The sequence below is a fragment of the Plectropomus leopardus genome, chromosome 16 (assembly GCF_026936395.1).
Source record: "Plectropomus leopardus strain MGB_pleo_1.0 chromosome 16, ASM2693639v1, whole genome shotgun sequence".
In the NCBI taxonomy this organism is placed as follows: Eukaryota; Metazoa; Chordata; class Actinopteri; order Perciformes; family Serranidae; genus Plectropomus; species Plectropomus leopardus.
This window is the reverse complement of record NC_142191.1, coordinates 17,687,359-17,757,323: the sequence shown is the minus strand read 5'-3', so window position 1 is coordinate 17,757,323 and position 69,965 is coordinate 17,687,359. Positions and strand designations below refer to the sequence as shown.

At 39.1% G+C, this 69,965-nt stretch overlaps 1 protein-coding gene across 2 annotated transcripts; it reads left to right on the top strand.

Annotated features, from left to right (window-relative positions):
- The first annotated feature begins 18,046 nt into the window (after positions 1 to 18,046).
- Positions 18,047 to 29,777, top strand: dusp10 (dual specificity phosphatase 10). 2 transcript variants are annotated; one of them, XM_042503376.2, is made up of 4 exons: positions 18,047 to 18,242; positions 19,274 to 20,103; positions 27,306 to 27,674; positions 29,043 to 29,777. In XM_042503376.2, the coding sequence occupies exons 2-4, from the start codon at positions 19,320 to 19,322 to the stop codon at positions 29,306 to 29,308; spliced, it is 1,419 nt and encodes a 472-aa protein (XP_042359310.1). In that variant the 5' UTR covers positions 18,047 to 18,242; positions 19,274 to 19,319; the 3' UTR covers positions 29,309 to 29,777. The 2 variants fall into 2 exon arrangements, with proteins under 2 accessions (XP_042359310.1, XP_042359309.1); XM_042503375.2 differs by having other exon boundaries at positions 18,048 to 18,225.
- The last annotated feature ends 40,188 nt before the right edge of the window (positions 29,778 to 69,965 follow it).

The window sequence follows — 69,965 nt, the reverse complement described above, 5'->3', positions numbered from 1 at the left end:
ACTGCAGCCTCAGAAACAACGCTGATTCAAAAACCAAAAACCAAAACAACAACAAAGGAATTGATCTGCAAATGAAATAACATAAAGCAGAAAGCCTAGACAAATACATTAACCACAAATGCTGCAAATATAGAAATAAGTCAATAACACACAAACCTCAAAAACAAATGCAACAGAACAACACGGCATAGCCAGTCAACACAATAAACGTTCTGTGGGCCTGCAGGAGGTGCAAAGTGGAAAAGCTTGATTTTCGACCGCTGTGCTCTAACAAAAAAGCTCTGATAAACTAGCCATAAGCTACCAGCTTAGGATCAAATGGCAGACAAACACAGTTAGTGACTAGCTGGTGAACACAGTGCAGCATTTAGCTACGCAAGAGACAGATTTTTAAATTAGGAGTTAAAGGAGTTAAAGGAAACCTAAGGCAGAGCTAAGAAATATTCAATATTGGACTTAGATCCATCAGGTGACTAGGGATGTGTCATTTGGTCTGGGCGCAATAGCTTATTGTGGTTAATAATTAATTATTACTTATTGCTGGTTTAATGTCTGTTTTTTTCCCCCACAAACACATATTATTGATCCGTCCTTGCCCCAATGTATTCGTATGCTTTGAACAATTTTGATATATTTTTTTTCAAACATTTCTTTCTGTTCCTTGTTTTTAAGTTACTTCATGTTCTTAAAGCATTTCATCGATAACTGTTGACCACACTGCAGGTTCTGAAAAGTGTCACATATATGAAGTATTTGTTGTGTAATTGAGTGATTATAGCCCTCTCCTGCAGGGGGCACTCCAGCCACCCGCAACATACTGCATGTCTTCCATGTGCTGTCTTTATCTCAGCCTTAAAAGGTTTTTATTTCTGTTGTTACACCGAAGAGTCGCTGAAAGACACAGTTTGCTTTTCTTCAACATGTGGGCCTCTTTTGTGTGGATTCACATGATGTCATCTTTTAATTCATGCCCCTTTCTTTTCCTCAAAGAGTGTTTTGACTACACAGAGGAGGATAATGACTCAAGTTTTCAGTAAACATGTAATCTTAGATTTTCAGCTCCTATTCTGTTCAGCTTTTTTTCTCAAACATAACGAAAGCATAATGGATATTTATACCGTTTGGGAGGTGATATCACAAGGATGATATCATCCACCCACACACCCACACACTCACTTATTAAACCTGCCCTCTGCAAATGAGTTTCACACTCGGTGCAATCCTCTGAAACTCTACAGGTAAAATACCAGGTAGACTGATTGATTCTTTGAAACATTTTTCCTGATAACTGTGTATATCGCACTGACTCATGAAAGTGCATACGTGCCCACTGACTCATGTCGTCCCTGCTTATCTGTAATTCTGTGGAAATACAGTGAGCGGTGAACAAACAACGACCTGACCCCAGAGAAGCCGTCAGAGCAGCGGGTCTCCATGGTGGGGGACTGTGGTTGGAAAATACAACAAAGCCTGGTGCATTTTGAATGAATGTGGGAGCTGGAGAGGCTGTCTGTCTGTCTGTCTGTCTCTACATTTTCGCCTTTACTCATCCTTCTCTCAGTCAGCACTTCCTCTCACCCCCCACATGTCTAGATTGCTGTTGGTGGAGGTAATGTGGTTGAACTTTTCAATATACTGTCACTTTGACCGGTTGAAATTCGTCATTTGTATGTTTATTCGCTAAAGGATGACAGGTTATTAAATGCATTAGTGAAAAAGCTTTTAACCCTTTATAAGCAAACTGTGGGAGATAATAGATTAAAGCTAATCAGGCCCCAGGCATAAAGACACATATTCTTAGTCATGCTAACGATATGGCTCTAGGGACGGCAATGTTGGTCCAAACATCTCAACAACCACTGGATGGATTGCCATGAAACTTTGTACGGACATTCATGGTCCTTGAAGAATATGTCTTAATTGCCTTGTTGGTCCTCTGAATTTACTACCGGCACCACAATGGGGTTCGCATTTGTGGCTCTGAAAGAAATGTTAACTAGTGGATAGATTGAGATGAAATCTGGTGTAGACATCCATGTACTCCTCAGGATAAATTCTAATAAATTTGGTTAGCCACCGTTTTTTTATGATCATCAGGTCAAAATTTCCATTTGTCGACTATTTTGGTTTTCACAAAACAAATGACACTCACATCATCCTCAGCTGTTCTCACTAACAATTCAAATGAAAAGATCAAAGCAAAACCAATGTGTTAGTCAATCTATCAATAGACTGCCTCAGGGATGCCATGTTCCTGTATGCCGTTGCTGAAGTTAGCTTTGCACAGGTTACCTCCTCAAAACCTATGGGATTTTTTTCCCATCAGATTTCGGATCATTGCAGAAAATAAGCTCTGTGGCAAACAAAGATTTATGACACTTACATGTTTTGTTTAGCATGATTATCTTCACGATTGAACATCACTTCATTTGTGAGGCCTAAATGCAATCGCAAGAAGTAAATAGCTATAACAAACCGCACTGGTCGCATGATTTAACGTTGCCACCATAACGAGACTGTAAAGCCACGTTCAGTGTGACGACGTTCTGTAGTCTTAGTTATCCACTTATGAGCAGCTGTCTTTTTTAAGACACACAAAAGCTTCAAAGTTCACAGGTATTTACTGACATATTTTATGTTGTAGAACAAAATGTGAAAGTCTCTTTAACTTGTGTTAACCACAGAACTTATGTCAGGCTTATAACCAAAAACCCATTCAAGAAACCCATTGACTTTGAGACGAGGGAACTGAGTGCTAAAATGCTAAATCATTTCTGAGTTTTAGGGCTCATTCATGGGGCACTACATTTCTGACTTCCTTTCCCTGTCTGTGGCACTCAGCCCCGTGTCATCTGATTTATATTGTTGAAGTAAACCTTCATAAACAGCTCAAAAATAGTATACTAGATATTTTACTCATTAATTTCCTACAACAGCTGGTCACTGTGTGTTTTTTAAACATGAAGAAATAGTGACTTTGTGGGGGACTATTTTCAATAGTGGATTAACACACAGTGAGTGTGGCAGGAGGACGGTGTATGTGTGATTAAAAAATAACCTACACTGCCCATGTTCATTGTAATGAGGAAACATGTGACCCAGTGCGACAGTGTGGCTCACTGATGCGTGATTTTAATAGTTTTTGGACAACAATGGAAATCACACAGGCAATGCTTATTAGAGGAATCAGCTCAGTGTTGGTTTTGGTCTCTTCAAGGGATTTGTTGACTATAAGAAAAATATGAAATACCACCACTCTCACCCTCTAATGAATCTATGTTTTCATACGCTTCATATTCAACATCTGTCGGCACAAAGAAGGAGCCAAAAACTGAGCTAATGAATTCAAGCTTTGTTGAATCTGTCTGCTTGTAAATTTTCACTGCCTGACCTCACTCAAAACTGTGCGCTTCTTCTTTTGTATTCAAAAAGCTGTGATGGTGTATTACGGGCTGACATTTCGCTGTTGGCCTTTTTTTTCTGTGCTGGCCTTTAAATTTGCTGTTTGTGTGTCTTTGTCCTGTGTTTAACTGTGTGTTAGGTCAGATTAACAAATGGTAAGGCCGGTGGCAGGCTGAATAACAGCATTAAACCGTAGCACAATGGGAGCGTGGGACTAAGCCCTTTCACAACCTGTCTGACAGCTTGTTGCGTTGATGTCATCCTCTGACTCAGGCCGTTACCACCGCCGCTGTCACCCTGGACGCTTGGATGCATGACATCACCAAATGACACATATCACTCTCCACTACTGCCTCTGCTTTCATTTCTCTGCTTTTGTCTCTCTCTCTCTTTGTCTCCAGTCATTTGCATACTCATCAGCTTTCCTGCATTGTAGGCTTCCACTCTGTCAGTCTGTGAACAAGGAGGAGCGAGGCATGAAAGGACATCATTAGTTTTCCAAGGAGACTCAGATAAAGAGAGAGAAAAACTGAGAACAAAGATTGGCGGGTCACGTGACAGGCTCTCAGGACGAATTTTGTAAATAGAGTACAAGATTTTTTAAAGTAGTTACTTTCATCTGCAGGTAGCAGAATAACAAAAATATGGTCAATATTGCCATTTATTGGTTCAGTAAGAAGAACAATGCATTTTAACAGCATGTTAAGGGTCTTACTATTAACATTTTATGTAGACAAATCAATTTTAAAAATAAAACATCACAGTTTTTAGAAAAGTGCACAATAACAGTATTACTTATTATCTCTGCGTAGGATGTCTGATGTTTGGTTACCACTACTGAGGCTTGTGAGCCAAATGCATTGGTAACATTGGTATCACGTGATATCTGCGTGTCGTCAGTGATCAAGAGTCTCTGGTCAAGTTAAAACAGCTGATCATGAATGAGAGGAGGTATATAGTCCCTGTTCAAAAATGGTCTTTGATTAGAATGGTCTATTTAGTCTATATTTGTGTAGTTTTTCACTTTCGTCACATCCTCCTCATCACTTCCTGTTTGCATAACCATGTACATAATATACAGGGTGTAATTCAGGCAAATAAGGTCAGCCTACAGTGTAATGTTAAAATCAGTGCCATTAAGGCTGACATGATGGATTTATTACTCGTCAAACTGGTCCAGCAGCTGTAATGAGATCAGTCTCATGTCATCATGCTGATTTTACACAGCGCTGATTAAGGAACAACAACTATCTTAATCATATGACATTTACAAGGTATAACAGATGAAAGCTTGAAGACATTTTTAACCTTTATCTAACAAGAAATAGTTGTTAATAATAATAGTACGTTATTATCAAACACAAACCAGATAACACAAAATGTGCCACAAAATGAGAGCAGAACAGAAATAACAGCAGCTGACATTTCAACTGCTTTCATCTTTAGCTATTCAAGTGACAGTTTAATTGCTCTCAGTGGTTATATGTTTTTCAAGATTGTCAAAATACGATCACGTATGTTGATTATACAAGCAGCAATCACTACCCTTATCTACGTTTTTGCTAGACCTCTAGTGGGCGCAGCAAAGGAGGAAATCAGGTGAGGCAGTATAAAGAGCAATAAAATTCGCTGAAGGTGTGAGAGAAAGGAGGTGGATGGGTCAAACACACACCGGACAGGAGACAGGTGGTCCTGTTTCGTGTAAGACCAAAAATTAATGTTGAGTGGTATAAGTGTGTGACGTCACGTTATGTTACATTGGTAAAAAATATACTTACTTCAAGCCAAACCAGAAACTTTTTTCTAAAGCTAACTAAGTAGGTTTGGTGCAACTGCAACCGTTGCAAAACATAAGCCATGTGTCATTTACGAGCTATTCTGTCGCTTATTTAGGAAGTGCCCCTGTGGGTCGTATTACAAGGTAGAAATATACAACCTATGTGGTCATATGGGTTAGAGAACTTATTTCGTAAGTCTCACACATTGCATGAATTTTACGAGTTTTTAATTTTACATATCATTTATTTGTCACAGCCCCGGTGTGTAAAGACTTTTAACCTCTTCAAATCCTTTCAGGTCTTGGGCCTAGAAGTGGTTTCTTAAATCTAGGGCTGTCAGAGTTAATGCATGAATCACAATATGATTATGGTCCATATTATTTTTTTCCCAACACGTTAATCGCCGGCCAACATTCCCCTCTTTAAGCAGCTGTACCTGGCTGAGTTTTAAAGCTAGAGTGATATACTAGTATCATTTGAAACTACAGGAACTGAGGAAACTTCTCAGTAAAGGGACAGAATAAAGCTCAAAATTTAGGCTACATTTTGGCGATGGCAAAAAAACATGGCCATTATACAGGGGTTCCTTCACCTCTAACTTTAAGATATCTAAATGAAAATGAGTCTCCCCTTTACAGACATGCCCATTAAATGCTAGTGCCATGACGTTTTTTTTTGTTTTTTTTTTGCTGTCATTTGATTCATAATATAGACAAGAATTGCTTCACCTTGTTAATATGGACTTCAAAACTGTTTTGAAATGCAAAATAATGGAATTCAAAACGTGATTAAAACATGCAATTTATCACGACTAACTACTGAAATTCTGTGATCAATCCAAATTAAAAAATGTATCATTTGACAGCCCTACTTTAATCTTCTTCACCTCTTCCTTTCACACCTTCTACTGTCCAAACACAATATCCTCAACACTGCTTTTGTTGTTTATGATTCACCCAACACTTCAACTGACATCTTTTAGTTAATATGGATTGATGCATTAATTCCTTTGAGGATTTCACTTTGATTGACATTTTAACATTTTCAGCAATTTTACCTCAAGGTACTCAAACTTCACTCGGCACTCAGACTTAAATTGACATTTCAACTTCATTCAGCACTGTGACTTTAACTTCTTTCTGTAGTTTTGTTTCCTCTGCCTCTTTAACCGGAGCTTCAACTGTTCAGTATTTCAACAATTTTAACTCACTCTTAAACTGACATTCCAACTATTTTCAAGGACACACTTCAAATGTTTTCAGGTCTCAGGTCATCACATTGCTTAACAAGAAAATATATCCACGTCGTCTTATGAAAAAGACTGCACCCTGTGAACAAGCCAAACAACTTATGACAAACCGAGAGCTAACAAACAAAAGAGATGCGTCATCATTGTATTACTATATCATTGTGTTTAGAGAGAAACATTATTATTACAAATGTAGTTATAAGACATTTTGTGATAGGTCATACGCCATCTTGTGATGCACACCTCTTGCAGCACCAACTCACAACCTTGAGGGGAGTTTAAAGTGAAGCCTGAGAACGACTGAAATCAGCTGATGATGATAACACCGAAAATAAAATAAAAAAGCCCTCATCTGCTAAAGGACAAATTTCTCCTCTAAGTGTTGCGTGTGCAAGGAGCCCAGTGGCTGTGACAGATTAGCAGGAGAAGTATAGTTTATACCTAACAATAACAGCTACATCACTGAACTCATAACAACCCTATTTTCTCCTGAGTTGGGCCGGTCTGCTCAGTATTATTCATTCAAGTTGGCATGTCCCTCCGCCTGAGGAAGGTTGAATCATCCTCACGGTCACTTAGCAACAACCAAATATTGTTTAGTTAACGATCAAAAAATTTAAACATTCGCTCTCAATTGCTTACGTATACGCTCATACTTATGGTGCATAGAGTCAGTGATGAAGCGTCACTAATCCTGCTTGATATGTACGTACAGTGACAGTGTGTGCAATTCTGGTTTACCTCATGCTCTGATGAAATCTGAGATAATGATCTCAAGAATAGCAAATATTGTCATTCTCCCTGCAGTGGGAGCCCAATTTAATTCTGACCTTATCCCAGAATGGAAGCATATCACACACATGGATGGATTTACACGACTGAGGGTATTAGATGATGTCTTCTGATATTTATACCCATCGCCCACAGTGAAGGCCTGTTTATTAAACGTCTTCGCAGAGGTTATAAACCAAACTTCTCTGCCGTAACCCTCAAAGTGGAGCGACTTATTAGAAATACTCGCTGCCCGCAACCTTTGAAGCAAAGGCAGGGACGACACAATATAAATAACAATGACTCTCTCTGCACCCGCTGCTAATCACATCCAAATAGCAACTGTTTCTAGGACAGGGGGTCACCTGCTGCATGGCTATGCAGGAGCCAGGGCCTTTTAGCTCTGCATGGCTGTCCCAGAGGGGGTTGAGTTTTAGCCTCTGTTGGCAGCTGCCTCCATGCTTTGGGGAATGGACTGCTCTGGACTATAACTGCAATAATATTACTGTGAATTAATGAGAGACAACATGTCACAAGTCAGTTGGCTTTATTTAAATTTAAAACTATGAGATGTTGCAAAGATTTTAAAATGAAGCGTGAGTTTTTATACTGAACAAAAATTAAAACGCAAATCATGTTTTCGCCCCCCCCCTTTTTTTTTTTTTTACAGTTTTAAGTTAAAGGTCTAAGACTTTTTTATGTGCTCAATATGTTTGCACGTTTGTGAGCATGTCTCCTTTTCCAACATAATTCATCCGCCTGACAGGTGTGGCATATCAAGTTGCTGATTAAAAGGCGTCATTGCTACACAGGTTTGCCTTGGGATGATCACAATGTAAGGCCACTAAAATGTGCAGTGTGACATTAACATGCTGACTGCAGGAATATCCACCAGAGCTGTTGATGGTTCACTGACTGTCCATTTCACTCCCATAAGATGTCTGCAATGATGTTTCCCTGAATTTGGCAGTACATCCAACCGGCTTCACAACCACAGGCCACATGTAGCCACACCAGCTCAGGACCTTCACATCCAGCTTCTTCACGTGCAGGATTGACTGAGACCAGCCACCCAACAGCTGATGCAACAATTGGTTTGCGAAAATAAAGAATTTCTGCACATACCATTAAAAACCATCTCAGGGAAACTCATCTGCATGTTTCTTGTCCTCACCAGCTTCTCAACCTGACAGCTCTTTGTCATCGTAACCAACTTTTCAGTTGTGAGGCCGGTTGGATGTACTGCCAAATAAACGAAAATGACATAGGAGATGTTCTATGGTAGTAAAATGAACATTACCTTTACAGGCAACTGTAAACTGTAGGTGGACACTCCTGCAGTCAACATGCTATCAACATGCTCTCCCTTAAAACTTGTAACAGCTGTGGCATTGTGTTGTGTGATAAAACTGAGCTTATTAGAGGGGCTTTAATTGTGTTGTTTGAGAGAAATATATCAATCTTTGACTTAAACCTGTGAAAAATAAGAGCAAAAAACAAAAGTGTTGCGTTTAAATTTTTGTTCAGTGTATAATTAGTTTTCTTTTCTTTGGCTCTTCACAGTTGCTATACTGCTCATGTTAACTCCTCAGTTCCCCCACATTATTCTACACAAGCTGCTGCGGCTGTCAGAAATGTAAAACGCTTCACTTCCTGTATGACAGAGAATGATTTTGGGAGGAAAAAGTTACAAGACACCGTTCATAAATCATCTGTTGAATAATAGATGCTCTAAGTTAAAATGCTCAGTGAAAAGTAAACAAATATATAACTTTAACAATGGCAAGTGAAGGCTGACCTTTTTACCATGAGCTTTATCCATATTGGACATATGTGTCTGAGTTTTTGGAGCACTTAGTGAGACTTTAGGATTTCTTTACAATTATAAAGTTTGCAAGTTAGCTGGAAACCTACCTGCAGTTTCAGTTATAGTTATATAACAAAGTCTCCAAAAGCTTATTAAGACATGTAAAACGCATGTCAAATACTGCACTGTATTCCAATAGAAAAACACAAAGCTTTTTTTTTAAAACTATCCTCCTACTAGATTTGAAAATTGATTTGCATGCTCCAAACATGTCACACAATATGAAAAGTAAGCTCTCCTTTGCGTAAAGCTACATTTGGTAACATTTGTGAAAATAACTTTGCATTTACATTTGCTGTAGCTGTCACTACATCCTGACAGTATCATGTGAGACAAATTATCTGTAATAACTGGAACTTTCAGCCGGTTGAAATCTCCAATTCAACCCCTAAATCTTACACATCTGACCTTTAAATTTAATTTTGTACAGTATGTTGGTGAAAAATAATGACTAATAATGAATTCTCTGCTGAAATCTAAGATGTGTTAGCCAATTTACATGTAAGGTATTATCACCGATTTTATTCAAATTCATATTTGCTACATGCTGTCAGTATTAGGAGAAGTTTAGACAGGAAATCGACTTTCCATCCAATAAATCAAAAAATAAACAAAGACATGCAGTCATGCTGTGACAGTATTTCAGAGGGAGGCACCATAATGCATCAACAGACTGGCCTGACAGTGTTTTTTCTTTTTTGTTCAGGCTCTCAAAGCTCAGACAGTTTGCACAATGATAGTCACACAGCCCGAGCATTAACGATGAACAGAATGTTATTTTGGAAAGCTGCGTCAGTTAAGGTCCTGCTCGTTCAATTAAATTGCCTAATGAAGCTAATGAAAATGATTTAAAATGGCAGTAAGAGCAGCCCAGCGAGTTTCAAGAGGTTAAACACGTTTGAAGCTGTGTGTTGTGTTGTGTTACAGACTAGCGGACTGGACGCTGACAAATATGCAGAAAGAAAAGGGGCATAGGTCGACAGGCTGTTGAATCTTTGGCAGTGTCCTGCCTTGCTATCGCTGGACATGTTGCTTTTCAAGCTGTTAAGTCTGCAGTAGGCCCATCTGTGCCATTCCCTCTTAAAAACCATCAGTAGCAACATTTGTCCATTTCTTAAATCCTCAGCATTGAATAAGAAATAAAGTTAATGGCCAGATGGGATGAAATACTTTGAGTGAGGGGGCGGTTTTCTGCATATTAAAAACTAAAAACAGCAATTAGTAAATAGGCTAACTTGTAAGTCAAACACTGTCTCCAGGGTCCCTGCCAAACAAAAGTATGTATGACGACTGGTTTCCAAGGTTACATAAGGTTGAGATCTTCCTGCGCTGCTCTAAATGTGACATTGAGTCTGCACCTTGCAGGAGACAGGAAGTGGTTTGGGCCTTTCATCTGGGCCAGCGAATACCGCACCACGATCAGTCATATTTTCCATGCCGAGCTACGAAAAAAAAGAGCTAACCACCTGACTGTGTTTCACATCAAAGTTTGACATTATCTCATATCATGTGTGTGATCTCTCAACAGATACGCAAAGCCGCACTCTGTCATGTTTTCCATGGGCTGACATTTATAAAGTCAGCTCACCTCGGTTCAACATGTCATTTGAGGGAGAAAATGGTTTTAAAATGAGGTTTCTTATCCTGATAAGTATTCAAAATGAAAACATTATGGCGGGTTTGACTAATCACCAGATCTATATTAAGGCATAACTTTTAAAGCATATTGTTCACTTTAGTACCTATAAAAGCAACCCAGCCTCCTAAAAAAATGAAATTTTGGTGCAACTAAATCACCAGAAAAAATACTGGCATTGTTTGTTTCTTCAAACATACAATGCCAGTAAAAAAACAGATATGTTTTGTTGGCATAATATTATGTAGCAGATTCGATGAAGCTTTTTATTTCAACAATGCTTTGGTTAACATGTGATTGTGCCTAGACACAAAAACCACTTGGTTACTGTTAGGAAAAGATAATGTATTGGCTTAAAACACCTGCTTTTGGGAGCACAATCCCCAATGGAAATGCAGCAATGTCTCAGTACAAATCAACCACTTTTTATGGCGCTATCACAGCAGGAAACATAGCGATGTTTCGGTAAACTAGAATTACTGTCTCGGCTCACCAGCAAGTTGCAATGAATGCTTCACACACATCTTTCCCCCGGCAGAACAGAAGATCTACACAACCAGCACAGTTTGAAAGTGGACGCCTAATAATAGTGTCACCAATTCAGTATCTGACCAAATGTCTCTGCTTTTGTTTCTGAAATATGATGTTGAGTAATGGCAAGAAAAGTGTTTTTGCAGAACATTATGATGCCACAATGAAGTTGACCTTTGATCTCTTGGATATAAAATGCCATCACTTTATCTTTTTACCCTCCTAGATATTTGAGTGAAATGTTGTCATATCTAGCATATGAATTCTTGAGTTAAGACCAAAATTATGTTTTGTGTGCTTAGTGATTTGACAACCAAATTCATCATTGAGTCAAAGTTAATGTTTATGTCAAATTTGAAGAAATTCCCTCAAAGTGTTTCTCAGATATCACGACAATGGGAAAAATGGACAGCCCGAAAACATAATGCTTCCAGCCATGGCTAATGCCGGCACAGAGGCATAAAAACAGCAACAGGTCACTAAAAAAAACACCATGTTCAACGGACAAAAAACTGCTGCAAAACCAGTGGTGGGTCACTAAATACAGCCGTCGCTGTTGTTGGCCTGCAGCTCGGCAGGCGTCTCGCTTATTTGCCATGCCATCAACCATCCAACTCCCTGTGACAAAGTCGGCTCACAAGCTTTCGTCACTTTGGAAATGTTGACATGATACATATTGCTGCTGCTGGGTGCAAACCTCCAATCTCCAAATTCCTAGTGTTCAGGAATTAAAAAAAGACATTTTTTTTTAACAAAAAAGGATCCAGTGGAGATAGGTTTAGTTTAAATACATTTTATTGATTAAGAAATGGTAAAACCCACTGAAAGACGTAGAGGGGAACCAATAGAATTAGTTTGATAAAAAAAAAAGAATAGCACAATGTGGAGATACGAGGTTTGTGCCCAACAACGACGATATGAAAACTGAAAATAACATATTCATGTTAACATACAATGCCAACATTTTGTTCTGGCAACCCAGCTGTTTTATACCAAAAATTCTCAACAGAAAACAAGTAGAATGTCACTTTATATTAAACTTTAATGCTTTATGCTTAGGCACTCAAAGCATGTGGTCAAGGTCAGAGATAAATGCAGTTTTGGACACACTTTGTATGCCCACTATCTCCCCTTGTTCAAACACTTTAGAAATTGCACAAAAATACAGCACTTCCTTTCTTTATTCCACAGTGTTTCCAGTGAACACAAGTCAGGCTGCATTTCTCTCAACAGATATTTAGAAAAGCAAATTAGTAGTACGGAACAGTAATTCTTAGGAGACGGGTTGACATAAGGCTGTTTTGTTTCAGAAATCTTTCATCCACAGATGAATAAGCCCTGAGTGTTTCTAGGAACCAGCATAACTTCCAGGTAACCTGTTATCATCTGAATTGTTCCTGATCATCATCACTAACATGTCAACATGATTACTGCAAGCTCCAGATCAAAAACAACAATCTCTTTTCAAATCATTTTAGTTCTAATGGTGCAAACTTGGTTCTTGGTAATCCTTCTTGTCTTCTCTGATGAAGCAATTAATTCTTTCTGTGCCAAAACAAAAAGCCCCTCACTAGATCTGAAATCTTTGACGGCAGTCAGAGAGAATATCATGCTGTCAGCTTGACAAACATTTGGCCAAATGAAACCAGCCACACAAGCCTAACTGGTTGAATTTACATAACCGTTCAGGTCCTGCTGCATCCAGTGTTTGAATTCCCAACAGATCTCTTAAAAGTTGTTCCAAGCATCTGCCTCTCATTTTAAAAGACTCCTCACCACCTCACATTGCCAACATTACCACTGCATAACAATATTCAAGCTTTTACTGGAGTAATTTTTGTGTTTTTCTCACAAGCATACTTTCTATAATGGGAGAATGTTTTACACCCTTAAAGTCAGTGGTGGAAGAAGGACTTTAAGGTAAAAAGCACCAATAGGACTCTAAAAATACTCCACTGCTCTTTGAGCTTAATATTTAACAGTACAGTGCATTTCATAAACTGACCATGTTTTGTGTGTAATATCTTCTGCTGAAAACTAACTGTGGCTGTCAGATAAACTGTAGAATAAAAAGAACATTTCCCTTCTAAAAAGTAGCAAAGTAGATGTATAAGTTAGCATCAAAGGACACTGGGGGAAGTACAGTAGGTGAGTAATGTTGTCACTTTCCTCCGCTGAATGAAGGAACACTTAATGCCTCAGTTTATGTGGAAAAAGTAAAATCACCAGCTTTGGAGACACCTAGTAGATGAAGGGCTGTTTGTCATGTCAATTTTATCGTAAACATGCCAATTGAACAGATTTGTCTGTCATGGTTTTCTTTTTGCTCTTTAAAAGGATATGTTTTACATGTATGTTTTAGATATAACATCAATAAAAGCAGACATTTTAAGCAGTTTGGCCTTGGGATGTCAACGATAAACTGTTAATCAGTTTACCAGTGATTAACCATCGATTGGTTAACCAGTGGAAACATTTGCGATCTGTTATGCATGATGGCCTATGGATAATTTTACTATTACTCAGCTTTTTGCACTGAGCACCACGTACAAATAGTGGGAGGTAGCTAGTGGTGACGTTAGTAATGCTGTCTTGACCTACCGTGTTGCTTTCCTCCTTTACTGTCCCAAGGATGCCCTGGTGAATAAGCAGCTTAATTTTGAGCCACATAACCTCTTCAGTATTGTTAACCATGTTGTTAGGTCTGTAAGCACAGTAACACTGTTGGCTCAGCTAGTGGTGCTAACATGGTCAACAAGGCTAAAGGGATTTTTGCAGCTCAAAATGAAGCATCTTCCATAGCAGGGCTCCTATGGGAGAGACCGAGGGATGGCTACCATGTTTCTGAAGCAACATCATCCCACCACTCGTGGTACCAATAATGCCGCCAGCTAGCTCCCAACCAACCCCGGTGGCGTGAAGTGTAGAGCAGCCAAGGCTTATGTTGGCTAACCAGTAAATATGGACAGTGGGCTCTGTGTTTCCATATGATATTGCAGCTGGCCAGCTGTCTGTCAGCAAAGGTAACAGAGAATAAGACAAAAGGTGGGACATTTACATCAAGAAAATGTAAAATTTCACCACCTCTAAATGGATAGCACTTTGAAAACCAGCACTAAAGCTCACTGAGTTAATGGAGAAACAGAGTAAAAGAATTTCAGATTATTCTGCTTTCTTTTTCTGAGAAATTAACCAAAACTACAACCCTAGTTTGGCCACTAGATTAAATATGTAAGTAGGTGTAAGGTTATACAAAAAAAAATCCATCATATATTGAAGAAAAAAGTAATACCTGCACACCAACGCCACATGATTAATGGAGACAATGTCTTGATCTTACTTGGATCTTCATCAGCAAAATGTTTTATTTTGTGGGTGTTTCATTTTGACCTGACAAAGATGCAAGTTGGATCAAAAAGTTGTCTTCATGAAACTTGTGTGGCATGGATTGTGTGGCAGAACTTTATTCTTCACTAGATTAAATATCACAAAACAAATAAACACATATTGTAGGGCGATATGGGGGCAATCCAATATCACAACGTTTTTGACCCCATACCTTGAAATCAATATTCTGATATTATATGTTTGACTATTGGTACTTTCACAAAATATTTACGTAATGAAATTTTTGGCAAATAATCATTAGTAATGTGGACATAATGACAAAGTGGGTAAAGACAAATAATAAAACAATGACAAAACTTTGGTAAATTCAGATTGAATTAAAACAAAAAAAACGTGTAAGAGTCTCCTCTGAAGGTAGGGGGTGCTTGTTAAGGTAGGGGGTGCTTGTTCATTTACCCTTTATCACAAGTGAAACACAAGTCGCTGGGAATCCGATCTGAATAGGCTTTGATCGGCTGTGTCCATTTATAAATAACTGTACAGAGGGCTAATAATAGAAGCAATAATACATGCCCCGCATTGTTTCAGGTTGCCAATGAGGATAAATAGAGAGCTCAGATTATATTTGGGGTTTGAAGCCAGCGAGACCCTTTCACCGCAACATGGGTCCTGTCATATGGGACTGTGCAGTCAGCCAACTTGGCATTTGCTTATCAGCACTCCTGCCAAAGACACCTACTTATTACCACCAATGATGTTACCTCCCTGCCTCACTCACAGGTCACTTTTGTTGTCCTGCACAAGCAGGACCTTCAGTTTGATGTTTTTGTTTTTTCATTATGTTATAATACAGTTAGAGTAACAGCAGGTCAGTCACTTCACTCTTTCCAAGTGTCACTACTTTCAGACCAGAAAAAGAAAGGACTGTTGATGTTTCAAAATGATAAAATGAGTAAGGAGGAAATGAAGCAACACGCTTCTACAGTCTATCAGACATGTGTGACTCACAGCTGCCTCAAGCAGCTAACCTTTAACTTGTGTTATTTTAACCATGAATCCAGTTTGCTGAGTATAATAACAGGTATTGTCTGGTCATACAAGGTCACAGGTCAGTGATTGAAGTGGTAACTGTAACATGAGAAAAACTAGACAGACAAAGAAACCACAGCAGCAATATGCAGCTGAAGGAATATTAAAATGCAGAAGCGGTTTGTTGGTTCATAAAGGTGCATTTGTTGTTGAGTGAGCTCAGCAGGCCTTCAGATGATTCATTTGAAAAAAGATGACCAGAAAGATGAGTGAGGAAATATAAAACACAGGGAACGAAAAGATAAAGAACAAGGAGATATTTTAGTATAAAAGAATCTTTGTAGACCTGCTGTAGACAGATATGTTAAAAACTTTATTCATTTATATTACCTCAACCAAGGAGGTCAGTTTTGGTCGCAATTGTTTGCCTGTTGCGTTATCTATTAGTCAGGAGCTTATATCAAAAACGTGTCAGATTTAGATAAAATTCGGTGGAAGGCTAGCTCACTGAGCAATGAAGAATGGATTCTACTTATTTGACGTCATAGCAGGAAAAGCACAGTGTTACTAATCGCATCACTAAACATAATGTTACTAGTAACACTAACAATGGCACACTTCTATTCAAGTGTCCCACAAATACGTTACATTTCTATGTTATTATGAAGTGAATAAGCTGAACTTTATGTTTCTTCACGTTTCAACAATGCTGTGGTTACTGTGTACTTATCACATAGATATGGTTAGGAAAAGGTCATGTTTTTGCTTAAAATACCTGTTTTTCAGGACACTATCCTGGGTGGAAAAGCAACAATGTCTGTAAAAAAAACAACTGCTTTTTCAGTCACTGTCCACGGTGGGAAAACAACAAGGAGTTACTAAAAAAACACCCATGTTTGGGGCCTGAAAAGCTACTGGAGAAACAGTAATGGGTCGCTTAAACACAACTGATTTTGTTGTTTGTTGGCTCAAACAGTGGTTGGCAGTTTGGCAGCCATCTCACCCAAGTGTCACGCCATCCACCATCCCCTCGACCTCCAGATAACAAAGTCAGCTATTACACTATGTCGCACTTAAAATATGATTCATAGGAAACTACAAATATCAAGTAATCGTAGTTGGCAAAAACGTACAATGCCAACATTTTCTTCTGCCGACTGAGCTGCCCAGTAGGCCATTACAGTGTGACAGTGAATCAGCATCAAGCCCCCAGAAACAATACTGGGTTTTGAAGACAATTTTACATTGTGGTCTATTGTGGAATAACAACCTATGTGTTCGCTATGGGAGCCAAAAAAGACATTTTGCCATAGACTTACACAGCAAGAAATGTTTGTAAATCAGTGAATACATCTTTTAAGCACCACAACGCCCGCAAAATGACTTGTCTTACTATCTGGATTTGATCCATTTGGTTCAATAACATTTGGAAAGTCTAGAAAAGCTGCATGATTTAATCTTTTTATTCCAATTCAAGTAAGTGGAGCACTAAACCAGAAGTTGGCTGCTTGGCTGACTTAAGTCTAACGTTACTATACACTTATATCTAAGTGTTAAGTTTGTATGAAATATAGCTGTACTTTATTTTGTGAAATTAAAAATGAGTTCAAAATTTTAAATGACTTAAAATGACATTTAGGCTACCTTGAGCTTTCTAAGTGTTAGCAACTTCAGTAAATGAACTTACTCTGACTTAACTTAATCATGAAAAAGAGAATTTTGCCAATGATGAAATTAAGAGATCTGTGAGTTCTGTTTTGTTAAAATGTTTAAGAAAATACTATTATAATTGACTAGTTTGCGACCAGCAGAATACAGACAAAAAGCTCAGTATACTTGGTTTGCCGAAGCTGCTAAAAGTAAGAAAGATTGATTTAATTCAACTTGTCATTTTTAAGTTGCAACAACTTCACAAAATTCAGTAAATACGACTACATTTTAGGCAAACTAACGATAAGTAAAAATAGTAAAAAATAAATTAAGATTCATAATTAAATTTACAAATATTTTCCAAGGCAATTGGTTTCCTAAATTTTTCCAAAGTAAAATGAATTTGTCAGATTTTACAGTGTATGGCTTTTAGGTACTTCCTCCACCACTGTTTGTTTCACTGTTTAACATTCACTGTACGTTAAGAGTTTACGAGCAGCACGTGAAGGCATCGTGTCTTCTTCCTCGAGCCTCCTGGAGAGACTTTTGATTGGCTGCCAGTGACATCATCGCCGCTCGTCTGTAGGACTAAAGGCAGTTCAAGCGACAACCCCCCTCCTCCTCCTCCACCTCCTCATCCTCCTTCTCCTCCTCCTCCTCCCCCCACCCAGCCACAGAGGCAGACATCTCGTCCAAACCCCTCCCACCACAGGGCCGGACCTCACTGTACAAAAAGGATCAAATTTAATATTAATGAAGCCGCGCATTGGCTCGCGCTCGCGTCAATCCCGCTGCGCAACTTCTGTAGGCTGGCAGACTTCCTTCAATATTATTTCTGGGGGAGCAGGGTAAAAGTACTAAAAAAATGTTGCCGATCCACAACACTGGGACGGACTGAATGGAGGCAACGTTGTCAGGGAGCGGAGATAATAAATCCGTCTACAGTGCACCGCGACACACACCGGTAAGCAGAAATACAAGGCAAGTTTGGGGAATAGAGTCCAAGGCACAAGTTGTCGAAATGCACAGTCATAGAGATTTCATTCTATAATTCATGAAGAGGAATATCAAATTGCTGGAACCATTTTGAGCTGAGTAGAGCTTTATTATTGGCGTGTTATTATTTTAATAATATGATTTAAGTGTTTTATTACAGCTGTTATCTTCATTATATCCCTACATTGCGTCAAAGTTACAATCCCTACCTTCAAAATGCAACCATCGCATTTTTATGTTTATTTTTTTATTTAACACGGCGGTGTGAAATTGAATTTCCTCCATCTGATCACTTAGTCTCGTCCTGAAAGCCATATCACATTCTCGGCACGTTCTCATGCCGGTTTCTTCAATGAATTTGGCCATGAATGATTTCTGCTTTTGCTGAACCTGCACCGTGCTTAAAGGACGCCAATGGCCGGGACAGCCAGTGCTCGGCGGGTGTCTTTACATAATACGGCGGGATGACATGCTTTTAAAATCCTCAGGCTGCTGATCAAAAGGAATTGCCACCCCTCTTTTTTTTGTACCCTGACTTTTCCAGTTGGGGGAGAGACCAAACTGCGGCGTAGCATTGATGCAGTATTTTATCTTTTTCTCTTTTTTCCTCTCTTGTTATAAAAGCTGTGGATCTGACAGGGCAGAGTTGGCATCACACCCTCACAAGTACAGTATCTGGAGAATGATTCATATTAATTACACTCAAAGTGATTCAGTTACATGAGACCCTGTGATGATTTCACTGTTTATTATTAGTGGCTGGTATGTCACGCCTAAATTTTCCCACCAAGTTGGGTGTTGCCCTGCAGGTGTTGACACTACTAATATTTGGCTTCGGCGGCCGTTTTCCAGTTTGCATGTTGATCAAACAGACAGGAGGTCGGCCTCTGTGCGCTCTGCTCGTTCATTCACAGCTCTGATCTGAAACAGTGGACGCAGGATTCAGTGAACCAAACTGTTTTTTTGCAAATACTTTCTTCCTCGCCTCATATTTTCTCTTGCCTCTGTCCCCACAGAGCGGCTTGTTGACTTCTCCGTAAACGTCCAGCCCTCGGCCTCCCCATGCCTCCATCTCCTCTTGACGACAGAATTGTGGTGGCGCTGCCAAGGCCGATCCGACCTCAGGAACTCCAACTGCGCCTGGACACCAGCTACCTGGACTCCATCGCCACCAGCAGCAGCAACAAGACAGTCATCAGCACCACCGTGGTGAAGATCCGGGCGACGGCCAATCTTGTAACGTATATGCCCTCATCCAAGGGCTCCACGCGCTCATTGTCGTGTGGATGCAGCAGTGCCAGCTGCTGCTCAGTGACTACCTATGAGAAGGACAGCCAGAGCCTCAACCACAGCCAGGTGAGCGCCAGCAGCCCTGACCTCAGCTATGCCGGGCCGCCCACCCCTATGGTCAGCAACCATGAAGCATTAAGCGCCCCCGGTCTCAGCCCGGGAACCCCGAAGGCCCTGTCCACTTTGAGGCTCATCCACCCCAATGAGCTGGCCAAACGGATGACCTGCTGCCCCATGGGACACCCCGTAGGGCCCGTGCCTGTCATCATTGACTGCCGGCCCTTCATGGAGTACAACAAGAGCCACATCCGCGGGGCCGTGCACATCAACTGCTCTGATAAGATCAGCCGGAGGCGGCTGCAGCAGGGCAAGATCACTGTGCTGGACCTCATCTCCTGCCGCGAGGGCAAGGACTCTTATAAGGGCATCTTCTCCAAAGAGATTGTGGTTTACGATGAGAGCACCATAGACCCCAATCGGCTGACGTTCTCACAGCCACTGCATGTGGTCCTGGAGTCACTGAGGAGGGAGGGCAAGGACCCCATCATCCTCAAAGGTAAGGTCAAGATTTGAGAGGAGAAATGAGGCATTAGAGGGATATAAGCCACAATTTTATGGGCTTAAGTTTGACTCTGGAGGGAGTAAATCAGTTCAGACATCTGAAAGCAGTCAGATTTAGAAGTGGTAGAAGCTTAGTGGCAATATAGGAAACTAATGGCGGTGGTGGGAGAAGTATGCAGATCCTTTACTTAACTAAAAGTACTAATACCATCCTGTGAAATACTCTGTTACAAGTAAAAGTTCTGCATTGAAAATGCTACTTAAGTAAAAGTAAGTATAATCAGGAAAACATACTTAAAGTTTCAAAAGTAAAAGTACCCAATGCAGAAAAATCTTAAAAAAACAAATAAACTAAACTTTATAAAAAAAAAGAACACCTAGAAATTTGATATGTATATAAAGATACAAACTGTAAATATTTTAAAACAGAAGACACTCCAAAAACTCTAAATTATGTATCTATTAATTATGTAACTAAAGCATTTAGATAAACATAGTCAAGTAAAAAAGTATTGCATTTCCCTCCTGAATGTAGTGGATTAAAAGCATAAAGTGGCATGGAAAGAAAATACTTAAATAAAATACAAGTTTCTCAAATCTGTACATAAGGACAGGAGTAAATTTACACAGTTACACTTCACTACTGACTAATGGCAGCATCATAATGTGCAGTGTGCGTGTAAAGCCTGTTAATCTCTGACCTTTATTGTTTTGGTCACCTGACTCTGACAGTGGTTGTAGTTTGATCATGTGAGCCACACGCAGCAGCTCTCTGCATGTATAATCAGGCCGATGCACGCTCAGTCTAAATCCCCCTCATACATAAACATATGCACACGCTCTTCACTAGCTTTCCATATGACACTCATTAAGCATTTTGCAGGAAGTGAGAAGCAGCTGTTAGTAAATAAGGCAGCCTATTGAGATAGCAGTCCTTGGGCCGCTGCCATGTTTTCTATCTTTGGTGTGAGTGTTTGAAGCCGAAGCAGTGTGTCGTGTTGGGGGCTGGGCTGTGAGTGCTTTTCTGAAAGCCTCCGAGTCAACGTCTAGCCTTTAGTTGACAGCACCTTGATCTCTTCTTCTTCTCTTCGTCCTCTGGTCCTCCTGCGCGCTTTGATGGACGAGGCTACTCTCTGGTCTCTCATCCTGCATCAGTGTGTGTGTGTGTGTGTGTGTATGTGTGTGAAGCTTGCCTCAGTGGGAGGAACAGGCAGACTGTGTTGCCTCTTTCTTCCTCTGGTTTGATTCTTGCAAAATGCAAGACATCCTCTCTGCTGAGGGAATCAAATGGCTCAGACTCGGACTTTTATCTGCGTTACAAGTCCTTTTTCATAGCAGGAATGGCCGCCATCTCCCTTGTGTCCCCATTTAGACGTTTGAATGTAGCTTGTATACTCAAATACTTTCCCACTGAGCAATAGACATGATTTAAACATGATCCCCAAGCTTTAGACTTGTTATAGACTAAGATCTATCAGCTACATATAGCCTGATTTTAAACCATACTTTAAAAAATTACTGAAAATATTAAAAATACGTAAAAACCTGTAAATAATTAACATTAGTACTGCATACCCCTGTGTATACATTATGAACGTTTATTTTTTGTCATATACACTCATTCTGTTTACTCTTTCATCTGGGCTAAGACCAGACATCTACTAAACTTTTCAGCCTTGAATAATCTAATTGTCTTAAGACAAATAAATCTAAAGGTGTAAAGAAAAATAGACCCTTAATAAACATGTATTAAACATCGTTTCAACATTAAATTGCTCAGGGGGTTTGGATAAAGATTATAAATATTTCTAGTACACTTTTTATTTAAATTTAGTCGTGATTCATTTCCTTAAAATACAGGAGAACTTTCCAACTAGGGGGAATGGGCGTGTAGTTATTAAAGCAGTAGTAATAGTGACATATGTGAAACATGCTTGTATGGGTGCTGCTAAATAATAACTCCATTATTTGGTGCATGTCTTGGTCTTGGTCATGATTATCGTCATAAGGTTGATGCGTGCTACTCTGGAAACGCAGGCTCTTCCTTCCCTGTCCCGCTGCAGCTCAGAGCAGTAATAGGTTACATTTAATCCGTCAGAACTGCCATAAACAACATGTCAGTAGTGTCTGAAGGTTTAGGGTAAGCACTGGAAACAGCAGGTCTGTGGAGTGAGAGGCCTTTTGCGAGGCAGGGGCGATTATTTCGAAGCAGGAACTGAGCCTGTGGCCTCTGAAAGTGATAGACAGTTTTCATGTTTTCCTCTGCGAGTTTAGTCAGACGTTAATGACAGACGGTCACGCTCGACAGATTTCATCTCATAGTGATGCGCTGCTCCTGGAGATTCTGTTATTTTCAGTTTACTGTGAAAAGTGTTATTTATCAGCTGGCTTCAACCTGAAGAGAAAGATGTTGGTTCAGTTTAAAAATAGGAAGTTCACTGTGTCGCTGGCTTAGTTTTTTTTACTGTTTGTTGGTGCAAGCAAAAAAAAAAAAAAAGAATTAATCAATCAATAAATGATGCTGCATGAAATCATTTAAGGTACAATTTCAGTGAAATGTAATCCAGTCAGTTCCTTCAATTTGCGCATTAACAGAGTGTAATAGATATGGATGGAATCACAACATGTTACCACGCTACTTTCATCATGATACAACATTACTGCGATTTAAACATTTTATAATATGCTGAGTATTGCTATGACACATATTGTGATAAATTGCAATATATTACCTTTCTTCAACTGTTAATTATGTCCCAAAAGGAAATATTTCATAAAGGTGTAAAAGTAAGGTTTCTCACTTAAATCACTTTTATTGCATCTAGTGGACAAAAAATGAATAGATTTTAGAATAGAATAGAAATAGATTCTAGTTGGCTAACAAAAGTTTAATTTATATTTGCAGTATTAATATTTTATATTATATAAAAATCAATACTTGGCATTTGTGTATTGATACATTATTGCCACACAAAATATTGCAGTATTATGCTGTATCAATCCCCCCTCCCACCCCCAGTAATAGACAGGGTTTGCACAGACAGGTGCATGTCAAAGTCAAGGACTTTAAGTCCTTTATGAAGGCCTCATTTTTATTTTCAAGGATGAAATTGTTTCTCCACAACCACCTGTAGTAAGGGAGTTTTTTTAAATTCATAAATGGAGCAAACTCATGCTACCAGGGTCCAAAATAAACACGTTAATAAACAGGTTATACTATCTGCCTGCCAAACAGCAAACAAACCACAAATCTTCTTCAAACAGTCCAGATCTAAGTGGAGTCCTGCTCCGGTTCACTAACAAGTGAAGCTAGCTGCTAACAGCCATTAAACAGCTCAGCCATCCACAGTCAGACACACACGGCTGATTATTTATCTCACAAATTACAGCTCACAACTCTGCTAACAGCTGACGCTGCTCGGGTTTGTGTGTTTTTAAGGCTAGCAAAACATCGTGCCGCCGACCGTTTACTGGAGTTAACCAACCAGTTGGCACTCCAAGCTCTTCTGCCCTCAGTCTCAGCTTTGTAGTTTAAAACACTTTCCTAATATGTTTTTATAAACTAATGAATCCTTTGTTTTCCTCTCAATTTTATTCTAATACTTTTTCAGGGACCAAGTAAAAAGTGTCTGCTTTCTGAAGGTGCTCTGGTACTTGTAGATATATGTGTATGATGTTGGGGAGGGGGTAAGCTGTCTCAGGCAGTGACCTCATTTAGGATCCTTGTGTCCCGAGGGTAAGCGCTCTTCCTGAGCCTCTCAGCGGTGGCCTGGTGGACTCCGTACCTTCTTCCCAAACTCAAGATGGAGAAAAGGCGGTTATCGGGATGTTTGGGATTGTTAATGCTTTTCCCGGTCTTGCAGCGTCTGGCGTAAACATCGTTTCAACAGGGTAGAGCAGCGTCTATAGTAAGTTCAGCTGAATGAAAAACTCCTTTGCAGGGTTATGTAGTCCTGTTTGGTGCTGTTTCTGTAGCAGGCAGTGATGAAGCTCTCAATGGCGCAGGAGTAAAAATTCCTCAGTATTCAAAGGAAAACCCAGAATTTCCTCAGGCGTCTGAGTTGAAACAGTCTCAGTCATGCACTTCTCACTCTGAGTCAGTGTGCAGAGCCCAGGTCCAACTCTCAGGTTCTTTCGTTGTGGGGGGTTAGTTTAGCTTAGTGAAATATCACTAGTTTTGACCAAATACCTCAATATCGATATTGCAACAATAATATAGGGGTGACTATTGGTGCTTTAACAAAATATTTATCATATTTTTGATAAATAATCATCAGTAATGTCGATATAATGAATACGTGGGTAAAGACAAATAATGTAATAGCTAGAACAGTCTGTAAGTTAAGTTCAGAAAATGACATCATTTTACTATTATGCAACCTTTAAACCAGTAAAGACAACACCTTCGATATTACAATCTCCAAAATCTCAGACGATAACTAGTGTGTATCACGATATCGTCATAACTTTAATATATTACCCAGCTCTAGTTTAGCTTATTGTTTTAGTTTTACAGCCCCAAAATTGTTATGTTTGGGTTTAGTCTTACTGATTTCATTAACTTCGTTTTCAAACAACAGACAAAGGTAGCATTTAGCAGCTAAAGAGCCAGATGTTTCCATCAGGAGTTGGAGGAGACCCAAACAGAGCTAGAGGGAGAGTGATACTGGATTTATATATATATATATATATATATATATATATATATACATATATATATATATATATATATATATATATATATATATATGTATATATTTTTTTTTTACAAACTAATGTTTACAGTATGTTACTCTCTGTTTGCTACAATTATACATTTAGAAGACGATAATTAGATGTTTACTGCTGAATTCTCATGAATGCTTCTTTAATTTAATAGAGATTTTTCTAATTAGCCATAAAGATGAAGAAAAATACAGTCTGATAAAATGTGGTTGTCAGAAGTTCTGATCTTGTAACTCACGTGGCTTTCTGAGCAAAGGTGTATGTGTGATAAAGATACCGTTATAAGACAGGGTTGTATGAAAAATTGTACATTTGATACAAAGGTTTGTTTTTGCTCAAGAAGCTCTGTCTTATGAGCTTTCTTCAGAAATGTAAGAAAATAAACATCAGTGGAAATTCCCCCCAATGTCTTGTTGACTTTGTTGTCAGCAGCCTGTATAGACTTCCCTTTATTTTATTTACTGCAGTGTAATTATTACCACGACATCCCACTAACAGCGCGGCCTATTCCAGTATCAGCACAACATTAGGTTGATGTCTTTGTTCGTCATTAACAATCAGGCTGTTTTATGGTGAACCCACCTGCTGGTCACCAGGGGGGAAGTTGTGCGATGACCTCACATGGCATGATGTCAACTCTTGCAAAGGGAACAATACATGAACTGATACTGTCTTTGTATGTTGTGTGTGTGTGTGTGTGTGCGTGTGTGTGTGTTTGTATCACTTTCCACCCCTCCCCACAACTCTTTAACTGAAGGGAAACTTTGGCTGATGGAATTGCTGGCAACAGGTGCAAACCAGTTATTTGGAGAAGTGCAGATGTCCAGTGAGAAGTATATTAAACATTTAGTACATCTGTTTACCTGCAGATTAACAAGGGGGATTTCTAACGAGGTTTAGGTGGTGGAAACTGTTTTAGTTGCTATTTTGGGCATTTCTCTCCTTCTTATAGTGGTTGTTGGAATGGAAAAACCGGCGAACCCTTCATAGTGATTCAATACCCAAATGGAGACATTCAATTACAACCAAATGTAACAGTGTAGTGTGGGATTTGGAGATTTCGGTCATGTTTTAGTGCTTCAGAGCTCGTTAAAGCCAGTTGTCGTTGCTTTTACCAGACGTGTATGCAAAGCTTACTTGTCCAGCTCAGTCGTAACGTGTGCCATGTGGTGCACAGAAGCATGAGTGCATGTATTTTTAGCATGGAGGGCTCCAGTGGGAATTGAACCCTTAACCCTGGCAGTGTTAGCTTCATGCTCAATCCAAGGAGACCAACAGGGTTCCCACACATTTTCATGGACAACATTTTTTCCATGACTTCAAGGTCCCATAATTTTTTTAAAAAAATCTCGCCAAACTTGCCTGACATTTTTTTTTAAACATATCTGATTAAAACTTTTAGCTAGCTGGCAAACATGAATGGCGAGACAGAAAATGGGAAGAAAAGGAAGAAATGTACATGATGGTATACAAAGACTAGTGTTTTTGCTGCACCTCCATAGTGCTCTCAAACACACCCATCAGGGCATTTCCTGAGAAGCGCCTGGCGCTTTCAGCTGGGGAAAAAAACAATGCTTTGGTGGACACAGGACCTCAACGTGCATAGTTGATTTGTTTTCTTTCTGTTTTATGGCAGATTGCAACCTACTTTCCAGAGGGGATGGTTGAGTCTATGAGTTGTGCTCCAGCAAGTCCTGGGCTGCTTTCATGTTCACTGTACAATCTGACAAGTTGATTTCACTTGAAATTATCTCGGAAACGGATTGCTTTGAAAAAGTAAATATAACTATAAATGTTATTTAAGTGTTTAACTTTATATCCAAGTTTTAGGTTAACTTGAACTTTAGCTGTATTTACTTTTTGTGAAGTTGTTGCAACTCAAAAATGAGGTGTAAGTGTTTAATGATAAGGTCGGGAGATCTGTGAGTTCTGTTAACATGTTTAAGAAAATACAAACATAACTGACTAGATTACAATCAGCACAATACAAACATAAAGCTCAGTATACTTGGTTTGTAGAAGTTGCTAAAACTTAGAAAGATTGAAATAATTAAACTTGTCATTTTAAAGTTGCAACAACTTCACAAAATTAAGTAAATATGACTGAATTTAAATTGAACTTAATTAGATATAAAATAAACATAAATGAAGATTAAGAGGAATATTTTCTTACATTTTTCAAGGCATTTCAAAGATCTTTTTGAGTAAAATCAACTTGTGAGATTTTACAGTGTTTATTTAGGAGGATGAGTGCACATGATCTATTTTGGGGGCGGGGGTGTCAGCTGTGTCCACCCTAAAATCTACACTTATGCCAACAAGGTCCGATTTGCAATTAGGAAGGAGGAAAAAGTTAAGTAAAAAAAAAGTTATTTGGCAGTTGTTTATTTATTTATTTTTTCAGCTAATTAATTTGACTTCCTGCCTGCTCTGTGTTTACTGACGTTACAGTCCTTCTGTTTATGTTCACAGGAGGCCTTAGCTGCTTCAGGCAGAGCCACGAGGACCTGTGCGAGCACTCGCTGCACCTTCACGAGGGCTTGGACACCGGTGCTGCTGCTGGCCTGACGGGGCCGCTACCTCACTCCTTGCCCTCCACCCCGGACATAGAGAACGCAGAGCTGACACCTATCCTGCCCTTCCTCTACCTGGGGAACGAGCACGACGCTCAGGACATCCACCTGCTGCAGCGCTTCAACATCGGCTACATCCTTAACGTGACCACCCACCTGCCGCTCTACCACTACGACACGGGCCTCTTCATCTACAAGCGCCTGCCCGCCACAGATAGCAACAAGCAGAACCTGCGGCAGTACTTCGAGGAGGCGTTTGAATTCATCGGTATGAAAACTTTTACCATTTTTTCCTGCAGAAGTGTACGCTAACACAGTTCCTAAACTTTTTGTCTTGTGACCCTTTGAGACGATGTTATATTTACATGAGAGCTTTAAGCAATTCAACTACAGAAACACAGAGAGTGTAGTGTCAATAACTTTTGTAAGCGGAGGCCGTAAACTTCAGAAGGTAACATGAGGGCAGAGATCGCTGTGGTACTGAAAACTAAGTTGGTTCCCTGCCTGTTTTAAATCGCCTAAAAATAAAGTAGTTGTTTTTATTGTGTATGTTTCTCTGTCTGCGAATTGCAAAAAGGTTGAAGTGTTTTAGAGTGCTTTTTGCCGATATATGCGTCCATTGTGATACTGAATAGAAATGAGAAAGGTTGGTTGAAATAAACCTTTAACTAACCTAGTGAGATATGAAAATACTATGGCTCTAACAAGCTAAAATACTGTAATAAAGTGTTGTATTCATGGTTTTAAGGGCTGCATTACAGTAAAGTGATGTGATTTCTAAACTAACAAGACTGTTACCCACTTACATCCACATTACTGACGATTCTTTACCAAAAATGTCATTTTACTATAAAATGAAGAAAACGCCATCTGTCCATCTGTCTGTCTGCATCCATTTTTCTCCACGATTGGTTGCCCAATTAATCTGAAATTACATGTGGGCATTGAGAATTGCCATAGGTAGTGACTGCAAGCCCTTTGTCTCATTGACAGCCTGTTTATTTGCATTTTTGGCAAAGTCTGCACTAATATATAGGTCTGTGGTCTCCACAAGGTTGTGGCATGCACATCCCCTGAAGTCTGCATGTAGTTGAGGTGCACATATCCCTGCATATGGACTAGATGTGTAAATATTTTGGGAAAGAACCAGAAGTCACCACTACAATATCGCTGAAATATCGCCCTGCAGCTCAACTACAGATGCATCGGGGTGGCTGTGGCTAAGAGGTAGAGTGGGTCGTCCTCTAATCGGATCTTCTAATGTAGAAGTATCCTTGGGCAAGATGCTGAACCCCAAATTGCTCCCCGTGATGTGTCATCGGAGTGTGCATGCGTATGAATGGTTACTACCTAGTAGGTGGCACCTTGTAGGGTAGCTTCGGCCACCACTGTGTGAGTGTGTGCGTGAACGTGACTTGTCCTATAAAAGCACTTCGAATGGTCAAAAAGCGCTATACAAGTACAGTCCATTTAACATTCAAGTTGGTATCAAAACATCAATGAGGTTCAACAGCCAGATGCAGACAGATGCCTGGTCACAAAGGAAGTTTCAATTTATCGTCATGTGTGCTGACTTAACTTCCCCCCGTGGGAGAAACATGTATTATTCTAATTGTTTCCATGTTCCTCTCCGCAGAGGAAGCACATCAAGCAGGTATGGGCCTTCTGATCCACTGCCAGGCAGGCGTGTCTCGTTCAGCCACCATCGTGATCGCCTACCTGATGAAGCACACCTGGATGACCATGACAGACGCCTACAAGTTTGTCAAAACCAGGAGGCCAATCATCTCCCCGAACCTCAACTTCATGGGCCAGCTGCTGGAGTTCGAGGAGGACCTCAACAACGGAATAACGCCACGAATCCTCACGCCAAAGCTGATTGGTGTGGAAACCGTCGTCTAAACAAACCCTTTGGACTCACACTTGTACTCACTGTTTTTTTCAAGAGAGACCGGCTGCTCTGTGAGCTGGTTTTGGAGTGTGGGGGCCGCTATATTCTTCTTGAATCTCCTCACGCTCATCTTGGACTCTCTGGAGTGCCAAAGCTCTGGGTCAGTGGTGATGAGAAATGCCAAAAATCCCTACTGTTTGGACCTGGCTGCAGTCCCGGAGGAGAAGACGAGTTAGAGATAGCAATAGAGAGGGGAAGCGGTCAGTGGGAAGCTTTCCATTTGTGACCCCAGAGGAGCAAACATGAAGGAAAAGGAAATCAGTTTGGAAAAGATATTCAATGTGCTTAGGGGCAATTACTGACAAGAGAAACTCTTAAAGCTCACACTGTGGCACACAGTTTCTGTCTGCGGACTCAGGCGGGGTTGGCCACAGCAGTGCCTGTCAAAAAAAGAAAAATTAAAAAAAAAAAAAAGATGAAGACTTGTTTGGTGTGTTAATGTTGTTGTTCTATTTTTATACGGGGGTTTACTGGGGTGACCATGACAAGCCCACAGTGGCTTACTGTGCAATAATTTCAGAGTGGAATGCAACTGAGACCTTGATCTTATGTGTATATATCGGTGATGATTACATTTCCAGCTCTTTGCTGAAATACCATTTTGATGTTAATGTAATTATTGTCGTTCAGTTCTTTATGTTTATGGTGCATACAGTTATGCTGTAATATTTGGCGCAGACAAGAGAAAAAAAAGGGGGGGCGGGGGTATTTTTGAGTGCAGCTTGTGGGTTTATGTCAGTCATCAGAACCACAAATTTTGTGTGTTTGCTTCTTTGTTTTGCCATTCCTGCATCCACATATGCATATATCATACACACACACACACACACACACACACACACACACACACACACACACACAGACACATATATATATATATATATATATATGTGTGTGTATATATATATATATATATATATATATATATATATATATATATATATATATATATATATATATATATATATACATACACACACCAGACAGCCATAAGAGCTTTTTTATGCATGGCTGCTGGCAGAAGAAAGAACACTTTGAAATAATAAGTGAATATTGTAAAATAGGGCTACTGGTGATGTTTAATGTAACAGAATGGAGGAATTTCACTGCCTGCTTCTGTTGTCTCCTCTGTTCTTTTTTCTCCCGTTCATCCATGAGCCAGCTCTGTTGTAACAAACTCCACTAAGTCAATTTATGTCTCAATGCCCTACATTTTGAGCTTGTCTATTGTAAGGTAGCAGAGTTGACTTCAAACATTCACTTCCTCCTGCGTGGTCACAGTGTACTGTGACGGCGGTGGTACAGTAGAGCAGTGTGACCCTTGTCTAATCTCTTTGCAACCCCCTGTCGCTGACACTAAGCTACAATTAAGTGAGCTCTTTTGCCTTGCATAGGCGAGCGCTGCTGTCACGTGCTGTTCTAGTGCCTCTATCAATGCCTTAATTCATGTGTCACCACTGGGCCTGCGCATGGTACACCATCACGTGCAGACGGATGCAGAATGCACTGAGGTCGAATTTTAACTCCCAGACAAAAGCTGGTCTCTGTGTAACGTACAGATTTATTCCTGCTATTCCTGATTAATATGCAGAAATTTGAGAATATTGCATTCAAAGCCTTGAGGTAAAAAATGCTCATTATGTAACCCAGATCTTGTGGTGGCATTTGAAGGAGAGTCTGAACACCACCGTGAATTGTAAATCAACTCTGCACTAAACAGAAGTGTGATGAAAAGTATATGCACGAACACAAGTTTACCCTCATCCTGTTGCACCTGAATATTGTCATCTTTGACTCATATTACAACAACATGTAGATAGATATGAAGAGTGAAGCTAAAAAAATGCTCAACTTGCGATTGTTGCTTTGCCTTCATTCTGATCCAAACCGCAGGTTTTTGCATTGTTGCTGGACAGAATCAAAATTTTGCATTTCAGACTTGACAGTTTTTTACACATTTGACCGTCTCAGCTGTTTTAAATTATAAAAAGGGACATTTCTTACAGTATCCAGATGGATGCATGTGTTTTCAACCACCTGTGCAAAGATAAAGACCTTGTCTTGTTGAGACGACTGTGTGCTGCATGGTCATATAAAAAGTGAGCATTTAAAGGAGCAGTGTGTAAGTTTAAGTGGCATCTAGCGCTGAGTGGTGGGAATCACCAGAGGCCCCACGATACAATATTATCACGATACTTGCACCATACAATATTATGGATATTGCAGTTTATTACCTTTTGTTTCAACTGTAAATTATGTGGCCCAACTCTGTCAACATCTGTTTATCTATAAAATTTCAAAGATAAAGTTTCTCACTTCAATCATTTTGCAGTAAATTCTAGTTGTTACTCTAGTATGTTAATCAAACTTTAATTTGCATTTGCAATAACAATTCATAATTTTAAAAAATCCACACAGTGTAGTGATACAATCTTGTAAAAAGTGAATATTGCCGACTGTAATCAGCTGAAACTTCTCCTGGTTAGAAATCCTTCATTGTTAAGTAGGTTTCTACCGGGAGCCGAATTATCTGTAGAGGTAAATTCCTCACCAAAACAAACAGACCAGGTGATTAAAAGTGGTAAAATCGGTGAATAAAGCTGTATAACATAATGCAGGTAGGCCGCTGACCCAGCATCTGCTATCGCGGCATCGTGCTCACCTTTTTCTTTTTCAATAACTTAAGATGCAGACATACAGTAGGTTGTCACCTGGAGCCAAATTATCCGCAGCGGTATCTTCTTCTGCAGAACAAATAGATCTGGTGATTTTAATTGGACATAACACTGAATAAAGCAGGTCAACGTTAACAATCAGTGTTCTTCTGTGTCAATCAGTGTACAAAAACGCAAATGGCCCTATCTAGAGCCAGTGTTTGGTTTGTCCTTCCTGGGCCACTGTAGAAACATGGCATTGCAACATGGCGTTCTCCATAGATGAGGACCCACTCTGTATGTAGACATAACCGGCTCATTCTGAGGTAACGAAAACACAGCAATTCTTATTTTTTAGGTGATATTACATTAAAGAAAACATTCCTATTAAAATCCATTTCTGCCAAGATATATCCTGAATCCAACACACTGCACCTTTAAACAGAGATAAAAAATATTGATCCTAAGTTTTAAGACCCAGAAAAATCGCCTGAAAAACCACACATCTTTGATCCAACTGGTTTTGATTTGATAAACCCCACGGGGCTGTCCGAATTTTCCATCACATAGAAGAGCAAATAGTCCTTCAACTGGAGTTTAAATACGAAATTCAGACCCAAAAAACAACAACAAGTAGCTACAAGCTTGGTCCAGTATTTTTCCAAGCTGACATGGAGCAGCTTCCTCACAAATGATGGTTTCTGTTCTGTCTCATGTTTCTGTTCAGCTCTCCATTGTTTGCATGACAACAAAGGCATAAAATGAAGCACAGGGCTAACAATATCACTGTCAAAGCACCAAAAAAATTATTATGCCTCTGTGAAACATTTTATCTTCAAGAGTCCATCTGAACCAAAACGTTTTCTGTGTGATCGCGTGCGTCTCTATCAGCAAGATGAAGGAGAATGCAAGTTTCATGGAATAACACAGTGCACTCGGCTTTACAGCACCGACATTCACAACAATAAGCTTTGAAAATCCCTCATGTGAAATTTCATGCTATGCAACTGAAATTGTAACAGGTTGTGTCGTTACCCAACGATCATGGAGTTGTTTTTTGAGGGCTCTGCGAACATTTCGAGCATGAGTAACAGTTTGCAGCCTCAGATTGAAGTGAGTTTTTTTTTACGTGTGACTTATCGACAAAGAAGAAAAAAAAACGTGTGGCCATGTGTCCTCACTTTGTATTTTTGTTGCTGTTGTCATTGGTGTCTACTGGTGCTCCACAATATATTTGAATATGATATTTAAAAAAAAGAAGGTATATCCATTTACCACACGTTTGTAGCTTGTGCATTTATATTCAGTGATTACCATTTGCAAAAAAAGAGTGCTTAACATCTGAGCCAATGTTATATAAGAATAATGAACCTTTTTGTCCCATCTGTTGGTTCCGAAAACCGCAGCGGCACATGGCTTTTTCTATGTAATGATCTATTTGACTGAACAATGTATTACTCTCTGGTTGGAAAACGAAGCATGCTGTGTGCTCCTGGTCTGTGAGGGACACTTGCAGACATTATGGTGCTGTCCGTCTTTCCCACACTGCTCTTTCTGTAGAGGTCATAGCCTGACTGAAAGCTCCAAGAGGCATCTGTTCCCTTTTACTCGGAAACACGGTTCTGTATTAGAACAATATCAAGCTGTCATATTTGATGTGCACTCTTTATGACTAGACTTGTTTAAGAGTCTCTGCTTTGGGCTCAGAGGGCTCCGGTGGAAACGGGCTTCGCTCTACAAGTCTCTGTATCTTTCTTTGTGTCTGTAGTCAACGGTCAAGTATATACAGTATATAAATATATATATATATATATATCTATTTTCTTTGTATGCATATATTCATTACTATTTTTGCACTGACCTACGGACAGATGGATTTATTTTTTTCCACAAAGGGTGCTATTATAACGGAGGCCTTCTCCCACACCTTTTTGCATGACTTGCTCAAGATTCCTCAACTGGTCTGTCATCTCTCCTACTCTTCTCCTACTACTCCTTGAACTGTTGCAATTGAAGCACTGTAATTTTGTAATCCCTACTTGTGAGCTTTGAAATAAACAGGGAGGCTTCAAGTTTGGTTTGGCGTCCTGGAGGTTTATTTTTTCATGGTTTCTTCCTACGTGGAGGCAGTGTTGTAGCTGAGACCACCTAAACAGAGACCAAGTCATGACCATGACTAGATTACTGCGAGTCCCACACTGCAAGACACACATTTAGTGTGTGGGAATTTTCCCTTGTCCTCTAACAAATAAAATCAATAGGGAGCTGAAATCAAACTAATCAGCTTCATTCAACGCTCTGTTTCTGTACAGGTATGTCAGTGATATCCCTGTAGTTGTGGTCTGGTGTTGAAAGAGTCCTCTTTGTCTGAGATTGAGACAAGATCGAGTAAAAAATGTAGTCAAGTCCAAGATGAGAATAAGATCGTTTTGATACCAAAACCAATCTTGAGTACAACAACAGTACATGGAGGAGCTTATTTCTTTGTCCACTAAGAGAGTAAAGTAGAAATTTGTTCCTAAAGACATTTTTCTCGGTATAAAAGTAAAACACACCAGATGTCTCATGTTGTATTTAAATGTTTCAAGCTACTATAATCTATGTTTTTACATTAACAATGGATTAAATGATTGTGCAATGTAAAAGGGTCACTTGTGTCAGAATTATCACTTGACACTGCAGTTCCCTTAAGCTTTACACAGCATCTTTCAGTTCATTGTTTTGGTTTCATGGTCCTCAACTCTTCCTAAAAAATAACTTATTTCCAACTGTTTTAAATAAAAAAAAAAAAAGAAAAAAAGATCTGACTGCTTAGTACCAAATGGCAAAAAGACAAAGTTAGCAATTAGCTGGTGGAGCATAAGCAGCTAAACATAAATACCCTACAAGATCTGAAAATAATGGTGCATCAAAGACCTCAGGATATTAAAAGATTATCGTATCACAGGGAGCATAAATGCACCACCTCAAGTGATCCGTGGAAGCATTTGCTAACCAAACCGAGAATGACGCAATGCAATGACTTGCTGTAATGTTTACAATGACTGCAACCAAAAAACCAAAAGTAGAAGGTTAAACGAGTCTGGATAAGAAAATAGTCAAGAACAAAGGGTGAGATTTTAACTGTCAGTCTAAACATCTGTCAGCAGTTGTATGCGTGCTAGCGTTAGCCTCAAGGGCTAGAGTGTTTACTGTTGCTTGGCCATACTGTCAGCTGCTCCATATTAACGTAATCATAACTTTATTTATTATCAAGGTTGCCATGATGAGCATCTGAGAAGTTTGGGAAGTTTAAGACTGGATCTGAAAACCTCACACGTTCGCGAATAATCTAAGCCAAATATCAGAACCAGCTGAGGTCCCAGACCAAATCTCTTCTCCGATTTTCGGGAGGGGTGAATCAGGGATAAATCCGCTCAAATCTCCTTTAGTCTAAGACCAGCTTTACTTGGAGCCTGACAAGACTGATTTTTGTGTGATCTCATGATCCTGTGACTCTCACTCGATCTTGTGATATTGCGAGAATTCAGCTGCTATGCAAGGTGAATGAAACTCACAAAAAAGTAGAAAGACGCCACATGAGAGGCTTGACTTTGCAAATGTTTGAAAAAATCAATTCATACAGTCAACTAATCAATTATTCAAGTAAGTGCTTCAGCTATACAAGCAACATTTAAACAGATTTGTGTGAAAACATCCTGATATTAAAAGAGAAACAACAGATGGAGGGATAAAGATTTCATGTGACCAAAGCTCCACAAAACAATGGAAGCCAGGAAACAACAGAAGCTCAGAGACTCCCTGATTATTGGGATCAATAACAACAAACAAGCCTTGCAGTGTGTATTTTAAGAGACAGCCTCCATCAGCCTCTTGACATTTGAGCATCCGGTGGAGTACGCAGCCAGAGTTGTGAATTATCTGTGCTCCCCTCCATTGAACCATGTGTCACATAGCTGCAGGAGTTATGGGCCTATATTTACTCTGACTTCGCAGGCGTCTACCGCCTCATGGCTAGCAGCGAAGGGGTGTGGGGGTGCTGGCCTGAGGGTCAAGATCTCTCCATAGGAACAGGCACAAAAATAGTTTTTAGCGTTGTTTCTAATTACAAGTGATGAGTGCCCCGCCTCATTAATCCTTTCCTATCAGCACTGGGCAGGCTGGCAGCACCAGAATAGCCCTGATCTTTGTGCTGCTGCACGCTGCTCTCCAGTGAGCCCTGCATGGACGTATTAGGCAAAGCGGGCCTGAGAGGAGGACCTACCTTTTCCACACACACAAACAGGTGCACACACACATACACATAATCAAGTGTGTGCATACTTCCCAGTCAGAGGAGGCGGTGAAATAAAGCAGAGAGGATCTCTGAGCCCGAGGACTGCTGCACTGGTTACCGTCAAAGCTGCTCTCTTTGTCGCAGGAAGATGCACTCGCACGTCATCCCACCACGGCTTCACTAAACCAAGCTGCAGCAGCACTTTGCACTTACAACTCATGCATAAAATAACGCTTCTCTTTACTTTTCAACTAAATATGCCATAGGACGATACAGATTTAGGTTAATAAAAGGAAGATAGGAGGACAAATCAAAGTATGAATGAAAGCAGAGGACAAGTACTCACTTAGTTTAAGTTACAGATGAGGAATACATATTTTAGTTACACCACAGTATATAATTTTTGCTTGACTTCAAGGTGCCACAAAATTAAAGGTTAGGAACTGCTGGTCTACCACAGTATATAGAATACCAGGTATCATCAATACAGATTCTCAGAGTGACAACAAGACTAGAGGAAGTCAGTGAGCCAGGTCAAGACACAGTCTGACCAGAAGGAGCCGCGTGTAGTTTTTACACTTTGGCTTTTGTATGAATTAAACAAAGAACATATAACACGTTCATTTGCCAGCTTTAAAGCACCAGGCTGACGACTGGCTGTTGGTGAACATCAGTCTCCCTAGTTTTTGAGGTGCATCCTGCACTGTTGGCACTAGTTGGCCTTTGTCGGCTGGTACTCTTTTACTGATTCAGCATGTTGAATTGACTTTGGAGCCGTCAGAGCCTGTTGGTGAGGGATATCAATCTGATTGGCAGTTCAGTTTAGTGGACGAGAAGACAAAGGGAAGGGAGGGAAGCAAACTACTGACAAAAGTCAAAGGGGGCGCAAGATTAAAACAAACTTGTTAAATAAAGAATGATAATTTTTTTAGCCAATGGGCTCTTAAGCAGAAATAGTTTGTAATTGTTTGTATTATTATTCACTCGCGCATGGTTAATATACTTTATGTCTTTTAAAATTGGATTGTGTTGTTGATGTGCTAACTGGCTAAATCGTGTTTTCAGGATAGGATTGAAGTGGGGAAATGTAACAGTTGAACGTTGTCACCACTTGTTCTTTGATGCTCGTTATGTGCGCCCGGGCCCTTAGAGGGGCTGGTAGACAGATTTTGTTACCTATGGACAGAGCTGGGCTATTTGTTTAATCGTTAACAGTCTTTATGCTAAGCTAAGCTAACCAGCTGTAGCTTCATATTTACCGTACTGAGAATGGTATCAATCTTCACATCTACCACTACGCAAGAAGATAAATGAGCAATTTCCCAACATGACCAATGTCCCAGTGCACAAAGCCGGGTAAGGGTTAAAAGAGCTCTGACCTTACCTTCACCCAGCACCTCGGGGATGTACTAGAACGCTGACTGTGAGGTGCATATCTTGATTTTGCCAAGTTGCTGATACGCAGAGACTAACAGTCAGCCAGTCAACATTTGTGATGCCCATCGCACAGAGCCCTGCTGCCGATGCCAGGCTGCAAAAAAAAAAAAGGATAAATAAAATGACTGGGCAAAGAGGCACAAACTACAAAATGAGACCAACATGAACACTCATTCATTCATTCATTTTCCGTAACCGCTTGTCCTCGTAAGGGTCGCGGGGGAGCTCCAACATTTCAGATTAAATTATTATACTTGTTATCCACCAAAATTAGCTGGTATTTTTATAAAATGCCGGAAAACCTTTCCCTTCCCATTGCCAGTTGATGAATATGCCTCCTTTTTTGTTGTTGTTGTTGGTGTGTGATGTTTGATGTCATAGACGGGCAGCAAAAAAAGATTAGTAAACAGTACAAAGCAGCATGGAATCCAGTGAACGGTGGATACTTCTTTTTGTATCTGTTACTAATTCAGTCTCTCTTTCTTAAAACTTTTACTTAAACTCAGTGCAGACAAATTAAGAACAATTTTCAAGCACTGCTTGGATGGAGAGGGACGGAATTTGTGATGGCGTGTCACTACTTCGTGTGGCAAAAGGGGCTAAAATCAGAGCAGGAGCCAAGAAATACCTGTGATTACTCATTTGTCTAAGGAATGAATGCCGATTGTAACCTTTCCACTCCAAAAGCCAGATATTAGTAGGTGTTTATATTTGTTGTTTTTTTTTTTTGCCCAATGGGAGAGGAGAAATAGTTTACACTAGTTTACTACTGCAGCTTTATTGTTGTGATGATAGTAAAATGCATATTTACAGATTTTGTGATGTACAAATGCATTTTGTGTGTGATTTGGGGTTTATTTATTGGTATTTTTTCATTGATGTGTATCTTGTTCATGTGATTGGTCTCATGACTGTTTACATATGTGTTTAAGATTGTGTCTCGAATTGTAAATCTAGTCTGACGAAGGTGTGCGGTTGTGCTCAAAATTGCAATTTGGTGCAGTAAATGAGCGATAACTGGAGCCCTGCAGCGTGCGAGCCATTTTTTTTGCCTTTTTACTTTTCATTCATGATTGGTTCAGCACCTGCTCCAAGTTTGGATGGGATGTGCATGCATACTTTTGCTTCAGGATTAGTATTTTGCCAACATGGAAGCAGGATAACATTAGCTTGCAAAGGCGAGCAAACAGTTCGGTGCATGAACTCACTAATGATCGTGTGTCTGAATAGGTGCAAATTTCTGCAGCCATGTTTCAAAATTCTGTGGAAAACCTTCAAAAAAGAGCAGAGGCTGTTTTAACAGTGTATTATGCCTATAGTTTTGGATTGAGATGTCCAACATTCACATCTGGTTGTTATGTTTGCATGTCCACATAATACATTTGGCCGCACATCATATATTTCTGTGATGTAGATTAGTATCTACTGTCCCACTCACTGTGATGTATTCTTGCAACAGATAAGTTCTGGCCTGTGATTCTGTGCAGTCAGCTCTTCGTTGGTGGGTATGAATTATCCTCCTGCATCACAGAGAGAGAGAGAGAGAGAAACAAGCAGAGCGGTGAGGGATGGAGTGAGATAGATAGAAAGAGAGAGAGCAGAAGAGGCCATGGCCCATTTCACACAGCGCACCAAGGAGATTACAGGAGGTCTCTAGGCATGACACGGGCGCCATGGTGATGTCTCTGCAAATAAGCAGATGCAAATATGTCACCTACAGAGCAGCCGAGGACGAGGAAGGACAACGAGCTCGTAGAGCGAGGACACGAATGACGAAACATTTTATTCTGTGAGATCAAAATGATATCAAACCCCGGCACTGCACAGGGACTAGATAAAAACATCAAGAGCTGCTGAGTCTGTAAGCTCGGAGAGTGAGCGGAGCAGTGATTTCTTATCGCTCGTGGCACGTGTTGGACTTTTGAAGTGTCATGTCTCGTTACATATTAGTCACACACTGACCAAGAGACAGGCCAGGGCCCGGTGTGGTGAGGCCGAGCCATACGTGGAGCTGCAGAGACGAAGCTCCTCCTCCACCAGAGTGTCACCTCATCAGAACATGTCATTTTCATTCACAGTACTGTAACAGCTCTAATTTGCCTCATGATTCATATACAGTGATGGTGTAATGTATTCATGGACCTGAGTGATGAAGCTCTGACTTAAATAGCGGCTTACCCGTAGTGCATAGCTGCGTCATAAAGTAACGCACACTAAAATCTAATTACACCCCCAATGTATTCAGATATGACTCAGAAATGTAAGCATCATATGACCTGTGACTTTATGATGAGGGATATTTATGTCCGTCTCATGACCTAATGGGGTTCATGCTTTTCTTGTAGTGTCTTGTTCATGTATAGAAAAGCACAGGTGGAAATTACAACATTAACATGACTCAGCTCCCCTTAGTGGAACGCAGCCATCATTACTGTTATTAAACACACCTGCGCTTTTCCGTCTTTTACATGTCAACATGACTGCTGTACTGTCGCTGAACAAAACAATCCTGGGTTTTTCTTTTTTTTCAGCTTTCAGGCTTATTAAAAGGCAACCATTGTCTCCTAGAAATTCTGCTGATGTACAAATAATTTGAAATAGCAAATATATTTTTAAGAGAAACTAATGCAAAGCAATTTATTTTTCTATTAACCTAACAGAGTGCCCCAGGGATAACGTTTTTCTGTAGGTCAACCCGGAGCTAATGTCGCTCTGTTTCTTTCGTCAAAAAGGCTACGGGATGTTTCAATTGAATTTTGGATCATTGCAGAAAAATAAGCTCTGTGGTAAACAAACTTTAATGATACTTACACATTTTATTCAGCAGAATTATCTTCACAACTGAAACACCACTTTCAGGATTTTTGAAGGGTAAATGTAATCACCAGAAGTAAAAAGCTAATGTTAGGCTTAAACAAACTACACAACTTTCCACCCGCCACCGCTACAAGGCGGTAAAGTCGTGTTCAGCGTGACAATGTTCTGTAGTCTCATACTTGTTTGTAACTGCCTTTTTTAAGACACATAAAAGCTTCAACGTTCACAGGTATCTACTGATGTATTTTATGTCATAGAACAAAATGTGAACGTCTCCTTAGCTTGTGTTAACCACAGACTTTATTTCAGACTTCTAACCAAAAAGCTTAAAAAAATCCTACTGACTTTGACACAAGGGAACCGGAGCTGCTGAAATGCTAATTCATTTCTGGGTTTCAAGACTCATTACTACGGTTCTCTATGAGGAATTGTTGCTTATCAATGCACCTGACAAGTGGCAAAAATGCTGATACTTAAGACATTGTAGCAAAATGTTTACTGACAACATATTTAATTGTTTTCTTCAGAAATAGGCAATCTTGCAATGTGCTAGCCATATACTATTTACTACTACATGGCTCTTTGAGTTTGAGTTTTCCTGAATAAAATTCTACAGTGTTTTTACAAATTATGCCTACCTACTCAGCACATGATTTAAATGGATAAGCCTCATTTTAGAGCATATTTTGAAATATTATGAATCATTAAATCTATAAAAAATGCATAAAATCCTGTGAATAACTAGCAAAAGTACTGCATAACCCTGCGTTTACATTATGAAAGTATACTTTTTGTCATATACACAGATTCTGCTTACTCTTTCATCTAAGCTAAGACTAGACTTCTACTAAACTTTCACTTTTCAACCTTAAATAACTGAAATCTAAACGTCTTCAGGCAAATAAATCTAAAGGTCTAAAGACAAATAGATGTTAAATAAACATTTATTAAACACCTTTTAACGTTAAATTGCTCAGTGGGTTAATGGTGAATGTAATCTCACAACAAGAAGGTCTAAATGCTGTTTGAATGCCTCCTGCACCTTGTCAGGACTGAAAAATATGTTGAAGACTTCAGTATTTTCAAAGATGAACCCTATTTTCACATATTTTTGAGTCTAAGGATGTCTAATGTGTCTAATGGAAACAACAGTTTTTGAAACTGGTCCAGTGCTGAGCACGATTCCTGCAGCCAACAGCCGCGAAACAGGCTGGAATGTAACCACTTGGGGCATTTGTGTGCCATCAATATACGCCAACTACAAGTGTTTGTTTTTGCCATTAACAAGCTCAGATTGTAAGTGTCTGACAACATTATAGGAAAGATCTCTACAGAGACAGGGCTTTTCATATAAGAGTATGATCATTTTAGTTTCACCAGAAACCCAAGAAATTGCCATCACCAAACTCAGTAAATTTAGCTTGTGTACAGCCAACATAGTTTTCCTATTTGACTTGTGAATTAACGCTTTATTTCAGCCAAACCAGTCTGTGATTGTTTGAACAGTGGAAAGACAGACCAAGATGACTTTTGTTATTGTAACCTGTCGACTTTGAATGAAGTGTGTTTTTACGATGATAAAATTACCGTTTAGTTAAATGGTGTCTTGGCAGGTTTGGCGACGGCTATTTGGGCTGTTTTTGGTAAATAAAAATGATCTTAAGGTCTATCTCTGTTGGGGTCATTTCCATAATGTTGTCAGACACTCATAACAACAATTTGAGATTGTCAGTGGCATAAAAAAGCACTTTTAGTGGATTTAAATTGATGGTGCGCACCTGCCCTGTGTTGTAACACTGCAAACTGTTTCTTGGCTGCCAGCTGCAGCCCTCTCACTCAATACTGGACCAATTTCAATTTTTAGTTCCCATTAGCTATTTAGACACAAAAAAACATTGGCAAATAGGATCCAGTTGAAAAATAATGAAATTAACTTTAAAACTAGTCAGATTTAACTATACTTACTTTAAAAAAAAAAAACTTAAATCAGCCTATGATGTGTGCTCACTGAACGTTATTTTTAAGCTGTATGGAGAACATGACCTTAGTGTCCTCTACAGACCTGTTTTCCTCTCTTTTTTTACAACCTCAGAGTGCAAGTTCTGTTGGTTTTTGAAATATTGATACTGCACTCAAGCATCTACAATATCACGGTTGCTGCTGCACAAAGCAGAGCGTGTCCCAAAATTTGAAGACACACCAGTGAATTTGGGTGATGTGTGCAGCTGAGCTGTCTCTTATTTCCACGCTGCTTCTCTTCTCTTTCTTCTGCTCCAGATAAGTTCTTTTAATTGCTGCCCTCGTTTTCCCTATATCCCCACAAATCTCTCTCAAACACACACACACACACACACACACACACACACACACACACACACACACACACACACACACACACACACACACACACACAGAAAGAATGGTGGCTCAGGCTAGTCACACCACAAGCCTGAGGGGGGATTCGCTGAAGGTTTTTGAGTTGTGTCATTTCACCAGATTACAAAATAGGACATGAACACTACATACAAACTAGACAATAATTTAAGAAGATCGACCCAAACTGTATTATTCAGTCATGGAATATCTGATCTATATTTATCTATGTCTTTTAAAGGTATTTCTGGAGAATTATGTCACTATTTTGTGACATTTTGTGACACCAAATCTTGCAACTTAAACCCAGAAAGGGAACATTTCTATCCTTTGCGCTTGAAGTAAATTCTTTTACTTTTAAAAGGGAACCTTTTATGCTTATTTTCTGTAACTTGCTGTATCATGCAAAAGTCTAAGGCCAACATAGATATGTTGTTTTAGCAAAGCTGTCATGATAGATAGATAGAAAACATTACAAAAAAAAGCAGAACAAAATGGCCTTTTGACATGTCTTGAATGCAGCCTGGTGTAAACACCAGAAGTACTCATACGTACTACCCAAGACAGTTCAAGACATGCTGAGTGGTAAAGAGGGTCACAATAAATACTTGCAGCTTAAGCCTGTTGAAGTTTTATTCAAAAATATTTGCATTTTTCATGTATACATCGTCGTGTATACATATTTCCTGTATGTTCTGGTTGTATTTTAGGAAAAAGACTTTTGCACAGTACTGTACATAATATTGTAATGATGGATATTATCTGTGGCCAAAGTTTTAAGTAATGAGGTAAACATAAGTAAAAGTAATCCCTGTGAGCAAAGCCTTAGGATTCAGACCGTTCTACATGCTTCGTTTCCAACAGTTTCTTCTACTTTGGCTTTATTTGGCCATCAGCTCCAGTACAGTAAACATGTTCTAGTAGGAGCCCAAAATATAAGTATGTATGTAAGTATGACCTGAAAATATGTATATGTCCCCTTTAATTTCGCTCTATTGAAGTTGTCTCCCCTTTAGATTCCTCCTGGCAACTTCCTGAACTCCTCATCTGAAGTAAGTCAGTGTCAGTTTGAGTCTTCCCTGTCTGTAGGTATCATGAACGCTGTCTGGTCCCGCTCGGCTGCCCTCCTCTCTTCTTACCACCAGAGAAGGCAGCCCCCTCCTCCTCCTCCTTCCTCCTCATCTTTCCATCTACTTTTTACCCTGGGAAACCCCCCGCCACAGTCTTCATGACACATTCAACCCACCTATTATATTGCGCTGTGGGGGGGCCGGGCAAACCCAAACAGTAATTTAGACCCCATTTTACTGGAGCACTTATCTGCTAAGTGCTCACACAAGTAGTCAAAGCCACACACTCAATGTGAGGCTCAATCATCCATCAAAACGCAACATTTTAACAATTTGTGATATTTAAACAAAGATGCTTAAACTGTTGTTAGGAAAATGACAAAATTGAGATTTTGAAATTCATCCAAACAGGCTTAATTGTGAATGTATGTGAAGTTTGAATATTATTTTGCCCCGTGTGATTTTATTTTTTTTTTAACACGATCTTTGGTGTTAAAAGATACATATCAGTACATCACATTTTTTCAAAGTCAGAGTTAAATCCTTTATGCTCTTTTATGCTCACTGCAGTGGGAAATTTTGAGCGCTAAGCTTTTGGATGCTGCACTGTTCAGGCTGATGGAAACGCTGCACAGAGTTTGATCATGAAGAAACTGTTAGACCACAAAACTCCCTCTAAAAAAAGATGTAATGTGTCAAAGGTTCAGTGTGTAGGATTCAGGTGGATGTATTTTCATAAATGGAATATAATATAGTATAATAAGTATGCTTCAAGTGTTCAATCACCTGAAAATAATGATTGCTGTATGTTCGTTACCTTAGAACGAGCCATTTATATCTACATAGGGAGCAGTTTCAAAGAGGTTAAACAGAGAACTAATGGTGTAATAGTAAGTCATATCAGTGGAGTACCAACACGCATGCAGTGAAATCTGGTCTGCACGCAATAGCTGCTGCATTATCATAGAACACGAGGATTATTGATTGATTTTACTGAGGCCTTGGGCTGGAATATCTTTGTAAGAAAATAAAGGTTTGGGTAAGGATTCCATTTCTGTAATAACTTTTTTTTAATTTATCAAACAGCGGGCAAAGACACTGATCATTTACCAGAAATGAAAACAAGGTTGCACCAGATTTAGCAAGACGCTAATTTCCATCTGTAGTCCCACAATTAACAAACTGGCGCAATACAAACAGTTACAATACAGAACACATGAAAAGCAGATGCCCCACACCACAAAGGACAGTAGGCACACACTGGACAGCACAAAAGTGACCAAGTTATCCGTGCAGATTCCTTACACTATATAAACGGCAGGTGCACATTGCACAATACAAATTACAGAAAAAATGTGCAATAAAAAAACAGAAACAAATCTTCTCTTTATGCAAACATTCTACTGTGTATCGGCCATCATCAGCTTGAGTGCATCCTGAAGTTCTGTCAGGCTTAGCACACCTAACGAGGCTAAAAAGAGTGCACCCACAGAGCACCTGAGTGGACACCACCCCTTTATATCTAGATCTGCTATCACCTTCCAACATCCAGCCTTTGCTGAACAGCCTTGAGCAGGTGACCAAAGTCTACCATGTTGCACCACCATGTTTCTACAGTAGCCCAGAATGGACAAACAAAACACTGGCTCCATATAGGGCCATTTACATTTTTCCATGTCGACCACCATCTTTAGCAGCTGCTCTGCTGAAAAACGCAGATTTTTTAACTTGGAACTGCTTTTTTCAATGTTTTTAATGGTTTAAATCACCAGTTCCATTTGTTTTGGAGAGGAAGAGCTAGTAAAAATCACCTGAACAATGACCACTGAAAAAATCCTTACCAGGAGTTCACACATGGTTCATCGGAGAACTTTCAGCTGGTTGCAATCTACAGTCCTCCAAAGCTATCAAAGCCTACACACTAAAGGTGTGCTGAAAAAATTATCAGATCCAAACAATATTTATTTATTTAGAGTATGAGTATCATCCAAGTGAAATTTATCAATATCTGTACTCCTGATGAAGGAAAATCGTCCTCTAAGTAGCTGCGGTCAATCTGTTCTTATCAAAAATGATCTGAAGCTCAGTCCTCAGGCTGTTCTGTAAACAGTTTTCGTATAAACAATAAGTTTTGCCACTTCTGATCAAACTATATCCATATCAGGCTTAAAACACTTCTGATTTAGCCCCCCCTTCCCTAAGTTCAAGTACAGATATGGCTACAGATAATTTAGTTGGTTGAACAGATGCAGATTCAGATAATGATGTTCTCACTCATCCCTGCTACACACTACTTCTTTAATTAGTGATTGAATGGGTCAATGAGAGTTTTGTCTCTTTATTTTCAGATTTGCCTCCAATTAACTAACACGAACAAAGACAAAATCATAATGAAAGAGCTTTGAATCAGAATTTTCCACCAGTTACATTCACGTGAACTTTGAGTTGTATTTTACCTCCTGTGTGGTGTTATTTTTAACACGGCCTTTTGGTGTTAAAATATACATCACAGCACATCACAGTTTCCCCAGGTGGGAGTCAAATCCTTTATGCTCTTTCATGCTCACTGCTGCGGGAAAATTTCAAGTTTGTGAATGATACAGTGTTCAGAGAGCAACAGAAGACTACGTTCAACAATCTGAGTATTTATAGAGTCTGACCTTTCAGTCAGGCATGCTCGAGTGTCCATTCGTACACGTATGTACGGAACATGCACACACAGGGACTCAGTAACTCATAACAACTCGTAGTAATTCAGCTTGTCACTAACTGTAATGTGTGGACACAGCGAGCTGAGGTGCAAAGTTGAGCTCGTATTAGTATCCTTGACTTTCTCAGCCGTGGAGGTTTCATAAGCAGCGAGTGTAACTCAATAGGTCCATCAATTACCTCTGTTTCCTAGGTGCCCTCACAAACAACAGCTGCAGAGTTTAATAAACTAGCCATGCAACTCAATCACAAGGGCTAAAATATCATGAAGCCTGAAAAGCAGCGGGATGATGGCTCGTCTCGTTGTCATGGCTTCCTCGACCCACCTATCTGATACAAATACACGTGTATACAGACTGAGAATTTTTCTGTATTCTCAAACGTTTCATTATTATTTCATCACAGACTTCCCGTTATTGAAATGACACACTGTAATGCGGCATGTTGCCGGGCATCGAGGCATGCTGTCACTGTATTAAGTTGCTGCAGGCTTCATTTTTGGTTGTGGGACAGAGGTAAATTTTTTCCATGGTAACTGGAACCTCATTCAAAACTCTGTCCTTGAATAGATATAAGAGCGACTCTCTTCTTTTAGATTGAAATTGAGGTCACTGGTTCAAAACACATGAGCCTGCTCAGGTCTTTATTGACTTTATTTATCTGTGCTGAAAAGAAAGGAAGTATAAGTATAAAGATTATAAAAACAAGAGGAGAGGGTGGAGGAGAGGACAGAAACCCAGGCGGGATTAGAATAGTCTTTCCTAAAGAGTAAATTGGAATCACAAACAGAAAAGACAAACAGATAAACAATAATGTTAAAAAACTGAAAATGGAAAATAACTGTGAGTGAAAGTATGACTGTATATGTTCCGTTGTGTGGTGAAAGTATGAGGAGGACAGTATGTGATGAAGGAAACAGGAAACACAGGGTGTTTCCAAAATTAAAGTTAGTCAGTGATGTAGCAGATTAGGTTCCTATTTATTCCATCAATAAACTCATTTGTACTTGATTGACTGACACCAGATTGAACTGAGTGGAAATGTCATTGAGAAAATGTAAAGTTCAGATCTGGTACCACGCTGAAACTAAAAATGAACAAAAAACAGATCAGATCTATGAGAATCAAAATCAGATTAAATGAAATTCAATAAAAAAAAAGGCTAAAACAGCTGGACTGTGAAGTTTTTAGCAAACAAAGGAGTAAATTGTGTGTTTGTTGGGGGACTATTTTCAGCTGCTGTACTTTTTGGTGCACTAGTGAGCATCTGCAGCAGCAGCAGGATGATAGCAAATCAAAATAAACTACAATGCTAAAGTTCACTGTAATGAGGGAGCATGTCACCCAGTGTGAACAGCGTGGCTCAAAGACAAATCTTGTTTTGCTCTGTTTATAGGATTTGTAAATAACAAGACAAATATGGAGTCACTGTAGGAACCATGAGGTGAAAAACGTAGAGTGGACCTACAGTTGAATAAAACTGATAAATTAAGGAGTTCTCTGATGCTAGCAGAGCGATCAGTATTAGCTAATGTAAAAATGAAATGTTAAGCACTAAATGGACAGACTTTTGTCAAAGACGAAGAGAAAAGCGAGTGATGCTCATTGATCAAATAATAGAACTGCAAAGATTAGTCAAATAACCGATCAAAAGACAGTTAATCAACAACTATTTTGATATGTGATTAATAATTTCTGCCATTTTTCAAGCACAAATGTCAAACATTTGCTGGTTTCAACTTCTCAAATATGAAAATTTTCTTGGGCTATGGGAAACTGTGATGAGCGTTTTAATGATTTTTTTTTTGTACATTTTATAGACTAAATGATTGGTTAGATTTGTTGATAGTGAAAAAAATCTATAGTTGCAATAACCAAAGCCTATTTTGTGCCGCAGTTGTAGTCGATGTAGCAGGAGAGCCACGAGTGTTTTGCATCTGTTGAGCAACATTTTCTTTTTGGGCATCAGTAACACGTAAGAAAAACATGCATTAAAATAAAGACATGTAATTTATGTTGGGCATAATGTTATTTTCCTGAAATTCATTGTCTTTTTTTGTAAAATTGTAACTGCTTAAAAAAAAAAAAAAGGAAATAGGTTATGCAGGGAGAGGGCGGGGACTCTGACATCATAACAGAATGAACAACAGAAGGTGCTTCGCTCCAGACTGTCATGGCCCTGCAGGTTCACAGCCCTTTTCACCTCCCTGTGACTCCCTCACAGCAGGAGCACAACAAACAGTGCAGACAGAGAGTGCATGAAGTCGAATGTTACCTACAGGCATTTAATAAAACTAAATTTGTGTTTTGATTCTGCAGCAATGGAACAGTTCCTCATAATGATCATCAAGTCTGTAAGTAACTCATCTAATCTGGTATCTACTCCAAGAGTAACTTTGAGTGTGCATTATTCCTTTATGTTCTGTTATTTTTATTTTTATTTTATAATGGAAACATCCGTGAAGCTGAATCAGGGCTTTTATAAATAGCACAGACTGTGATAATATAACAGAGCTTCTCAGTGGGGCCTCTGAAGCTCCCTGCAGCCACACGCCGACTGTAGAAATGAAGAAAGCTGAATGCTGCACTCTGGTGGACAGAAAAGGAATCCAACACTGTGGTATTCTTTGCACGATAAATGTAGGTAGATGTTTCAGTTGAGGGGAATTTCACTAAACTCATGGTCTTATGTCAGTGCAGCCTAATTATAATTCCCTGTATGTTCCTCCATTAACACTCATCAATGTCCTCTACATGATCGCTCAGTGTCTCAGCTCTGTCAGTACAAATGTAATTCCACAGAAACACTCTGGAGCTCAGATGACTGATCCTTCTGATGATTCTGCAATTAGTTAGTGGTATAGACTGACAGCTGCTGTTTAAACACACACTTTAACGGCTCATTTTTATGTGTTCAATGTAGTTCGTGTGCCTCTCATATGTATTGAGTAATTCTGTTTACTGTAAGTTAGAACAAATTTATAGTTAGAAAAAAGTATTTACGACAGCCTAAGTCAGACTTTAATCATTACATATTACAGTATTTCATACCACATTTGGAGAAATAAACAGCATATATGACTTTGCAGGACAAGTGAGTGACCACATTGGACAATTTAGCCTTAAAGATGATGTTACCGCCTCCCAGGAGGTTTTGCTTTTGCTTCACAGGGTTCCTACTGCGTAGGGTAAGTGGGATTTAGGACTTTTAAAAGACTTTTTTAATGCCACGTAGAATTAAATTTAAGACCAATTTTAAAGTTGTTGGAAATGTTGGAAAAAAAACATGAACTGAGATCAATTACTTGGGGTTAGAGATTATCTTATTTTATTTTTAAAATTAATACTGAAAAGATGAAACATGTTTTGGTGATGTTAGAGCAAAAGACATTTGGTAAATTACTGTTATTATTATTTTTAAAGTTACCCATTATATTGAGCTTTTGCAATGCAGTTCCTAAAAATCTTAACTCCCATGTCTGAGCATTTTTTTTAGACTTTTGAAACAATGATTTAGACTGGGGTTCAGTTTGTTAGTGCGATTACAGAAAACTGACTGACTTGATTTTCACGAAATTTGGTGGAAGGGTGAGTCATATGTGAAGGAAGAAGCCACTAAATTTTGAAGTCTATCCAAATCACAGGGTGGAAAAAAAAACATTTTTCACTTTTGTTAACACAAAGTTAAAGCTTTTGGCCTTAGTGGAATTAATACCATAGATCTTAAAATCCAGTAGATGGTAGCAAAGTTCAATAGTAGCAGTAATAAAAAACGCCATTTGTGGATACATAACGACTCCATATCACAATCCACATTCATGGGTACCAGTAATTCTCTGAGGTAGCCTCCAGGTGTAGCTGCTTAAACTTCATACAGAGGCCAATGCATGCTATGGCACCAGATCATACTGCAGACCAGAGTTAGAAGTAGTAGTTAGATCTTTTACTTAAGTACAAGTACCTCAAAATTGTACTTAAGAGGAGTACTTGATAAATGTTAGTTACTTCTGGTGCAGACCCTTTAACAACATGTATAAAAGAATTTAAGCTTTTGGCTACAGACTATGTCTGACCGAGATTGTATTGGGCCTAAAAGGACAGGAAATCTTATAGACAGCGGAAATCTTATAGACAGTGGAAATCTTATAGACAGGAAAGGACAGGACTGCCATCGCTGGAAAAATATTTCTAATCCTTTGTTTTGTTGAAACAAAAAAGTGCCATTTTACAACAAAGAAATTTTTTCATAATAATGAATTTTCCTATTCCAAAGACAGATAAGCATTGCCATTGTGACACGATTCTTTCCTAATATAACTGAGAAAAATATAAGACATATACAGGAAATGCACACACGCACACAGATTTAGCTCTGTGCCACAGTAACTAGTAAACTGTATACTTTTTATTTTAAAGCCAATATCAGCTGATATCAATGAAGTAACATTATCGTGCATCTCGAGTAAATTTCCAAAATTGCTGTGACGTTCATTACTGCCACTTGGTCAATTTAAGTTTTTCTGATACACAACTGTTGTGTATAATTTGTGTTATCCTATGCATATAGTACAAAAACAATTTACATTTTACGCAAATCCAACAGAAAATAAATTCATCTGACTCTGGATTGAAAAATGTGAAATTTTCCTCAAGAATTGATAGATTGATGCTGATGACGTGATGGTGAGAATTTGGTTGTCAAAAGCACACTGGATGCCTTTGGAGAAGACACAACTTGACCAGAGCACACAATGTGAGTCATCAGTCCACCGGTCTCCCTGCCTCTTCCTCTCGCTGTCTTTATTTGTATGCAACAGCAGTTATACCAGCCCTCTGCTCTGATTAATGCATGTTTATGAGACACTACATTAAAGCTGTCATTGTTCAGATAGCCTTACCCCTCTCCCCTCCCTCTGCTGTGTGTATGTGTGTGTGTCTCTTACTCTGTGTCTTTCTTGACTTATTTCCTCCCTGAAGTGCTCCATTGATATGACAGGATAAGGTAGGACAGGCCGGGGCACTGCAGGACAGAGGGACACAGCAACGGGCAATAAAAGTGTCATTTTTCACCTTGTTCATAAACAGCTCGTAATGTTGAGATGAGCCATTGCCTATTATGGGCTCCGTCCAGCCTGTGACATCAGTAAACAGAGCAGGACAGCTCTCTGTGAGTGCCTGGGCTGCACCAATGAGGAGTGTGTTTTAACAAGCCGGCGTGGGTTGTTGGGAGTCTGGACTAGCTCGTCCCATGGTAACCTGGGCAGACAGTGTGCTTGTTATGGTTGAGCCTGGGAACAGACTCAGGTCTAACACTTATCAAGCTGTCCTGCGAGGCACAAACTTTGGATCATGAATATTACAGAGGTTATGGGGTTATGGGACAGCTTTATTACTCTGACAAACACCATTTCTCAGGAGGTTTGAGGTGGGAGGACAGGACAGCCATATGCCTGCCTCTTTTGCTTTGCAAAACAGGCTATTGAACTTTATACCTCCTGTGACTGACTTTCGATTCACCTTTAATGTCGCACCGCTTGACCCATGCTGCTGCTGTAAATGAGCATCTATCTTTAGACACAATGATTCAGCATGCAGTCTCGGACCGCGATGCCACCGAGGCCGAGAGGCTACAGGAATGTGGGAAAACGTGTCTGAGGTGACAGTACGAGCTTTGTGAAACAACATGCTGCTCCTGCACAACCTGCCTGTTTTTTATTTAATTTGATGTTTTACAAGCAAACCAAAGTCCACCTCACTTAATTTGCAGGCCGTCTGCCCCTTGGGCAGGGATGCAGATTTTTGTCATAATGCAGGTGGCTGGCTTTAAGAGGAAGGACAGACAGAGGGAACAAGGGAGTGAAAGCAGTGGAGGAGGAAGAGACGCTTTGACACCTCCTCTCCATATGCTCACTCTGTCTCTTGTCCATATGCATGCAACTTGTGCGCACCGCTTCCTCTATACACATTGGCAGTGGGGATGCACTGGGAATTTATACACCTTTCATTAATCTCCTGCACAGAAAAGCCAGAGCAGGCCCAAGACTGAATGCTCAATGATGATCAGTTTAGCAAGAGACACAACGCCCTCCTGTGTACAAAGGAAGCACTACAGTACAGACGCTACAATAGAGCCACTAATCTTATCCTTTAGTTCAGTGATACTCAACTTACAGCCAAATCTGGCCCCCTGTAAGGGTGTCTGATGGCCTGCCAACCACTTTCTCATTCAAAATAAAGATAAGGTGATTCACACTGTTAATTGTTTCTGTTCTTAAGTATACATAAGGTGCCGAAGTACATAAAACAAAATAAAAATAGAGCTCCTTTATCAAAAAAAAGTACCAGTGAAGGATCCCAAGTACCCCCTGACTAACTAAGCTCCTAATATCCTAAAATCCTAAAAATGTCCTAAATCGAAGAAATGTCCTAAAACCCTAAAATGTCCTAAAATTGGAGAAATGTCTTAAAATCCAAACTGCCTAAAATCCCTGAAATATACTAAGTCCTAGAAACACAGACTTTCTGGAGCTGCAAAATATATTTGATTGTTACAATGAAGGTAACACAGCCTATGAAGTCTAAATTGGTCCTTCAATATAACTAATGGGTTTGAGAGACTTTCCCTTCCTCGGATTTGGAATACGTAGTTAGGCAGGGACATTCAAGAATAGCCATTGCCACTAAGGTTTGTCAAAATTTTGACGAAAAGGCGCCAGGACATAGAAGTATGATGCACATTTTTTTGTCAAAGCCACTTGGACACAATGGAGAGGGGCTTAAGAGCTGCATGCAGCTTCTGAGCCAAAGGTTACCTTCCTCAGACACAGGCAAATTTGTAATTGTTGACAAATATTCGCATATTGACAAACTTATAAAAATGTCCATTCATAAGGTTTTTTGTATTTTTTGTTCTTATATTTTAAAAAAAACATGGTGTAACTATTTGAGAGACTAAAAGAAGAAAGCACCAATTGAAAGAGTTTTGAGAAAAAAAAAGTCTTTGCAACTGTGTACTACATCATAGTTATAAAACTTACAAATGCTAGACAGACTTTAAGTGTTACTCAACTATGTATTAAGGTTTCATTGTGAGCAACAAGCCAAATATTTGGCCCATTCCAGAAGGATTTAGGAGTTAAAGTCTTCAATATAGCAAAACAGTGAGTTTAGTGATCCAGGAGAGAGAATTCAGTCCAGTTCTGCTGTGAGAGAAAGAAGCTTTCCCTTCAGTCTGTGATGACAGAGACGTATAGGACCACTGAGAAATGATTGGACAGGATGGAAAACAGGATTGTGAAAGCTCCCCAGGCGATTTTATGAGAATGTGGATACTTCTGGGTTCAGGCTACCACAGAAGACGACATAAATTAAATTTCATTTGGAGATCAGAACTCTTAACATTCAACAAGTCCAGAAAGTCTGACTCCCATGAAAACTACTCATTTTACTGCAGGGTGGCTGCAGGGGATGAGACTCTTTACTGAATATGAAAATATTTTCTTCTAACTGCAGTCACACTGAATCTGAACAAAAAGCATGGGAAGCATTCAGAGCTTTCATGGATGAATCTGCGGGTTTGATAATATTTACATCTACTGACTGTACAAATTATGAAAAGCATTTAACCTCAATCTGCTTTCACGAAACACTTTTTTTGCACTTTGACCATCACTAGTGGAACGTGTTTGCAATGTGCAAAAACTATACGTATGTCTTTTCCTACACATAAACTGGTGTTTATATTAAAGAAGAACGTGTGGTGAAAAAGCGTGCTCTGCTGCAGTCTTTGGACCGGGAGTACACAAGGTTTTAGCTGAGATAATTCTGGGTGATATGATGAGGATGAGACCGAAAATAAATTGAGTGATGGGTAAAATTATTTATGGGTTATTTGCCAAATACATTGACTTGCATGATCATTTTTGCAGGCTAGCCGGCCTTCTGCAAAATGTCAAAGGCGCATTCGTAGAATACATTTTACAATATCTATGAGTCATGAATTTCATTCATTTCATTATTTTATTTCATTTTCATTTGAGCCGTCATCTCCCTGTTAATGGTAGTTCATTTTTTATCCTGAATTATTAAGTAGCTACTCTGAAAAGTCAGTTTTAACATGATTCATATATATGAATCATTGACTGACCTTAATAGGTTTGATAATAATGATGATTGAGATTTTACTGCAATGATGGTTTGCAGAAAAGTGATGAATTAGGGGTATGGTCACCAAAAAAATAGCTGCATGTGTAATGTGTAATGACAGCTGCTCTGGTTTTGGGGAACCTGTGCTAATTGCTCTTTGTATTGATATGTAAATTGTAAGTTATTTATTTTTAAAAGATTATTTTAGTTAAATGCCCAACTTTGCAGCAGAAATAAACATGTTTACAGCTTAGTACAAAAAAAAGGTTTTTGGTCTCTATAACTATTTTCAACATGCATGACACCTGTACAGGGGTGAATTTTTCACTTATCCATATACATCTTATCAGTTACACATAGTTAAGGGCAGGGCAGCTTGAGTGCCAGGCTGTCTGCGAGGTGTCGCTGCAGGCTACCATCAGATCCACCTACAGACTGATAGCCTCTTATCCAAAAATGGTCACTTCTAGCACCAAAGATGGTGATGGCTAAAATGCTGAAATTGAGGCTTTAAAATGGCATTCCACAAACCGATGGGTGACGTTACAGTAACTATGTCCATTATTTATACAGTCTAGTTTACCTGTACATATCTGTGCAAGCTCAGTGCCCCCCACTGATTACACATTACATATGGTGCAACAGCGGGTTGTTGGTAGCAGGCTATAGTGCATAGTGTGGCCCAGTAAAGTTAAAAATAAATGCCTTTTTATCACCAAATTAAGTGCATGTATGCAGGTGTTTTAAATGTGGAAAAACCTGTTAAAACTAGGCAATAGACTGCTTTACCATTGCCAGTTGAGGAGATACATGCAGTAGATGAGTATGCCTTTTTGTTTTGGTTTTTTTTGTGTGTGTCACGCTCAAAGTCACAGATTGGCTGGAAAACAGGTAAATAAAAAAAATAAAACAATGAATAAATAAAAATAGCACCCTAAAGCTTTAACAAAGTAAAAGCACCTCCCATGCACATGAGATCATTAAAATAAAATGCAGATACAGATAATCAGCAGATGCCAAATATCGGCTCCAATTATCGCCCAGGCTGATAATCTTTCAACCCCTACTGTCGTATTTCCATCACTGCAGATTGGAGTTAGTCGGAGTTTGAGTAAATATCAACTGTAAATTTTACTATTAAATACAAAAGCAGGATGGTAACTGGTGGTAGTGAGAGAGGGGCTAAAGACAGCAATTAATTTGACTTGTAAATGACCTCCTCCATCACAGAAACAGTTTTTGAGTAGATGGATTAAAACAAATACCAACATTTGTAGCTTAAAACATAGTTTTCTGCATGTTATGCTATAGAAATATTGATTTAATTTAACTTTCTTGTTGGGGTCTGACTGGCTGCAGTTTCTCTTTATTGTTAAAGTAACTGATATGTCGTTTATGAATAATTATATATATATTTAAAATATTCATGTGAATGTTGTCCTCTTTGTAAAAATAATCACCACTGCTGGGCAGTTTTAAGCTTTTCTTAAAGCAGTGATTATTAGACTTTGGTCTGGTTTAAAGCTGACTTATACAGTCTTTATATGTCTTCAAATTAAAGTTGTACTTATAACAGTTATTTAGTTACCATTATAGGTCTTAAAAGATACTTTAAAGATGCTGACTGATCCTGCTAAATTCATGGCGTGTTCTTTAGTTTCAAAGGAACAATAACATGTAAATTCAGCTGTATACTCCTTTAAACATCAATGATTTAGCTCCACACTGATTGGACTGCTACTAAATGGATCTGTAAGGCTCAGACTCAACATTATAGTGAACTGGCAGTGACATACACTTTCCCCCAACTCTCTCACAGCCATTAAACTACTCTTTGTTCCTGGTGTCTTACTTGCTTTATTCTTTCATTTCATGCCTCTCCTTATGTGTTTCCCACTCACTCTCAGCCTCTCTACATCTCCAGGAATCTCTGTGGGCTTGTAAAGGAGCTTTAATAGAGAGGAATATAAATCTGAGAGTGACAAACTCCAGTTGTGGCAGAGCGGGGGCCGGTGTGTACGTTATGTGAACTGCTGCGCTGTAAAACCAGGACCTCCAAGGCTCCCGTGCCCCTCTGCGATTCCCGCTGGCATTGCAGTGAGACCCCACAACCTCGCAGCCTGAACCACAACACACAGTCAAAGACGCTCTGGGCTTTTTTGAAGTCTAGACTAAATGTGAATACTATCAGACACGCACTCCTTGGAGGACTTTGGCTTTAGAGCAGAGACTTTCAGGAGCTTAGGCTGGTAAAGGCAGTGCCGCCTTTAACATCAGTTTTTGAAGAGTTTTACAGATGAATTTTCCTGACATTCAAGTATCTAAATAGAATTTTTATTCCCTTTTTTTCCCCAGAATTTAAAGTTAGTCATTTTTTTATTTCAACAGATCTTTCAAGAACTTTAATTGCTATGTGTATGTGTATGTATCTGTTTATTCCACCAACCTGCCCAAGGACTACAGGTGGAAAAAAGCAGCTCTGCTAGAACCTGGTACAATGCATCTCTCCTTGCTTTATATAAGGTTAATGTTTTGTTGTGCACTGTCCCTGTCTAAATCAAATTACATTACAATACATTGCATCTTTAACATCAACTTAGTTAATGCTTCACTGTTGGTGTATTATGCAATTATGTACATATTTTACTAACTCTGTGTTCTTTTAATAATTTACTGGTGAGGTGACATTACGGACGGGAGAGAACTACTTTGTCATATTTTTTCATTCTGTTTTGTTGATATTGTGGAGAGGCATAATACCATATTTAAATGTCTTGCTTTATCTTTTGTGACTTCACGAAGAATAGTTGTTATGTGGTGATAACTAATGGGGATCCAAGTAAAGTATCAGTAGTCAATACATTTGTGGGAAATTTTGTATTGAGTTTGTAGTAGGCAGCTGCTATTATGTTTGTGGGGAATTTTGTTATGTTTGTGGGATTATTACACAAAAAGCTGCAAAATTTGTATTACGTTTGTGGTTTATTACATTTGTTATACTGCCTCTTTGTTGTCAATGCTTCGTCTCCATCTCCTAATGCCATCTAGTCTTGCCTTTTTACTAACCTACAGCCCTATGGTAATGATTATTTTGGAAACTACTGACCCCAATGATAGACAGGTTAATGACTGGGTTTAACTTGAGTAACATCTGAGGAAAAGTAATTTCGTTACTCAATTTCCATCGTTTATATTTATTTGTAATGAGGCTTTAAGACTATTGTTGGAGTCAGTTTTTCAAAAAAAAAAAAAACGCATTTCTTCATTTTCAAACAGCAGTGAATATTTTGAAAAAGAAAATGTGCAATACGTCTGTATTTGGAGCTTACAAGATTTTGAGAGGCAGATAAATGGAAATAGGGGAAAATATAGTTTCAGGCCATGGACTGAAAAGGTTTAATCTCACACTTTTAAGAAATAAAGAATAAGAAACATCTTTACTGGCTAAGTATACTGATAAACACACAGTTGTCAGTAGCTAATCATATACTTGCTATTTACTCAATGCCAAGAACAAATACACTGTCAGAATATATGCAATCCCAAAAGAACCCTCCTCTCCTTGATTGGGGTGGGAGCACTGTAATTTCCATGATTTTATGGATGAATAAATCGGACCTAGGTCCTCCTCTGGGTCCTCTATTCAGCCTCCCAACTGCTTTATTTCTAAGTAGAGAAAACAGCGAATAAAACTGGGCTGCAAGCAAAAAATTAGGATAATAATAAGAAAAAAGAGGAAAAGAAGTAGCAGGAAAAAGAAAAATGCCAAGAGTGATCTCATCCAATGCTGAGGTGTAAAAAAGGCTAATAATGAGGTCTCACATCAAAGTATTTGGTAGCTTACATTAAAGCTTAAAACCTTTAGTGTCTCTGAAATGCTTTTATAAGATCATGATGTATAAATTAAACACACTAAATTTACTGAGTGTCCATGGGGTGGCAGTGCAAAGTTTCCAGCTGAGCACAAGCTGCACAGTGCAGCATGGCAACACTTCCTCGTCTTAAAATGGAAGATAAACGTACTTTTTACTGTTAAAACAACAGATTGGGCTCATTTGCCGCCGAACTGGAGGCTGCAAATGTCCTTTGGATTCCTGTTAGAATAATGGAATGATAGATTTAACAGGCCCAGTTCCCAAATTAATAATTCTGTTCCACATTGCAGAGCGTATCAAATCTGTCAGATAGTTTTAACAGCTTTTCGACTCCACCTTTTTCCATTTTTGCTTGAGTTGAATTTGGCTCCCAGTTTTCCATTCCCCAGCAGCTGTGTTTTGAGTCATTTACAGCTCAGCTGACATTGCTGCTCCATATAATGGATTAGAGGACAATGAAATCATTTCTTTAGAGACGCCTTTGGGGAAATGATGGATTCAGTGGATACAACAGCTGATAAAATGCATCTTTGACTTTATATTGTGTTGAAAAACTGGACTGAGATGGAGTGGAGCAGAAAGTTCACGTCTTCATTACTCAGTTTAGGATAATAACAGTAAAAGAAATTGTTGAATTAGTGCACACTGCATTTTATTCTCTTGTTGGCTTTCCACAAGGGTGTAGGTTTTCTCTCAACATTGGGGGTGGACACATAAAAAATGGGTGTTTGGGGGTCCTCCACTAGAAAGTTTTGAGAATCAAACACTTAATATCCTACATTCTGGTGAATTTTAACGCACCATTTTGTGCCTTTTGTGCATCAATGTATGGTGTAAATGTCTTAATATAAATTAGTATATGTGCAGTATATGTAGTATAAGTATATTAACTAATATAAAACTTATTATACATACAAGCAAACATATTACAAATAAAACACATACATCACATAGAATCTTTTTTGTGACTTTTGTTATTCTGTTTACATTATCAATAGGCCTAAAAAAGTTACAATATCAGTACCAGTACCCTTAAATTGATACTTATGCCCATAGAGTAAAATGCCACCACCTGATCTCCCCATCCAAATGATTTCCTCACACATACATTTTTAAAGTGTTTAAATTATTCAAATATTTATTGAGTAACTGTACAAACAACTGCTTCAAATACGCCATGCTTGACTTTACCATATCACAGACTGCATGGGTTGTAGCTGCTGCGATAGTGGGCTTTAAAAAGTATTGAGTACCAATACTCAGCAATTACTATCAAATATCAATGTCCTTTTTTAATGTTATCCACTCCTACTTAAACAACTTACAGTGGCCCTGTTCACGCTGCCTGTTCAAGGCATGAATTTTCCATTTTTCCACCTTGCCATTCTTTATAAAAGGTACAAGGGTGGAATGGGGGGACAGAGTTGTCTTGCCTTTAAGCTGGCAGCAGAGGTAGCTGGCAAAAGTAACAGCACCAAAACAATGTCTGTGTATAAAGAGACAGCAGATAGGATGCCAGATGCATTATTCTGATGACGTGTTATGTGTGCGACCCACCACTGGTTGATTTAAAAATAAGCTGGAAGCAGTTAGCAGCTAACTCACAGAAGAAGAACAGCAGCCAAAATGTCCACAAATTGGGAAAACAATAAGATTCAAGAGCCCCTTCCCCTCAGATGAGAGAAAAATCAGCCGCCATATAACATGGACAGTAACTGATTGCTGCTGTCATGTTTTGCCATTGTTATTGTTTATAAAGCGCTGCTGACATATGTCACACTAGAGGCTGACGCTGTTGTTTACATATCACACCCCTCGTACCTCTTTTGCTTCTGCGATGTTTGCATGCTATTTAAAATCTCACACTGGAGAGAAATGATGCCGCCATCGTTTGGTTCTGCGTAAAAATTCAAAAGTGGCTTGAAGACGGTACTTTCCACCAGTTCTATGGCATGATCTCTGTTTAAACATGGCTAGACATTCATAGTAATTTCTGTACAACTTTTATCTACATATTTAATTTTTTCCTGGCTAAGTTGCTCAAAATATATTGTAGGAGGACTTTACTGTGTAACAGTCTACTTAAATAGTCCTTCGCAATAGCAAATACATGTAGGATTTAAAGGTATCATGATAATACTTTTATTTACTGTTAATAAACCCACCTATAAATACTATAGTTTTATATTATGTTGTCAGCAAGCTCAGTGTAAAACGTCCAGGAAATATTCACCCACTGTGAAATAACTGAGTCTCCATGCTTGATCACACTGGGTGGCAGAGCTGGCACGGCACTGGAAAGCATTACTCCTGCATGGTGTTAATGGACTTACTTAACTCCTGGGTCCTGACTAGTGTTTTCCAATGAATTAAAGTGTCAGGAGCCACAAATCAGCGTCTGGGATAGGTCATGTGGGTACTAGAGGTGTGGGCTTGGTGGGCTCGCCGCTCTTTCTTAATGGTTTGTTCCCTGGATGCATGAAACTGGAGCCTTAAACCTGACCTGTTGTTACTGAGGCCCCATTTGTACTCCCATTTAGCCGTAACACACATGCACATGCACCCATAACCACACTTGCATGCCATTACATGCTCACACTCACCAGCTAACGGTACTACCATCTCTCCATAAGACAGATCTACTCCCACACACACGCTAACTCCCCATCCCCTCTGCGCTTTGGCAGATCAGTGACATTTACTCAGCTAAATGAATTAAGTAATCGTGCAATCCCGCAGCCTCTGCATTACAGAGGAATTTCCATATTACAGCATCTGATACTCCCTGTTCACAGCTCTCCTACGCCACTAATGCAAGCCCCTGGCCAGGCGGGCCGTAACTGGATAGCCGATGGGATCCTACTGCAGCAGATGCAGTCAAGTACAGAGGATGCATGTGTGTGTGTAGGAGAATAAGAGAAGGAGGGGTGGTGGAGGTGTTGTTCATCTATGCTATATGGATCCTGTTTTTTTTATTAGAGCTCATTAGGACAGCAAATAACTCTCTACTCAGTTTTCATTTCAGCAACAAGTCACTGGAGGCTGTCGCTCTCAGTGATATACGAGGCGTTGTTATGCACGACACGGCCCAGAGACGAGCTGTGCTAAAATTACTGGAAAGTTATAATCCTAAAAAGAGTACGTGACTGATTTAGTATCGACTTCTGTAACACTGTCGGACTCACAACGGACAAAGGATCACAAACGACTGGGCTAGGTTAAAATAATGTCGGTATAATTTATGATTTTAGGTCTCTGAGAATGTCTTTCAACTAATAATAAAAAATAAATCAAATCGATATCGAATTAAATCTAACATCCACTTGAATCAGGACCTTGTGAATTGAAATCGAATCAATTCGGGACATCAGTGAGGATACCCAGCCCCACAAACGATGCAGCTGAATCAGATATTTCATCTTTTTTTCCCACACCTTCTTACCTGACTTTACCCACAATATACTCTAAATTTCGACAGTTCAGTCGCAGATTCAGGTGTGCTATGCTAATAGCAGCAAATGTAGCCTTGAGCTGCTAGTCTAAATCAGATATGAGGAGCAACAGAGGTCTGGTAAGCTCACTTCTTTCTCACGCCACACCACTAATTTAATTTTTCATTTTCAAACTTGTAGTTTTTAGCCCCAGCTGACAACAACTCAAGGGACATCACTTTCAGACTTCACATAGCTCCCTCTATCTTTATATATCTTTTTTTCCGCACATTTACTGATCAATTTGTTCTCACTCACAGGTTGTCAAATACCAATGCTTTGTCACTTCCCTCTGCGTCTCATAGCAACGCACAGGTCACCCTTTACCGTCTCTGTGACGCATAGCTAAAGCACACTGTAACACGTGATTAATGTTTAAAATGATCATGGTTAGGTTTAGGCTAAAAACTACGTGGTTATTTAAAAAAAACAACATTTTTTTGTTTTTTAAAGTGATGTAACATGAGTGATGTCAATGTAGAACAAAGGCACAAAAATTACATAATGTTACTTTAAAACAACATTGACTTTTGGTTTCACACAGGACTTGAACAGTGGCCTCATGGGTCAAAGTCCTGTGTTGTTTGACTTCATGACACCTAAGGTCACTGCAGGAAATGCTACAGTAGGAGCGTGTTAATACAAATCCCCAAGTTCTGTACAAAATGACTAGTTTATCAATCAGCGAGGACAGAAAATACACTTTGAGGAGCTACTTTTTCTAAAATACAATAGAAGAATACGAGCAACTTGTATGTGTTAATGTCACTCTCAAGACAAACAAGCTGAGAGGATTCATCGCATCATGTTGTTTCAATGAAGAAAACTACAGATGACAGTGACCGTCAACGCTGCTGTCACAAGTACGTTTCTTCTTAAAATTACACTCCACAAAATACAAGGACTGTTCTTCTCTTCTGGCTAACATCACTGCATGACACACAGCTTTTTCTCATTCTCTGAATTTTGTCCAGTAGGTGCATGTATCATTTATTGTGCTTCTCTTGTATATGCCAATTAAAAACAGCACCTGCCATTATGTTGAGCTGTAAATGAACTGACATCATGCCAAAACTTATCAGAATGGGTAAAAATCCCAAACAAGTGATAATAATCTTCAGGTTTACAAAAAGAACAACTAATATCAATGTCCACAGACTGCTTACACCACTGAGTAATGTAACAGGTGATTTTTGGTCACCACAGCCGTGTGTTTCATATGTCATTGCCTGATTTATACTTTATATCTTTTTTGGTTGTGGACATGAATTAGCCAATCAGACTTCAGGATCAAAACTGGCTGTGTTGAATTACAACCAACAGCTAACCAAACCCTCTCCTCCCACAATCCCCTGCCTGCCCGCCTCCTGCCCCATGTGGCAGGATAATTAACCAGTTGGTAGACCCAGCAAGGATACAGGGCCACACACAGCTGCCTTGACCTTCTGCAGAGCCGAGGGGCTTCAGCTTGGCGATGGCTACTAGCACATTTGGACGAGCTCACAGAGTAGAGGTGGAAAGGTTGAGTCAGAGACGAAGCTGGCTGCTGTTAAACTGTCAAATTGATGCTGTTGAAACACAAAAGCATCTGTAGAAACATGCCTTTTTGTTTTCAGGAATGCAGAAAAAGGGAATTCTTATATTCCTCACTGACTCCTTGTGTATTTCTAACATTTTTGACTTAACGTTAACCATGTTCAAGCACACATGGGAGGTGAAATTCACCCAACACCTGAAATGCAAAGTGTTTTTGACGCAGAAAAGTTTAAAAGGCACCAGCCAGCGCTACAGTCAGGTGTCTCAAGGCACTGCACAGAGAGCGAGAGCAAAAAGTCACCCAGTCAGCATACACTTTTACTCACCCTTTAAATCTCTCTCTATTCCTCTCCATCGCTCCTGGAGTCATGTTTCAGGAGCTCTCTGCGATTGTAATCAAGAAGGGTTTTTACATTTCTGGCGTTTTTCAAAAAATGCCCTCACGAAGGCCCTGACATTTTCTACATAAAGCGTACATGAGAGAGATGTGACCTCATCTCTCTCTGATGTGGCAAATCCTCAAACATGCCAACTATTTAATGTGTCATTTCAGAAAGGCTGCAGTATGAGGATAAAGATGAAGGAGAGAAGTTCAGTGTATTGTATAATGTAAGATACATGTAGTGTTGGAGATAGTATTAAGATCTTAAGTATATGCAGTAAAAGTATTAATACTACAATTTAAAAAAAATACTCTTGCATATAAAAACAATAATGTAAAAGTATGGACGTATTATTGGTTGAATTTACTGAACATATCAAACAGGGTTCCTACAGTTTAAAGAAAGTGGGATATCAGACTTTTTAAGACCATTTTAACGCCACTTGTAATGAAATTTAAGAAACATTTTACAGTACCCAAAATTGAAGGAAAATGAATCATAAACTGACATCAATTACTTAAGATATGGGGAATTTTGCGTAATATCTAATGTGACTTACAGCATGACTTTTTGGTGATGTTAATGCATTCTGAGGCATTCTGTACATTTTTTTTCTCCAGAGTTACCAATTATTTTGAGCTTTTACAATGCAATGTCAGAAAAACAATTCCTAAATCCTACTAACCATATCTTACCATTTTTAAGAATCTGAAAGAAATTTAAATACAATTTAAGTCCTTATTTTTAGATAAATAGATTCAGTGCCTTTTAAGACTTTTCAAGGATCCGTGGGAAATCTGATCAAAAGTAAAAGCACTCGTTGCAGCTGCTCAAGGTGGAGCTCATTTGAGCTTCTTTATTTACTGCCGGGTAGTTCATGCTAGAGCAACAACTGCAATGGAAATCAAGATTTTAAAAGTAGCTAAAGGTGTGAAATAAATGTGGGGGAGCGGTCTGCTCTCAGAGTTGACCGTATTTATACTCGGTCTCATCTGGGTCTCAGATAAAGACGACTGGATTTTATTTCAGGACCGGTCAAGACAACAACTGTGAGGATTGCCTGTGCAAAAAAAAAGGCTGTTTGCATTTGTTTGCTCATAGAAAACACAGGGAAATTCCCATACATAAAATTCAGCTCTGCATTGCTTTTTGGTTATTTTATCAATTCATTTTTCATGGTGCAGTTATTTATAAACACATATACTGTATATATGGCAATAAAAGAGGTAAATGAGGAAGAATCTTCATTTGCTTTTGGTGTTTTTTTTATGTGAATGTTAATCTTTCAGATAAATTTGAGGAGTGCTTGTGCTTTTCATGTTCAACATTTTATCTGTAGCGTGTCATGCAGTGTGCGACTCAAACTGGTCTGGTCTTGGTCTTTGCTCAGTCTTAATCCCTCACAGTCTTGGTCTTGTCTCGGTCTTGAAAAACTCTGGTGCTGTTCATGACTTGGACTCAGTTCTGATGATACTATTAACGGTGTAAAAGTACAAAGTGATGTAAACTTAAGTAGAGTACCTCAAATTTGTACTTAAGCACAGTACTTAAGACAGTGTACTTGGTTACTTCCACCACATGATTCCTTCTCTAAATATTATACTGTATGTTGTAGAAATACTACAGTATATCTGCTACACTGGTAACTTGTACTTTCCAGTCCAACATAAATGCAGTGACTTTCTGGATCCACTAGGAGTCAGTTTTTCTTATCAAATGTATTAATTCACATTACAGAGGGGAGATATAAACACTATATGGACAGAACATACTGTAAAGTTAATATATCGGTGTCCTGGTGAGTTTTTGATAGCTTCTACCATATCATTGAACTAGAAAGAGGAGAATGTATGATGATGCATTACACAGTTTTTCAGTTTTTCATAGTTAAAGTTTTGCCCAAATAAGTCTAACTAAATCTTCATTTTTTGGTGTTTGATGAATTCACAGTTGATATCATGCCCTAATGCTCCAACTTCCTGTGTCTCATTGTTGATGATCCTACTGTACATAAGTTCCTTATCACTCAGTCAATGATCTTGACATCAGGCTAATCAGGCTGGAGGCTGGGCAAACGAGGTAATAATCAACAGCGGTAAACAACATGCTGTTTTCCTGTTTGAGGACAATCATAATCATCGGAGGCAGCGTGTCGGCTTCTAGGGAAACTAAATCTGGAACAATGGACCAAAACTACAGACAATTTACAACATTCACTTACAGTATTTGCTCAACAGTGGGTGTGCTTCTGCTCATAAAAGACCACTTGCTGTGTCAGTTATTGTGACAGTGGTGTTGTGCAACATCAAATGAGGCGTAAATGAATCAACTGGGTGCTTGCGCTATGATACATCTTTCGAACATGCCAATAGTTCCCTCATTTGTTTTTTTATAGTAAGACATGAAGAACATCCAACGTACTTTACAGAAGACGAGGGACATGATAATACAGGAAATTATTAAGACATTTACTCAAGTACTGAATTTAATGCTACTTTTGACTAGTGAGCTACATTTGAGACTTTTTAAGTCACTGCCCAATTAACCTGGGCAAACTGGCTTGACTTCTTTCAAAAATATGGGAAGAAAGCAATGAGCAAAGAAAGAAAAAATGACCCCAAAATCAACAAGAAATTAGAGAAAAGTACAAGAAAATTACCTGAAAATTTGTAAATGAAAAAGAATAATACATATATACATATATATATTAAATGAACTGGAAACAAAGCTTACAAATTATAACGATTTTTTAAAACAGAATTTTAAATATTTAATTGTGATCACTGAAAATGCAGTTTTCCCTAGCTTTTTTCTTTTTTCCCTTGACACTTTTCTTAGCTTTTTTTGTTCTGAGTCTACTGATTTCTTGCAAGATGCGGAAGAGTTTTTAGTCGCTCAGAGCCTTTTCCCCTGTGTTTTTGGAAGGTTACATATTTGTGAAAGGCATCTGAAAGTAGCACAAGAAAAGTGATATCGCTCTAGGTTTCAAAGGGTGCATTGAATAGAAGAGCGACTGAAAATCAATCAGAAAAAGTTTGAGTCTGGGATGCTCAGTAGCTCACCTGGTAACAGCAACCCACATACCGAGGTTTTGTCCTTGCTGCACTGGCTACGAGTTTGATTCAAACCTTCCTACAAAAAAAAAAAAAAGAAAGAAGTTTGATAACATCAACATTACCTACTTACAGCTTTGATGAGAACCTTCTGCTTTTTTGTCTTATTGGATTTCAGGAAATTGAGACCAACATTTCCCAACATTTTATGACATTTAACAGAACAAACAATTCATTGACTAATTGAGAATATAATCACACTGTGAAATCGGACAAGTTCATCTTACTTTTAAAAAAACAATTGCCTGAGAAAAAGGAACTAAATACAACTATTAGTTTACTTATAAAGTAAAAAAAATTCTAGTTGTATTTACTTACCTTTTTCATGGCAATCAGTTTCCTAGATTTAACTTTTGTAAAGGCCATTTTTAACTTTGGTAAAAATCAGACAACTTCTGCTACCCCTTGAAATAACAGCATAATAATATAAAAATAAAGGAACGAAACTACATGTGCACTGTGTTGCTAATGCATGTTTTCTTGACATGATGAACTTTATGCATCTTTAACAATGTCCTATTAGACAACAGACAAAAAACAACAACAACCCAAAACAAATTGGCCTGAAGAGAGGGTCACCTGGTTGTCACCAACTAAAAAAAGAATGTAAAAAGTCAGCTGACATCATTTTCGGTTATATCTCACCTCAAACACACGTACTGCACATACACACACTCGAGCTATTTTCAACTATTGAAGCAAAAGGAAGCAAATAACAGTGCATTAGCACAGGCTGCACGCACACAAAAGCGTCTGCACACACAAAGGTACTTGGATTATTTTGGCAAGCGGCAAGTTTATTATTTTGTTTTATGGGACTGGGAGGAGGGGGAGGTTGTTTTGCGGCACTGCCTCTGATACCGCGGCTCTGTTTGTGCGCTTGTGAGAAAGGAAGCACCAGTAAGATCAATACATCCTCTACGTAGATTTCCAGCAGTGTGTGACGTGCGTGTGGGGAAATGAGCTGGGCCGAGGATACTTTGCTTGTTATGGATTTGACATGAACTTGGCCCCCGGCCTCTCAGAACGTGATGAATGTATTATTTAATCTTCCTGTCTTTGTTAACCTCCTTTTGGCCGAAGGCACGGTGATTCTCTCTCAGTGAGTGGATGAAACAACATCTCTAGTCTGGCCTTTGGATTTTGATGAAGTATAATAATGGCAGTAATAATAGAGCCTCTGCACAAGGACCTTTCCCACCGCAGACACGCTAATGGGAGTGGTGCTGTATTTTAAGCACATGAGAGTCAACTGCACAACACAGATTTAAATTAACACATGAGGCGACATATTGCTGCAGACAGGTCTTAAGCAGCTGCATTGATGCGGCCTTGAGACTTTATCAGCTTAGTCATTCAGGGTTGAATGACTCGACTGTACAAGACATCATGAGCTTTAGAATATAATTTTAGACTGAGGACATTTTGCAAAGTGAGGTCACTCTGATTTATGGTTGTTCTACAGTTCGGAGTAAATGGGAGTTTATGACTGTGAGTTCAGGACAACAAACATGAAGAAAGGAGAACATAAAAACTGACAGCTTGTGTTTTTAAAAACAATTCTACCAACAAAGGCTGGTGAAACTGTAATATGGTCAGTGGCCACACTCATATACTGTATTTTGGGACTGCCCGAAAATACAAACATTTTGGAAAAGGATTAAAAAAGAAACAGAGATAATTCTGGAGACAGACCTCCCCCTGGGCCCACTATTGTTGTTATCAGAAGTGCCATTTAAGCACCTGTTGACCACAGACTTATATACTACTTATATTTTGTTGATGGTTGCAAAGCCTATGCCTAATTTTCTCATGACTGTTCAATGGTTACAAAAAGTCAAACATGTTTACATTATAACGACAAATGCCTATTGTTTGATAAGGTAATGGGCATCAGTTAGACTACCTTAGTTAGGAGGGGGAGTTACCATGTTTTGTAATGTTTTATTCCCTGATGTGTTTCAATGGCAAAGAAGTAAAAAATTAAAAATACAAATAACAAGAAAAGAAAGGAAAAAGAAAACCAAATGACATGCAATACTGTCAATACAAGCTCTTTTAATTATGGATTAAATGTGGAGTTCATTCCAAATGGCTGCAGCAAAAAAAATCATTATTGCTTAATCTGATGATTATTTTTAGGATCAATAACCTCATCATTTTGTCACAAAATGTCAGAAAATAGTGAAAAATGCTAATTATAGTCTCAAAATGTGTGTATGGTCTGTAATCAACAGTCCAAGCGCGATAATATATAACATACAATGATATAAACCAGAAGGAAGCAGTCAATCCTCACAATTTGCACAGAAGGATATGAAACATTTCTTCCTTTAAAAGTAACTCTGACTATTATACAATTATCAGAATTGCTGTAGGGTCATTTTGAATCATTGAGTGAGAAAAAAACTGAACAACTGTAGTTGGACAGTATAGTGGACAGTCAATGAATGTAGTGACAGTAGGTCTCTCATTTAGAGACAGAGCACTAGTGTGTGTGTGTGTGTGTGTGTGTGTGTGTTTGCGTGTGTGTAGGTGGAGAAGTCAGCTAAAAATAAATATCTTGCCAGTAGCTTCAGACAATGACAGGGCAATATTCTTTGGAGGCTGAAGACGTCAGAGCGCTTGTACAGGATTCAGACACAAAGACAAAAGAGACAAATTTAGACCTTTGCTTAGTTGCCTGAGTGGAAATGATACTCGTCACCTTCGGGTCACAGATATTTCAGT

What these genes read in the sequence shown, in the direction of transcription:
- dusp10 (XM_042503376.2), top strand. Translation starts at nt 19,320, where the DNA reads ATGCCTCCATCTCCTCTTGACGACAGAATTGTGGTGGCGCTGCCAAGG. An exon ending in GGACCCCATCATCCTCAAAG is followed by an intron (nt 20,104 to 27,305) that starts GTAAGGTCAAGA and finishes TTATGTTCACAG; the next exon opens with GAGGCCTTAGCTGCTTCAGG. An exon ending in GGAGGCGTTTGAATTCATCG is followed by an intron (nt 27,675 to 29,042) that starts GTATGAAAACTT and finishes TCCTCTCCGCAG; the next exon opens with AGGAAGCACATCAAGCAGGT.